This window comes from Micromys minutus (genome assembly GCF_963924665.1).
Source record: "Micromys minutus genome assembly, chromosome: 1".
Taxonomy (NCBI): Eukaryota; Metazoa; Chordata; class Mammalia; order Rodentia; family Muridae; genus Micromys; species Micromys minutus.
In genome coordinates this window covers 99815820-99878159 of record NC_137969.1, presented here as the reverse complement: position 1 = coordinate 99878159, position 62340 = coordinate 99815820, and the positions used below count along the sequence as shown (strand labels likewise).

Genomic DNA, 62340 nt, shown 5'->3' with positions numbered 1-62340 from the left:
ATGCTCAGTGGGGCCAGGTGTAGGATTTGGCACTTAGGAAGGAGGAAATAAATCTTTTCATAGGCCAGATGGTAAACCTAGTTTTAACATCTAAAAATGGACATCAGGAGCTGGAGATAACAGTAGAACCAATAAATAAATAAGGGGTTCAGGTGCTGGTTTACAGATAACAGCTCTCTCTCTCTCTCTCTCACACACACACTCAAACACACACGCTGGGTGTTATAAAGTCAGGAAAGACAGGACTGGTGACCAAATGGAAAGGTATGCATAAACCAAGAGTATTCAAACTTAGAAAAATTATATCGTGTTGATAAATTAACCGTATGTAAGCCAAAATTTAGCCGGAGGGCCATCCGCTTGTCTTCAGAAGACAGCGGGTCGTAGGTAGTGTGGTAATTGAGCCGAAAGCGGCTTCCAGCTCCTATCATTCCCACTCATTCAAGCCCACCAGTTTGTTTCACACCGTCATCTGGTAGCTAGTTCCTGCTTCCAGACGTGGAGGCCCAGGTGACCAGAACACACTGGTCTCCCGTAGGGTTAATGGCTTTCCCAGATTTGCCATTGTCCCTCCAACGACACTCGGGAAAGAGGATGACTGAAAAGAGTAAGCTGATTCAACACGATGTTGAGGGGGTTTCTTTGCAGGAACCAGGCTATGACTCTTGCGCAGCGAACGCAGACCCGACCGGGTTTCTACTGCAATTGGAAACGCCGCACAGACTGGGGCGGAGTCTGTGCCAATAAAAAGCGGTTTCCTATTTGCAGAGGCGGAGCCTCCACGCATTGCGGACCTTATCGAGGTTCCCATCTTACTCTGAGTCGGCGGGGGCCCCCTAGTGCTGATCGTGGTGTGGTCAGGGCTTCCCAGTATTCTGCAGACCCTCTCCTACACCAGCTGAAATCTCGAACTTTCAGTGAGAGAGAGTACCGCCCGCCGGGAGCTCTGCCCTCTCCTGAACCAACACCTCCATCGGTTTTGTTTGCGTTGGGCGGGTGTGCGTAAATGTGTGTGGACAGGGGTCTGCCAAATGGTTAACTACGTCTTTCTGCGGCTCGTCTGCAACTGGGCCAAAGAGCGCTTGTCTGCATGTGCGCTCTGGCCTTGGTGCTGACACTCGGGCTCGCGCGTAGAGACTGGCGCACGTTCACGCGTGAGCATGCGCATTCACCATGCCGGTGCGGTCCTAGCTTCTTTTGGTCCTGTACTCCCCTTGCCTGCCAGGAGGTGGCGCCTGATGCTAACTTCCCGCCTCCCAGTCAACTTCAATCTCACTGTGGGTGGCGGTGGGGGCAATCACCCTCCCGGTCGTGGGCCAGCGTGGAGGTGGATAAGATGAGATCCCAGGTAGCCAGCAATGCACCTGGGTTTAGTGAGTCAGAGCTCAAGGAGCGAAGGGGCAGTCTGGGGCCCAGAAGCCCAGTCCTGCTTAGGCGGCGCCAGCTACAGACAGATTGGCTTTATTCATGGACACACTGGGGAGCGGCTTGGCCGCCCACCCGGGACACGCTCACACGGTGGGTGGGGGGGACTCTCCATGCCACAATCACAACATACGACGCCCGCGCTCGGACCCAGCGGGCTGAGGGAGGGGTCATGGCACGACCTGGCTCCTTGTTTGGGTTAAAAAAAATAAAACAAAACATTTTAGGGGTCGAATTGGGGCTGCCCGGGGGGCCCCTTGGAGAACCTCTGTTAGGATGGGGAAGGAGCCATAGTTTTCCCATCTTGGTTTAAAAATACATAGAACATGCTACATCCTAGCAGACACTGGACCAGATGGAGGGTGAAGGGCAACACTGGTAGGGCGGGGCTCCCAGCCGGACCTCTCCGCCCGACTCCAGTTCACGCCTCAGGGATCAACACGGGCAGGTAGGACAAACGGAAGGGCAGGGCAGACACTAACACAGGCCCTGAGGAAGAGCCTCGGAGCCGAAGGAAGATCTCGTGTTTGGGGGGAAAAAGGTAGAAGGACAGCCCTGGCTCTAGGGAGTGAGGAATGGGGCTGGGACAGGGAAGGAATTGTGCTGCTGGTGCGGGGGTCCTCCTGGACCCTTACGCCTCTGGCTCGTACTCCTGATATTCCTCCTGCATCAGAGGGAGGGGTAGAACAGAAGAGAGCACAAAGGGTTGGAGAATGAGCGGTCAAGTGCAGCCTGCCTTCATCATCAAAGAGGAACAATATTTGTCCCGCCCCCTGGTCAGGGAGAAACGTGGCGTTGGGGCCAGTTGAGACATTCCAAGGCAGTTGTGCCTGGGGGCCTGGTGTTAGACATCATCTGCCATCTTTTCTCTGCTCCCTACTTCTGCCTCCTGGACCATGAGTTATTGAAGCCCCTCCCCCAGCCTGATTTTATTATGCTAGAGACTACCCACCTAGATAGGGGTGGCTTCAGTCTTCAGGGGTGCCCCTCCCCCAGCCCTGCTGCCCCCTCACCTGGGGTGAGTCCTCATAGCTTTCCCCTGCAGACTCCATCATAGGCTCAATCAGGGGCTCCTCCGCGGCTTCTTGGGCCACCTCCTCTGGCTGTGAACAGAGAAGAGCAGGACTTTGTGGGCAGCCGGACAGCCCTTAAAATTCCATGACGGTGTGCAACTGGCTGCTCGGAAGAGTGGGATAGACTAGGGTGGCTTGGCAGTGCCAGGAACGGTTAGGTGAGTTATCTGGAGGTCTTAGAAGTGAGAGGTGAGATTGACCTGGGAATGGTGAATTCCCAGCCAATTATCAGGGGAAGCTGTCGTGGAGAAAGAGCAGAGTGCTTTGTGCTGCTCAGCCCACCACCTGACAGCCTCTACCTCATCACTGAGACTGGATAGATGGAGAGACAGCACACAGCTCCCCCGATTATGTGCAAAGTGCCAGACTGACTATAGGACCCAGGAGAGATCTCTGGAAGCTCTCCTCCAGGGCAGAAAAGAACGGGAGGCTCAGGTATGGGGCTGGAAAGGGGCTCTGTGTGGTTCCCTCCACGGTTTCCACCCATCCCTCCCTCCCCCAGGGCTGAGCTTGGCCTGATTTCTTCACTGTAGCTATTTTAAGATAAGCTGGAAGCAACAGCTCATGGTGTTGCTTGGATGTGTGAGCTAAGACTCTCCCCTCCCCCCTGCATCTGCTGCCCAGATGGGCGCAGACCAATGAGCATGCATGTAGAGGTCTGCTAGACACATGGCTGGCCACCTGCAAATCAGCTCATATGTGAAAACACATGATAACATGGGGTATATGCATGGCTGTAGAAGGCCACATGTGGGCAGGCACATGACTAGGAGCACCCTGGAGCTGTGGTACTGAGAAGCTGGCACTTTCAGTTGCCTTAGCCCCTTGGAGTATTGTCTGAGGCTGCTGCTGCTTCTGTGGGTGCTGAGTTTTAGACCTCCGGTAAATGAGGATGGTGGCTCATTCCTCTCTTTGTGGAGATGACCAAAGCAAGGACAAATGTCACTTTGTCCCAAATTACCCAGCTGTGATTGGAACCCAGGAAAGATACAGTGCTTGAAGTCCCAGCTGAAGACCTTGAAGGTATATTTCATGCTAGAATGAGTGTCTGGCATGCTAAAGGCCCTTGGGCTCAATCTGCAGCACCCCGTCCCTAAATAAACTCCAACTCGAGCCCCTTTTTTTGGAAATAGACACAGGACAATAGGATGCTCTGAGCATGTGGAGCACGGCCCAGCGGAAATGGAGCTCCCACAGTGGAGCACCACCCTACAGGAATGGAGAGTCACCTTTCTCCATTCTCAGACAGTGGCAGTCTTAGATGTCACGCTGTAGAGTAGGAAAGACAGACTGTAGAAGAGCGTGCTCCCCTCGAGATGACATGCACATGAGATTAAAAGGCACACAACCAATTTGTGGGGATGGGAGTCAGGAAGCAGGTACCCCTGGACCATGGGTGGGTGGGTGGGTATGTGGGTGGGGTAGGCAAGACCTCCGCAGAAGGAAGCTAAGTGAGCACATAAGATGCAAACGTCTGGGGAGACACTCCCTTCGTGAACTAGCCATGTTCCACTGCCTCATGCAGGCCTGGCTAGGATAAGGGTCTTCAAAGATGCTTAGTGCAGAAATTGTGTCTTGAAATGGCTGTTGGTTTTACTGGGAGATCCCTTTCTAAAGTGTCCTTCTTTTGGGGGGGGAGGCAGGAGAAGTTAAAGCAGTGTTTTAAAAAGATTTATTTTGTGCTCTTGCTCTCTTCTCTTGCTCCTGCTCACCCTCCCTCTCCAATGTGCTCATGGCCCGCCCCTACTTCTCCCTTCCCCTCCACACTCTTTCTCTCTTCGCCTCTCAATTCCCCTCACCATGCCCTGGATAAACTCTATTCTATACTATTTTTTAAAAAAGATGTATTTTTATTTTATCCGTATAAGTGCTTGTCATCTATGTGTGTCTATGTGGCACACAAGTATATCTGGGCACCATATGCATGCCTGGCACCTAAAGAGGAAAGAGGACACTGTATTCTTTAGAACTTAAGTTACAGATGGACATTGTATCCTTTGGAACTTGAGTTCCAGATGGCTGGCTATGAGATACAATGTGAATGATGGGAACCTTACTCAGGTCCTCTGCAAGAGCAACAAGTGCTTTAAACTGCTGAGCCATCTCTCCACTCCCATAAGATGAGGCTTGTATAGCCCTGGTATGCCCTGTGTTCACTGCTGACCTGATCATGCAGCATCCACTGTTTGCAGGCCAGACTTTCTATCTCTGGAGTTCTCAAGGTGTGGTCTCTGGAACTGCAGCACTAAGGTCCCCTGTGTACTTCATCTTCTTACTTCTGCCCCAGGACCTTTGTGTCTCCTGTTCAAAACTGCTTGGAATACAGTTCTGGGACACCTCAGAGCCGTCTCTCCTTCATCCTTTAAATGTCACCTCAAATGGCACTTCCCAGGAAACCTCTCCGGGCTCAAGTAGACCTGTCACAGTATTTGTCCCCCACAAACCCCACCACAGTGTTCTCTTCTTCACTGCATACACATATATGTCTGTCTGACAGCATCATATCCACTGGCTGGATTTGCCCTGTGCTCTCGCTGTCTCGGTAGCATGCATGGAGCCCACTGTGGAGCCACCGGGAACAAATCTTCACTGACATGGGCAAGTCAACAAACAAGCAGCGGTGTGTGCAGACATGGTCAGGAATGACTGGGGTCATGTTGCTAAGTGGATTATGCACTGACAGCCCCTTCTCAGTCCCTTCACATGGCACCTATAGACGCCTCCCCACGGCTTCACTTTTAGCTGAACGTATATAGACTTGTAGAAAGGGAGGCAAGCAAGCTCATACCCCAGGCTGAGGAGTGGAGGTGGAGTGGACGACGGCAGGCATGCGTGCCCAGTATGTATGACACGCGAGGGGGGGCACTTGCCTTCAGGTCTGTGGGGAACTCCTCCTTCTTCACGAGGCCTGTGGCTGCTGCAATGTTCCCAGCCCCAGAGAACACAGCTCCTCCCAGATGCGATGCCTGCTCCTTGGTTTTCTCAGCCACTGGAGCAGGGAGGGGTTTGGAGAGGGTTCAGTGTCACGAGACCCCCACATCTCCAGGGACAACCCCACACAGAAGCCTCAGGAGTCCCCATGCCCCATACCCCCATAAAGCATGGGGACTGGTCTGGTACCTGAGGCCACACCCTGTACCACTCCCTCTTTGGTCTTGCTTCCTATAGGAAGAAAGAGGAGTATAGTTAAAGAGTCTGAACACAGGGAACAGAGATTACAACCCAACACTGGGGCTATTCAGTAAGCAGAAGACCCAGGTAGCAATGAGTCCCCTGAACCCCCCCTTGAACCCCTACACCACAGCTTTCACCCCCATGCTAACTATACTCAGTCCCTACACATACTTCCCTAGGTCTCTGCTCCCCTGCTCCAGTACCTACACCCTCCCAGTGGAGGCTGGCTGAGTACTAGGGCAAAGCTCTTAGCATCTCCTGGTTTACCATTAGGGCTGTGATGGTGGCGGGGTGTTGTTCTTTCTTCACAGTCAGAAAACAGGAGCACACACAGTAAGGGCCCTGCAGTTAGTGGCTAGGTGAGCATTCTAGGTCCACTTGAGACTCCTGATCCCAGCTACTGTGTAGCCCAAGATGGGAGACAGTGATGCTGGGAGGAATGGCCCCATGACCTGTCCCCTGCTTCATTTCTGCTTGTCTGTCTCCTCCAAACAAGGGCCAGCTTCTCCTCTGGCTAAAGTGGAGAACGTTAGGTGCAGGTGAGGCTAAAGGTGATATTCAGATTGTAGAAGGCACTAGTGCCACTGGCTGGGTCTTTATAGGGGCAGTGTGGTAGCATTGGAAGAGGCAAGAAGTTCTGACTACAGGGTATGTATCCTCCAGGGTCTGGGGAATCTGTCATGGGGAGACTTAGCAACCAAAGGCTGAGGCTAAGGCCACCACAGAGGGAATGAGGCTAAGCTAGCTAGAGGTAAGGGTGAGACTAGGTTGGGATGAAGTGTGCACAAAGCTAAGGCCAACAAGAATTTAGAGGCACAAGAGACAGAGTCTCCCTGCACACCATTCATTCACCAGCAGACCATTTGCACATTTTGTATGCAAGGCCTGGGTCAACGGCTCACTCTCTGTCCTTTTATCAGTAGGGAAAAAATATTTAGACTCTAGGGACTGCAAGAGGTGGGGACACTGCCTGGGGCTTGAGACATGGGGTACACATGGGTATTCTAATAGGAGACTGGGGAGGAGGAACCAAAAGCAGGCAGGTAAGACTCCACCTGAGAACCAGGGCACCAGGTATGTATGGTGAAAACCATGCCGAGAACTTAAGCTGTAGTAGACATGACAGGTAGCTCATGCCAGGCTATAGGAGCTGAGGACACTACACAGAGATCCCTGGGCAAAGGAAGAAGGGAGGAAGCACCTACCAAGGGGAAAGAGACCATGGCTGGGAGAGGCAGAACCTATTAGCAGAGAGATGAGAATGTGGTCCCAGGGGTTTGAGGAGGGAAAGGAAGGGGGAGGGGTAAAGAAGAGAGGCCAGGGCCTTGGCTAGGCTGATGTAGACTCCAGGCACACTACTGCTAGACTTAATTACTACTGCTCTAGTCTCAGGTGGCAATGCCCCCTGGCCTCCCTGCAAGTTGCTCTGTCCCGGAAGGTCGGATGGATTGTTCTGAACTAGTCGGATCATGTCAGGAACCTTTAACAGCAATCACAAGGATGCTTCCACTGGCCTACAAGGTCTTCTAATGGACTGGTTGTTGACTGCCCATCTGAGCTCTTCTTCCAGCAGGACTCCTGCCCTCTGCTTTTCAGTCCATTTTGCGGTCTTTGCATCCTGCCCCTCTGCCTTTCCAGGCTCCTTAGTGTTCAGGGCTGCTCCTGCGCACTGCCTGCCAGCCCCCCCCCCCTTTTTTGCTCTCTTTCTCCAAATGATCCCCACACTTGCTGCCCGATGTCAGATCTACCCCTGAAATGCTGCGCCTTGCCATGAGGAGATCATGGCTTCATGTCCTCTGAGCATCTACATGATGCTCAACGCTCGGTACGTTCTTAATGATCACAACCCAAGCCTGCAAATGACCTTGGGCAAACTGTTCAGCTCTTTTATATCTTTTCCACAAGAGCAAGCCCCGCCTGACCTATGGTCTGAGCTCGGAAACAAGTCATGGAACTCCCGCCTCCAACCCTTTTGTTTATGCAAATAGCCCTACAAACTCCTTTCACACTTTGGGTGAGAGATATTAACCTCCTGACCTTTGTCCCTGCCAGCTGTCAGGAGGATGAACTGGAGAGACTGCCAAGGTAAAACCACAGGCTGTGTGTGTGTGGGGGGGGGTGTTGGTAGCTGGAGAGAGCCCGCCAATATCCAGGGAAGGTGGGGCTGTCCAGCAGGATTCATACCCGGGCTTTGGGCTTTAGCAGCTGTGTGTGACCTTGGGCAGTGTGGTTAATAGAGAGCTCCAGTGTCGCTAATCTGTGGGATAGCTCGGGATTGTTAGATGCTACGGCATCTCACTGCACTTGGCCTCAAGTGAAGGTTCCCCACCAGGTCACTATTAATAGTGATGACGGGATAAGAAAAAGGAAACTCTGGAGAGCTCACCACCGAGGCCCCTGGTCTTTCATTTGAACACCATCTTCACTAGCTCCCATCCTGTCCCCACCTCCCAATTCCATGGACTGGCTGTGTCCCCAGTGACCCCTACTGACCTCGCCCATCTGCTGACTCATATTCTCATGCCCAGACCCCTCAATCATTCTGAGGACCCTTCCTGGTACCCTCAGAAGACACCTAGCCCTGCAGCCCTGCAGCCCCTTGCCCACCGACGTAGAGGACGCCTTCCTTGGTCTTCTCTGCCGCCTCGGTGACCCCCTGCTTGGTTTTCTCAGCTGCAGCCACAACGCCCTCCTTGGCCATGGACAGGCCCTTCATGAACACGTCCATCCTGGCGGCCTAGGGAGGGCGAACACACAAGTGCTGGGGCGCAGGCTCTGCACCCTCACCCGGGCCCTCCCGGGGGACCTGGTGCCCCCTCCCTCCCTTCTTTAGACTTGGCGCGCTTCTGGACCGGAGGCCCCCTTCTACCCTCTTTACTCCCCATCTCTAGGCCTCAGAGCTATGCTGCGGTGAGTCCTAGCGTCCTTGAAACCCCGGGACGCGGGAGGGGCCAGGACCTCAGTTATCCGGAGACCTGCAACCTGCAGGCCCGCAGAACCGGAAGCTAGGCTCGGAAAGAACCCCGGGGCCTGTCTGTACACACAACAGTCACACGGTCTGCATACAAACACACACCACGGACATGCTCACGTGCACACACAGAACACCGGGCGTTCAGAAGCGCGTGGACACTTCGACACACGGGCACGGGCGCACGTCCGCACGTCCACCCAGACTGTAGCCATCAGAGGGAACAGACACACGCATCCTGCAGTACACCTGCCCGCGCCTGCTCAAGCTTTCTATCTCTGTGCCCACGTTTCTCTCTAGGGCAACATCCATCCCGTTTCACACCTTACCCCGGATTCCTCTTGATTCCCAGTTCGGTCCCCTTTCCGGAGCCTCACCTGGGTTTCGGGGCCGGGCTGGGGGATGGAGCTGTGGTGGCAGCGGCGGCGGCTACTGCGAGCAGACGCACGGTGCTGGGCTACGCCGGACAGGGGTGGGCTCGGGGCCAGTGGGGTCCTGGCGTGGTCAGGCTCTTGAGTCACCCTCCTCGAGCTGGAGTGCAGCAGTGCTTCGGCCTTGGAGGCTCTGCTACCAAGAATGCTACTCGCGCACTCCGGCTCCGCTCCCGCTCCCGCTCCGACGCTGCGGCAGCTCTGAGCTCAGCACCCCCCTCTGGTGGCCGCACCGCCCCCTCCGCCTGACTGACAGGGGGCGGGAAGGGTGACATCTCCCCAGAGCAGTCGAGCCTCCAGGGGAGGGGCCTCTGACGTGGAGCCAGGGACCCTAGTGCTGGAGACGTGTAGTGTTTGAGGAGGGTGGGAGGGGGCAATGCGGCGAGTGAGGACTGGGGAAGAAATGATGCGGTTGGCTGGGAGTTCAGATAGATTCGAATGGGCTTGTTAGTAACTGTGGGATCTTGAACTGCCTACCTCGCCTTTTGAAACGCCAGGTTCCTCTTCTGAAGAACCAAGAAGGGAATCAATGCCTGTCTAGGCAGTTCTTGGATGGGTGGTGCAGGTTCGAGGATAGAAACGGTACTAAAGAAAAGCAGGGTTCACATCTAAGGGAGATGCTGCGTGTATGTGCTCCTGGCAGAGATGAGAGGCAGGAAACAAAATAAATATCTACACTGGGACCGCACAGGGTTGCTTCAGCCTGTGAGAGGAGTTAGGAAGACAGAGAAATGCTGGTGTAAGAAATGGACTTGAGGCAGTGAAGATTTTTTCCAAGAAACCACTGGGAGAGATCCGGGAGAAACAACAAGGTAGGCCTAGACAGGTGAGGGCGAGATCCACAGAATTGTACCCTCAAGTGCAAAGACTCAGAGGCACCACCACACGGAGGGGCAGTCAGGAGGCGGTGCAACCTAGGTACAGGTGCTGAAGAGGACCCAGACAAGGACACTATGGCTATGACCCCAGGATTCCAGATGCACAGCAGGACCTCAGTCAGTTCTATGAAAAGATTATGCCCACGCAGGTGTAGAATCCCAGATAAAAGGGGCCCTGGCAGCTCAGGGAATCAGGGAACGAAGTAAAAAGGAGGTGACACTTCATTTGGGGCTTGCAATGGGTAAGGGAACAAGATCAGAAGAGCGCTTTAAGCTAAGGGTATAACAGAGACGAAGGCACTGGGCATTTGAGAGGTGAGGTGTACCAGTGGCAGACAGCAGGACCTGGGCGGGGAAATGCTCATGGCTGTGGCAGAGTTGTAAGTTGGCACAGGCTATAAGAAGGCCAGTTTGGCAGTGTCTCCTTTTGGATCAGCAGCACCCCTTCTAGGAACTCACCCTGTGACTCTATTCTCCTGTGTGCATGCTGATGGTCAGGGATGGTCACTTGTAGAAAACTCTCACCACATTCTAAGCATCCTCTTATACTTCCTGATAGCATTTTTGCCCAGTGGCACAGTGTGATGAGATTAGGAGGCATGAGCCAGACCCCCATGTACCAACACACTAATGAATCGAGATGGCATTAGTGAGAAGCAGGTGCAAAGATTGTAGGTGTTGAGCAAGCTAATTTTGATAGAAAATTATATTACACACTGTCTTAGTCAGGGTTTCTATTCCTGAACAAAACATCTTGACCAAGAAGCAAGTTGGGGAAAAGGGGGTTTATTCAGCTTACACTTCCACATTGCTGTTCATCACCAAAGTAAGTCAGGACTGGAACCCAAGAAGGTCAGGAAGCAGGAGCAGAGGCCACGGTGGGGTGCTGCTTACTGGCTTGCTCCCCCTGGCTTGCTCAGCCTGCTTTCTTATAGAACCCAGGTCTACCAGCCCAGGAACAGTACCACCCACAATGGGCTGGGCCCTTCCCCCATGATCACTAATTGAGAAAATACCTTATAGCTGGATCTCATGGAGGCATTTTCTCAACTGAGGCTCCTTTCTCTGTGATAACTCCAGCTTGTGTCAAGTTGACACAAAACCAGCCAGTATACATGCTTATATATTTAACAAGTTATATGTAAGAATATAGCTTTACATATATCAATATTTTTATTATATATAAGTATTAGTATATATTAAATATGTAAGTGTATATGTACACACTATAGGTATTTATTACAAACTATTTGTATTACATATAGATGTGTTCCATACAAATATACACATAGACTTGACCTTCCCTATCAAAGGGTTCTGCAACTTTAGACTCAACCAACAACTAATCAAGAAGACCAGCTGGAGAGATGGCCCATTCCCTGCTCTTCCAGAGGATAAGAGTTCAATTCCCAGCACCCTCATGAGGCTGCTCACCACCCATTGTAATTTCAGCTCCATGGGAATCTTCTGGTCTCCACATGCCTGTGGAGTGTGCTCATGTGAGCAGACCTATACACGTATACATAATTTTGAAATTTTAAAACAAAATTCAAATAAGAAGGAAAACTGCATAAACACTAGCTATGCTGAACACAATTGTTTGTTGTTATCTTTTAAGTAGCAGTTACCTAGCACTGCGCTGTGTCGGGTCTTAGACGTTCTCTAGGATGATTCGGATCTTCAGAAGGTGGGGTGCAACCTCTATGCATTGTCACACCATTATATGAAGGTCTTGAGCATCCACTGACTTTGGTGTCTGCTGTGGGTCCTGGAATCAATGTCTGAGGATACCCAGGAATCCATCACCAGAGAAAGACAGAACTCTAATGACAGCCACACAACACTAACTGAATTGCCCTGGAAGTAGGCAGAAAAGGGCTGGACCAGGATGGACAGTTCTGTTTCTCTGTCTTTCTTCTTTGTGTTGCTTGGTTATTTTCTCTAGCTTGGGAGACATGTGGCTTCACGACATCTAAACTGCCCCTTCCTGTGTTTGGGGACTTACTACCTTCTGAGGCCGAGCTTACCCCTTCCCCCTATACAAACAGACAATGCCAACATCTGCTACCCTAGCTTTCTTACATGAAGGACACATGACTGGCACATGTAGCCGGAGACTGGTCTCAGCAGGGAATGCAGGGGTCTGTTCTGATGAGGGAGGGGTGGTGGTGTTGACACTGGCCACTCTAGTGACCATGGGCAGTAATGTCACTCTTCCTGGAGTGTCCAGCACTGACAGAGTAAGCAACTGACCACAGCCCTGGTGTCTGGAAAGCCCTTGTGGCCTGCTAGGCAGTGGGCTCAGCATCACTTCAAGCTGCACAGTCTCTGTGAAACTTTCTGTCTTCTCAGAGATGGGGCCACTTGGTGTTTAGCTGTAGATGCCTTAGATGATTAGATGAACTGGTCAGAGTTTCTGTGGCTCCCCAAACAGAATTCTGAATGCAGGTACTGGTAAGATGAAGTACACAGGAAAGCAGGTGTCTTAGGATTTTTACTGCTGGTAACAGACTCCTTGACCAAGGCAACTCTCTATATAAGAATAATATTTAATTTGGGAAGGCTTACAGGTTCAAAGGTTCAGTCCATCATCATCAAGGTGGGAACATGGCAGTGTCCAGGCAGGCATGGTACAGGAGGAGCTGAGAGTTCTATATCTTCATCCGAAGGCTGCTAGCAGACTCCCAGGCAGTGAGGAAGAGGGTCTTAGAGCCCACACCCGTAATGACACACCTACTCCAAGGCCACACCTCCAAACAGTACTACTCCCTGGTCCAAACATATTTAAACCACCACAGTAGGTCAAGAGGGAGAAGGGAAGAGACAGAGACAAACAGCTGTTTGTGCTTCAGAACAGGACACAGGAAGACATGGGATGATTTGCAGGGAGGGGGTTGTGGTTTTGTTTTGAGAAAGGGTCTTACTTTATAGCCCACATTGGATCAAACTCACAGAGATTCACCTGCCTCTGCCTCCTGGGTGCTGGGATTAAAAGGATGTACTAAATGTCAAAATTCCTATTGTTTAAGTTGGTTTAAGGGCACAGCCCCTCGTGGTGTGGGCACAGGCACTGCCATGAGAGCTTGCGGCCACTGGTCAGAGTGTCCACAGCAAAGAGCATGAAGCCAGAGAGGACACCCCAGAAGAGGAGGGCCAGAAACACGGGGAGCAGTGTGTGAACACAGGAGATGGGGGCTCACTCTTCTCTGTTTTTCCCGTTCTTCTCTCCTTCTTCTTTGCGATGGGATCTTGCTTTTCTGAGCCTCGTGATCTTCCTGCTCATCTATACCTGAGTGCTGGGATCCCAAGTCTGGACCACCATGGCTGATCTTCACTTTCATTTTGTAGTTGCTGCTGTTGTGGGGAGAAAACAGCTCTTGGGCATGGGTGGTGGCTGAGGTCTGATTCCGAGTCACCAGGAGACACCTCAGGATTCTTCACACCAGTGTCTGGGTTTGCTTTCCCGAGTTTTAGCGCAGGGATAGAGGGATCACCATTTGTATGACAGAGATGCTCAGGCCTAGGCTGTGTATGAAGAGGTAAAGTGGAGAAGGTAAAAAGAACCTGTGGTGGTTTGAATGCTCCCCCAGGGAGAGGCACTATTGGGTGGTGTGACCTTGTTGGAGGAGGTATGTCACTGTGGGAGTGGGCTTTCAGACCCTCTGTCTAGTTGCCTGGAAGACAGTCTTCTCCTGGCTACCTCCTAATCAAGATGCAGAACTCTCAGGTCCTCCTCCAGCACCATGTCTGCTTGGTTGTACCCAGATGCTGCCATGCTCTCACCTTGATGATAATGGACTGAACCTCTGAAGCTGTAAGCCAGCTCCAATTAAATGTTGTCCTTTATAAGAGTTGCTTTGGTCATGGTCTCTTCATGGAAGTGAAACCCAACTAAGAGTACTCAAGGACTCCCCAGAGCAAAGAGAAAACTGTGTTCTGCAGAGAGCCTACACAGCAGAGCTGACATGTTGTGTTGTGGGGCATAGCTTTCTCAGCAAAACCTGGCTATTGCCACCTCAAAATCAGAACAGTACTCCCAAGACCCTCCCAAGCCTGGGCCTATTAACATTTTCTTGTGTCAGGGAAGATGGGGATGGGCTCACCAGACATAGTGATTTTCTCTCTGCCATGTTCCCAGTTATACATGGTCTTCTTGTAGTCTCTGGAGCCTGACAGTAATAGTAGGTGGAAGGTTAGTTGGGGAGTTTTCACCCATGTTGTGGCGGGTGTGGTGTGCTCTTCCATAATGTGGCTGTTTGGAGGGCTACCCATCCTCCTGTAGATAAGCCCAATAAACCCATTAGTTCATGAGCTGGACACAGTGAAGTTGTCTTTGGTCTGCCATTGGTGATCTATCTGTCCGGCTCAAGTGGGTGTTCTACTTGCTGACGGATAGTTCAGTAAGCAGTTCTCAATGCTAAGAAGGATATAAAAGGAGGGCTGGGTTGAAGAGTGCCAGGGGACAGCACTTGGGGTTGTAAGTATAGCTCAGAAGATAGAGGGATGGCTTAGCATACATGGGGTGTTGGGGTTCATCTCCAGTACCTTATAAATAAGGGGTGGTGGCACACACCTGCAATCCCAGCACACAGGTGGAGGCAGAAAGATCATCCAAATTTGAGATCATCCTCAGATACCTAGCAAGTTTGAACCTGTGGCCAGCATGGACTATGAGACATGGAGGGAGGAAAGGAGGGAAAGAGGTATGGGAGAGGGAGGGAAGGAAGGGGAGAGATGTAACTTCAAAAGCAAAGGATGAGGCAGAATGAATTTGGCCTGCTGGAGGACCACACTCATGGACCTGATGAGGTGGGGTCATACTGGCCTTAAACCTAAACTTTGGCTTACATTCTGGTTGTCCAGGAAGGTCTTAAACAAAAAAGTTAAACTATCAGATCAATATCAGACACACAAGGAACGTTTATAAGGAGGCAAGATCAAAAGCAAGGAGAGTGGTCAGAGCTGGTGGGGCTTATCTGGTGTGGGGACGGCACAAGGAGAGGAATAAGCAGACAGAAACATTTCAGAACAGGACGTGGGGCTCACGGAAGACCTTCTCCTGTGTGAGGTCCGAATGGATAAAATAAGGTAGATAACCCATCTCCAGAAAGACGATTTCCTAGAACTGGGGTACTTTTGTTTAGAACAGTAGTAAAAACAGAAAGAAAGAAGAAATAAAACCCAAAGGAATGGATAGTAGAAATATCCAGGTGCAGAGCCTTTACTGGCCCTTTTCTGATGAGGACAAGGCAAGAGATAAGGAAAATGGAGTTGCTTCTGTTTCAGAGAAAGAAACACAGAGAAAGACCCAAGCAGATTGCTTTTTTTGGTCCCCTGAGAAGAATTATCTGGCTTCAGGACAGAGGAGGCTACTTCCTGAGAGGACTACTCACAACAACACTAAGGATGAAGATGAACATTGTCCTTTTCCTGGAGCAACCAAAGTAGATGCTTAGCCACTGTCTACAAGCTGGACTTGCAGTTGGGGAGTAGGGTTCTTGCAGTAACACTCCCACACAGCCTGTGTGGGAGAAATCAGGACTCTTTGTTACTTCAGCATGATAAAGGTATCAACACCCAAACAGAAGGCCTTTCGACCTCCTTGTGTCCTTTCTATTCCTGCACAAACATCACAACAAAGAAGTAAGTTGGGGAGGAAAGGGTTTATTCAGCTTACACTTCCACATTGCTGTTCATCACCAAAGGAAGTCAGGACTGGAACTCAAGCAGGTCAGGAAGCAGGAGCTGATGCAGAAGCCATGGAGGGATGTTACTGGCTTGCTTCCCCTGGCTTGCTCAGCCTGCTCTCTTATAGAACCCAGGAATATCAGCCCAGGGATGGCACCACCCACAATTGGTTGCCCCCTCCCCTGTCCCCTTGATCACTAGTTGAGAAAATGCCTTAGAGCTGGATCTCATGGAGGCATTTCCTCAAGGGAGGCTTCTTGCTCTGTGATAACTGGAGCTTGGGTCAAGTTGACACAAAACCAGCAGGCACAGACACTCTGTAACCCTCCTGATGAACCTGAAGAGGAATCTGCAGGGAACAGCATGTGATGCTGCCAGGATCATGGACATACCCCACCACCTCTTTGGAACTGTGAAAGGCCTGCGAGCTCTTTCCTTCTGTCTCAGCCGTTGGAGATTTTCTTAACTTTCTAAGCACCAGGCCCTCCTCTAAGTGAGGGGGAAAATAGTCCCACAGTTCGGCATTAGTGCCAGTCCCGGTGCCACTACAGAAATCCTTTTAGTGAGCATCACAAAACTCTTCCCGGTGACTGTCTGACACTTGCTGCTGAGCCTGATGACTGAGTCTGATCCCTAGGACCTACATGGTAGGAAGAGCGAACTGATTGCCACAAGTTGTCCTCCGACCCCTTCCTGTGTGCTGTGGTATGTTCACCCACTTACACTAATCTCCACTATAAATGCATCAATTAATAAGTAAATGTATGGCCAGTGAGATGTTTCAGTGGATATAGGTGCTTTCTTGCCTGACAACTTGAGTTCAATCCCTGAAATCCATATGGCAGAAAAAAAATAGAACTAACTCCACCAAGTTGTTTTCTCTCTCTCTCTCTCTCTCTCTCTCTCTCTCTCTCTCTCTCTCTCTCTCTCTCTTCTCTCTCTCTCTCTCTCTCTCTCTCTCTCTCACACACACACACACACACACACTGGTGGTTTGAATGAAAATGGCCTCCATAGGTTCATGCAGTTGAATGTTTGCCCCCCCCCCCCCAGTTGGTAGAATTGTTTGGGAAGGATTAGGAGGTGTGGCCTGTTGGGAGGGTGTGGCCTTATTGAAAGAAGTGTGACACTGAGGTGGGCTTTGAGGTTTCAGAAGTGTAGCCTATTTCAGTTAGCTCTCTCATACTTCATGCTTGTGGATTAGGGGTAAACTCTCAGCTACTGCTTCGGCACCATGCCTGCTGACCTGCTACCATGCTCTCTGCTCTGGTTATCACGAACTTACCCTCTGAAACAATACATCTCCATTATATGCTTCTTTATATAAATTGCCTTGGTCATGATGTCTCTTTATAATAATGTAAAAGTAACTAAAACACACACACACACACACAAAACCAATGAATAATAAATGATAAAAACTTGAAAACAAATGTAATGTAATTTAAAATAATAATAATAATAAATAATAATAAAGCAACTTGAGTCTGGAGAGATGGTTCAGTAGTTAAGAGCACTTGCTATTTATAACTCTTAGGGACCTGATGCTCCCTTCTGGCCTCCTTGGATACCCACATACATGTGCACAGATACAGACACATAAATAAATTAAAAAATAAAAATCTTAACTAGATTGAAAAATTTAGAACTTTGATTTTTTTTTTCCCTAAAGATGCTGGCTATTTGATGAAAGCAACTAGCCAGGTGTTCAGTTCATTACTGTATGCTAAAAAATGTCCTTGACTTTTTTGGGGGGTGTTTCAAGACAGAGTTTCTTTGTGTAGCCCTGGCTGTCCTGCAACTCATTCTGTAGAGCGGGTTGGTCCTGAACTCAGGGATCTGCCTCTCCTCTGGAGTGCTGGGATTAAACGTCTGCACCACCACCAGCTACTCAGCTACCTGACATGTCTTTCTACAAAGACTTACTTATTTATATCTTAAGTGTATGAGAGTGTTTTGCCTGCGTATATGTATGTGCACTGCATGCATGCAGGGGTACTTGTGGGGACCAGAAAAGGGTCTTGGATCCCCTGGACTAGAGTTAAAGACAGCTGTTAGCTACATGTGTACTGGAAATCAAACCTTGGTTCTCTTGGTTGAAGCAAGTGCGTTTAACCGTTGAGCCAATTCTTTCATCCCCTAGTTCACGAATGTCTCCCTGTTCACAATCGCACAGACTCTCATCAACAAGGCACACGATTCTCCTTTTTAAAAAAAGATTTATTTATTATATTTATATAAGTACATTGCAGCTGTCTTCAGACACACCAGAAGAGGGCATTGGATCCCATTACAAATGGTTGTGAGCCACCATGTGGTTTCTAGGAATTGAACTCAGAACCTCTGGAAGAGCAGCCAGTGCTCTTAACCACTGAGCCATCTCTCTAGCCATGACTCTCCTTGTAATGGTGGGTCATTGTCATCATCAGACAAAGGACTTTAGTTCAGGTTTTCCTGCCTCTTTCTGCTGGCTTGTGTATGCCATACAGGCCCTTGGTTCTAGGACACTCACAGGCAAACTGACAAAGGATAAGAAACTCTGAGAGGGATGCTTTTCATAGAGGAACTAGAATACTAAATGGCTCAGGCTTGCTAAACAAAAGGCTCACAGTCTGATTCTGACCGACCAAAAGCACAGACGGAAACAAAGTAAAAGTTTTTGAAAAGAAGGAAAGAAATTTCAGAGCAGAACTGGGATTCAAGAGCCTCAGCTTATCAGCCCCAGTGAGCTACTCTGGGAAGATAGGCCAGGCTGACCTTGGCTTAGAGCCAGATTCCCAGCAGTCCCAGGGACTGGCTTTTAGTGCCTCTCCTTAGTCACCACAGTCCAGGCTGGACAATGTAGAAGGTCGTGTTATGCCTAGAAGCCATCCTGTGCCAGAAAAGGGCCACAGCTCTGATGCAATTGAGACCATGCCCAGTCCTGGAGAGAGCTGTTGTTCCCTTACTGTACTAAATACAGACCCATAGCATTAGCCTGCCTGGCTTCCTCCATTGAAGGGCTCTGTCCCTGCCTTTAATCTGGGTCCTTCCTGGTAGTTGAGGGGAACATAGCAGGCCTGGGGTTGAGCCAACTTTCAGACCTGAGCCTTAAGAGTCTGGCAGCAACCATTTCCTGTGTCTGGGGATGTCAGCCACCACACTGTGAGAGATGAGCAGTCGCACAGAGCTGAGGCTTCTGCATACAGCTGCTCTAGCTACCCCACGTGAGTGACAGATGCCCTCAGCCCTGAGCTTGCTTTGGAGCAAAGATGAGCTGACCCCACAGGTACTGCCCAAACTGCAGATCTGCAAGCACACTCAATGACACTTACTGTTGCAGGTCACTGAGATGGCAGTGGACTGCTGTCCTCCTCTTCCAATACTTCTAGACGTAACACCTGTCCATCTTCTTTGCTGTTCCTTCCATCTGACACACACTGACATCCTGGCGAGTGTCTTCAATTATTTTCACGGTTACAGCCTCCTGCAGCAGCCTGAGAAACTGACTGCAGTTGTTAATCCCTGCCCCCTTCCCCCTAAAGGTTTCCCTGTGTAGCCCTGGTTGTCTGTAGACACTCTGTAGACTACCCTGGCCTGGAACTTACAGAGATTCTCCTTCTGCCTCCCAAGTGCTGGGGTTAAAGGCACGGACCATCATGTCCAGCTTAATTTTGGTTAATTTTGATTATTTAGTTGGAATAAAAGCATCTGTGCCCAGGGCTGTAGTGACGTACACCTTTGGGTGTGTTTGTGAAGTAATTTCCAGAGAAGACTGGCTGAGGGGGGAAAGGCTGCCTGTACGTGGGAAGCTCCGCTCTGTGGGCTAGGCTCGGGTCACAGGTGAAGAAAAGGGTCGAAGACAGCTGAGTGTGTTTGCCTTTCTCTGCTTTCTGGTCCATGAAAATGCGGGCAGTGCCTTCCCAGACACAGAAGACTGATTCTTGTGAAGTGTGAGCCAGATAAACTATTCAGAAACACAAGTCTTCAGAACACACACACACACACACAAACGTAGGAAGGTCAGAGGGCAACTTAAGGAAGCTGATTTCCTTCTACCATGTAGGTTGCAGGGACTGAACTCTGATCCTCAGGATTGGTGGCAAGTGCCTTTACCTGCTAAGCCATGGTGTCAGCCCCCAGCAGCCCATTTTACAAGCCCTGGAGCCAATTATGATCCATACGTAAAAGACCCACTCCACTCTAAGGCTTAGTCAGATCCTAGACTTGATCTCCTCCCATTATTTCTCCTAGAAACGTGCTGACTTTTCTGTGCAGGTTACAGACGAGTCCCCATCAGACTCCAGCACAGAGGGTATGGCTTAAAAAAATGGTAGAACCCAGGGCTGGAGCCCAGGGTTGCTCAGCTCCACCCACACATCTGGTGCTCCTTATTGCATGCCAGTACCTAGCCATATGCCCCAGGTACCACCGTGTGGTTAGAGATGTGGGTTGATAACTGCGCCCCTCTGTAGAGGAGGTTGAATAACATTTAAGATCATGAGAGGCTGCAACGCTTAGTCTCTTGTCTCTCTGTTCCAAGTTGGTTCTTTCCCCCTGCGCAGGGAGAGCTCTCACCTGATACCCATTGAGCAATGAGCCAGGCCTTAATCTCTGGACCTCACGTTCTGAGTCGTATATCCACCTCCTGATATTCGAGCTGAGGGGAATGAGGCTCCGCGGGTTCAGTAATGTGAGTCAGCATAGGAAAGGATTTAACATGCTGAGTGTCTGTGCCACTGTGCCTGACCAGTGACATCCAGGCGAAGAACACTCAGATGAATGTTTTGGGGGAAGAGGCAAGGAGGGTGTTAGTCAGGGTTTCTATTCCTGCACAAAACATCATGACCAAGAAGCAAGTTGGAGAATAAAAAGGGTTTATTCTGTTTACACTTCCACATTGCTGTTCATCACCAAAGTAAGTCAGGACTGGAACTCAAGCAGGTCAGGAAGCAGGAGCTGATGCAGAGGCCATGGAGGAAGGTTACTTACTGGCTTGCTTCCCCTGGATTGCTCAGCTTGCTTTCTTATAGAACCCAGGTCTACCAGCCCAGCAATGGCACCACCCACAATGGAATGGGCCCTCCTACCCTTGATCACTAATCAAGAAAATACCTTACAGCTGAATTTTTTGGGAGGTATTTCCTCAAGGGAGGCTCCTTTCTCTGTGATAACTCCAGTTTGTGTCAAGTTGACACAAAACCAGCCAGTGCAGAGGGCAACCACACAATGGATGGGGGCTCTACAAGATAGAAAGCCTTGGGGTACCAAACCCTCTAAATTCTCAACAAATCAGGAATGGAGCTTTAAATGCAAATCTCTCCCAGTCCCTAAACATTAGCAAATGGTTAACCTTTTGTTTTGTGAAGATAAGTTCTCTTACATCTCGCTCTGTACTTGGTACTAGCCCTGAATTCCGTACCTCCCAGAGGCAAGGATCACAGGCCTGTATGGTCTTGTTTACTAGTTGCTACTTTACAAACTCAGCTGCTTCTAGAGCCAGATAAATACCACGGGTTAATATTGAGAGCACAAACTTAGAGAGTGTAAACAGAACAGAGCTTGGAGTATGTGTGTGTGTGTGTGTGTGTGTGTGTGTGTGTGTGTGTGTGTGTGTGTGTATTTGTGTGTGTAAATTGCTGCTACCTCTGTTATCCTAGGACAGTCTGCTTCTAGAACAGGCCCCAAATACCCTAAGAGCAGACCCCAAATGTTGACCCCTTACTTCTGAGTCTCACCTTTTGCCTGGGGGCAGGTTTTTCTTGACACAGTTGTGCAGAGTGATGAACAATCACCTTCCAACTGGCAGCTCCCTATCCCACCCCACCCCATTTGCACCAATTCCTCTACTCACCTGTCTGCCCAGGTGGGGCTGGGTTCTCTGGCGGTTAAAAGCAGGGAGCTGTGGGCCTCTACATTGCTGGTGGAGCCTTGAGTCTTGTCATGGCCACTTCCGAGGTTGTGAGTCTACCTACCTGCTTTTCCCAGAGCAGTGGTGCAAACAGTGGGGGGGGGGGGGGACCAGGGGTCAGCCAGAACCAGGGCTTACAAGTTACTTTTGTTGATTTTTCAAGACAGGGTTTCTCTATGTAGCCCTGGCTGGCCTGAGACTTACTCTCTAGACCAAGATGGTCTGGAACTCAGAGATCCGCCTGCCTCTGCCTCCTGAGTGCTGGGATCAAAGGCGTGCGCTGCCACTGTCTGGTTACAGGTCACTCTTCTTTCTTTCTCTGGTTAGACGAACAAAGCTGAGGATGGAGGAGCTGAGGAGCAGCAGGTGGTGAAAGAAAAGCCATCAGAAACAACAGGGGAGATAATCCAAGGAGGAGAAGCCAGAAACCTGCCTGGATCCCCTAAGACTCCGAGAAGGAAGGACCACAAAGAACATCCACCCGAGGTCCTGAATGAGCTACATCCCCTTCAGTATAGGTAGGGAGGCCACAGGAATACTGTCCTGCTGAGAGACCAGCCTCTGTGCCTCCTGGGCTGCCTGTGACCTTGGATTCTGCCTTGCACTAGGTGGACTTATCCCAGTGGAGGCTGAAGGTTTAATACTCGTTCACCCAGCCCATAGGGATAACTGACTTCGCCCACCTTGTGGGGACTGTGTGTTTCTAATCTCACTTCCTATTTTACAAACTTGGCAGCCCGGGCACTGCAGGCTTGGACACTGCAGAGCGTTGACCCTTTATCTCCTGTTCCCTAGGTGGGTTCTGTGGTTTTTCAGGAATGACCGAAGCCGGGCCTGGCAGGAAAATCTGCAGCTAGTCTCCAAGTTTAACACTGTGGAGGACTTCTGGGCGTGAGTGTCTGCCTTCAGGAGCTCTGAGGTTGGCGGCGGGGGGGGGGGGGGGGGTGGGGGGTGGTGTCAAAGGCATCATAGCCTGTCACCTTCTTGGGGCCTTGTCAACATTTGCTGGGAGCTAAGGGTTGGTAGAGTCTTGCCAAGCCATGGCCACCCCTTGAAAGCTTCTTGGGGCTTAAGGAGAACCCCAGGGTCTGGAAGAAATAGATGTGGGCTCTGCTACTCTGTGCCTTTGTGGCTCTAACCAGGTTTCTTCCTCTCTAGAAATTTGGCTCAGCTATAGCAAGGATTAGGCTGCTGCCTTAGTGTGTGTGCCAAGAGCTGAAAGAGGCCACACTCACCCAGGAAGGAGGCCCAGCTGGAGTGCTTTAATGATGTAGATGTCACCAGAGAAGGGATTCTAGGTGGCAGGGCTCTTCTGGGGTGTGTGGGGGGGGGGAGGAAGTGGGTAGTTGGAAGCCAGGTTTAGGGAGAAGCTGGAAAGGCAGGGTCAGGTGACCCATGTGCTGCAAAGCCTTGAAACTCTGTGTGGGGGTGGGGTCTTTCCAGGATGTACAGCCATATCAAGCTGGCCAGTAAGCTCTCCTCTGGCTGTGACTATGCCATGTTCAAGGTAAACTCTGCTCCAGGGACTGATCCCAGGGTTTTTCCTACACGGATGACTGGGGCGTGGGCAGCTACGGATGCCTCAAGGATGAAGTCCAGGGTTTTGGCCTGGCTTTTAAACTAGCATGTGCTGGGTGCGTTGAGGGGGGGAGGGGCATTCCTTATGTTTGGTCTAACCTTGGAAGTACTACCATCAACATCTTGAGATCGCTCCAGGTGTCTTCTTTCTGCCTGACGTTTGCAGACCACACACAGCCAAGCTGGTATCACCTACCCTAGCCCACAGAAATTCTGACCCAGGGCTGGAAAGATGGCTCAGCGGTTAAGAGCACTGACTCCTCTTCCAGAGGACCTGAGTTCAATTCCCAGCAACCACATGGTAGATCACAACCATCTGTAATGGGATCTGATGCCCTCTTCTGGTGTGTCTGAAGACAGCAACAGTGTACTCACATAAAATAAATAAATAAATCTTTAAAAAAAAAAAAAGAAAAGAAATTCAGACGCAGAGGCACCTTAATCCTGTTCAGTAAAGGTGACAAGCACATAAAGATGGTCACAAAAGGTGGCCACAGCGGGGCTCAGTGGGCTGCGGGCAAGGGAGGGGAGGGGTGGTCTCAGAATGGGCCTGTATGGTTGGATGGCTCAGTGGTTGGAGAGGTGGTACCTGCTGTGCACAGAGAGGAGGTAGGTAAGAGAAACAAGACTAATTAAGGCCCATGCAGAAGGAGCTTGGACACTTCCCTTTAGACAAAGGGGAGGCAATTTATCTGCCCCTCCCCACAGGAAGGCATCCAGCCCATGTGGGAAGACAACAAAAACAAGAGGGGTGGCCGCTGGCTCCTCAGTCTTGCCAAACAACAGCGCCACACTGAACTGGACCGGCTGTGGTTGGAGACTGTGAGTAACAGAAGGGGAAGGGGTACAGGCATGGGCCTTAGGAGGGCGGTGGTCTCAAAGCTGGTGGGGTGGACCCTGTATACAAGCCAGGGCACTTAGTCATTCCTCTTTTGGGCCCAGTTGCTGTGTCTGCTTGGGGAGAATTTTGAGGAATACAGTGAGGAGGTGTGCGGGGCTGTTGTCAACATCCGCTCCAAGGGGGACAAGATTGCCCTGTGGACAAGCGAAGCGGAGAACAAAGCTGGTGTGATGCACATTGGGTGAGGGTCCTGTCCTCGTGGGGGGACCCCAAACCCTTCAGACTGGCAATCCTTCCTTCCATCCACTTGGATAATTTTAGACCCAAACTTTTTTTTTTTTAAATGAAAGTCTTCAATTTCGCTTAGGGGATTCTACTAGGGGTACTGGTCTATCTCTAAGTAAGACATAAAAAACGGGCGAGGCTGGAGCTGGAACCGGGGAGATAATCTGAACGAAAGAACGGGGCCTGGGTTATGTCCGCCATCTTGCCCTGTCTCCTACACTAGGCAAATATACAAAGAGCACCTGGGCCTCTCTCCGAAGACCATCATTGGGTACCAGGCCCATGCAGACACCGCTGCCAAGAGCAACTCTTTAGCCAAGAACAAGTTTGTGGTGTGAGGCAGGCTTCAGCCACGACTCACTGGGCACCCTCCTCCTGCTGTTTGGTGGACAGGGAAGACTGCACTGTGGATGCTGGGGCAGGGCTTGGGATGGACGGCCTGGTTCATTACCTCTTCTTGGAACTCATCTAAGCACCACTCCTTAGATAAGCGCTTACCTCTTGCTCAGGTTGGCCTTGTATTTATGGGTTTAAGCCATTCTCCTGCCCCAGCCTCCATAACTGGGATGGCAGGAGCTCACCATTGTACCTGTGTCCATAATAATGTCCTCAGCATGTTTTTTTTTTTTTTGGGGGGGGGGTGCAGCTTAGGCCTTGTGGCACCTGGCTAATACTTTTAAACTCTCCATCGCTAGCCCTGCATGTGGCCATTGGCTAAAGGCAGGGTGAAGCAAAGTCCTGGCTTAACCCTGCCAAACAAGGACCGCAGAATCCTAGGTGGCCTGAGACAGGCTCATCTGTCTTGGAGAAGGGTTCCAGGCCACTGATAGTAAGGGGTGGAGTTCAGTTCTCCGTGGGCACTGCTTAAAGGCGCATTATGGGTTGCCCTCATCAGATCTTGGGTAGCCATCCTAAACCTATCCCTTCCCTGGACCAGTTATGATTGGGTCTTTTCCTCCCTCCCCCTCCCTCCCCTCAAGTACTGGAGTAGGTTAGAGGGAAAACATGGGCATTTGTGTAAAGCTATGTAGGCATTGGGGACTGAGAATGCCCTTCATGGCCTTTTCGTCTGGAAACAGTCCTGTGGGTTCTGTGTCTCTCCTCCTGCTGCAATGATGGGATGGATAAACCTTAACTCCATGAAGAGATTACAGAGAGAGTTGGGCTTCACCATGGTTTTGTTAGAAGGGGTCCACTTGACGCTAATGATGCTTAAGGCCCTTTTTGTATCTGGTCTAAATAAACACTTTGTAACAAACTTGGAATCTAAATGTTTTAAGATCAGGCTTATCTAAACCTGGATCTGCCCTATTCTGTTTTGCCTCAAAAGAACTCCGGTGAGTCCCAGGTACCAAAGGAAACTAGAGAAAGCCCAAGTTGGTATGGGACAGGGGGCTACTGTAGAAATAGGCAAAACGGAACAGGCGTGGCACTCTAGCCTGTTTGTATCAACTCTACTGTATGTGGATGCTCATTGGATCCACTATCCCCAACCGCTTATTCCTGGAGGATGAGCCTTAGACTAGAGATCTACGGTCTTCATCACACTTGGCTCACCAGCTTTGTCAGTTAGCTCATCTGGAGCCTTTGGAGGACTTGGGGAGCTTTTGTGGAGAAGAGGTGGGGACTCCTCAGAGGTGGTGGTTGAAAGACGTTCAGTGGCTGGAGTGTAGCCAAAGCCTAGCCCAGAGCAGGGTCTTGGGGAGGAGTAAGGCTTGCTGAACCTGAAAAAAATGTCTGAGGCGTGGTTTCAAGGAGGCGGACCTTGGCTCACAAGTGAGGCTGAGTAGGGCGGAGCTCCAGGAGGACTGAGGCGGGTTGGAGGCGAGGTCTGGGGCGGATCAGAGGCGGAACCTAGTTTAGGGCGGGGCTCGAGAACAGGTTGGCTAGGACATAGAGGGGGTGTGGGGGAATGGGCGGGGCTGCGGGGAGACATCTGCTTGGGCGGAGCCTGGGGGGATTCAGTCCGGCTGGGGTCGGAGTCATGGTGTGGGCAGGGCTCTGTGAGGCCAGAACCTGTCTGGGACTGGGGGAGTGGGCGGAGCTACAAGAAGACCCAGCCCAGCTTGGGCGGGGTGTGAACTGACACTGTGGGCGGGGCTGGAGCGTTGTTGGAGGGAGGGGTCAGATGAGGGCATCGCACTCCGGGCGTGGCCGTCCGAGAGCCGGAGGCGGTGCCATAGCAGGCGGGGCAGCCGGTGAGCTGTGTGGCTCTGGCCATGAAGCCGCAGCCACCGGGCTAGGCCCGGGGCGGCTTCAGGCCTGGGCCGCCCGCAGAGGGCTGTGCTGGTCCCTGGTTCGGGTTCCTGGGACGGCAGGTGGCCGCTCATCATGCCCGGCAAGCACCAGCAATTCCAGGACCCTGAGGTTGGCTGCTGCGGGAAATACTTCCTGTTCGGCTTCAACATTGTCTTCTGGGTGAGCACCTGTCCCGTCCGCTTCTCACTGAGGATGTGGGTTAGGAAGTCTCAGTTGCTGGTGGGGGAGACCCTTTTCTGGAGCTTGCGACCGGGAACTATCCTCCACTCCCTTCACCCCGATGCTCTGTCTCCAACTACTCTGGGGAGCTACTGGGTTAGCTGGGGGGGGGGGGGGGTGGAGGCGGGACCTAGTCCCAGAAAGGGTGGTGTTGGGAGTCTCTCTTTGCAGCCCCAAGTTTGGGTGAAAAGGGGGGCGGTGTTTGTCGGAAGACTGCAGGGGCGCGGTAGTTGCGGAAGAGCCGTGCCCCGCCTCCTTGCCATTCCATCTCCTAGCGAGGTGCAGTGAGGTTGGGTCCTAGCCCGAGTCTATCCTACAGACGCTCAGAAGCTTATGAGCCAGTAGGGTAGGAGTGACAAAAGCCAAGGCCTCTCTGCCTCTGCGGGAAGAGGAGCTCCAGTTGAGAACAGGGAGCTGTCCCTTGGGAACAGAATTCAGCATTCCATAGCTGACCAAACAAACAGAGGCTTCCCTCTGTGTGGCATCTGTGTCCTGGTCCTGCCAAGTCATCTTTCTCTTCTCCCTCCCCCATCCTATCGCTAAAGCGGGCTATGCATGCTCTCCCTTACGTCAGGCCTTTCCAACTTGTATTCAGCAAGATTCAGTGGCTCTGTTCTCCACCCATGAGCTTTTTGGGTTTGCCCTGTGGTGAGTGTCCTTGGATTTCAGCAGTCTTCTGTTCTGAAGGGTGTGGGCAGCTACAGGGAGCGCTGGCTTAGAAGTCAAAGGGCCTGAGTGTAGCAGGCCTAGTCCAGAGGTTTTTGGGCAAGCCACTTAACTCTCTGGGTCTTAGTTTTCCAGCCTGGGAGGGGCTGGTATTAGAGTTTGTCCTTCTGGGCTGTTAGATTACATGAGAGCTTTTGTTGTTGAGACAGGGTATCGCTCTGTAACCCATCCTGGCTTGGAATTTGCTACAATTTTCCTGTCTGTGCTGGGATTACAGGTGTGTGAACCATCACACCCAGTCTAATAGTAAATGAGTTGCAATGAGGCACGTTCTCCCAACTACCTTATTATTATCTGTAGTTTTATAGATAGGGGACTGGATGAATAGACGGCAAGAGGTTAAGCCATTTGTCTAGAGAAACTGGTGATTATCAGTGGGTGTTGGGAAGGCAGAGCAGCAGGCTAAAGTAACTCTGGTGGGGGGGCATGAAAGTCCCGACTGTTCCAGGGTCTGGACTGGGGAGTGAAGGCAGACAGAATATTAAGGTCCTATGCTTGGGTGGCACTGTTTGGGTGGCACGGGGCAGTCAGGGGTGTAGAGCAGAGTTGGATCAGATCTAGTTGGCCGCAGATATATGGAAAGCTGACAAGACCTGGAGATGGGAAGAGATCTGGAACCTTGAATTCCTGGTGTCCCACCTCCCAAGTGTGAGGATTGTAGGTCTGGGCCTCTCTGCCTGCCTCTACCTGTGCCACCTGGACACCAGCCAGGTGTCGTCTGGGCAGCCTATGCTCCCGACAGCCCCTTAATCTTTCTCATTGTCTAGCCTCAGTTCCTCACTTGGAGAACCCTGATGGTCAAGGCCAGCCACCCTCTCACCTCTGACCCCTGGCAGCTCACCTCTGACCCCTGGCAGCTCCTAGACATGTAGTCTTCAGAAAGACACACCATCAGAATAGAGAGAAAGACTACCAGTACCCACCTCCACCCACCCTTTCCTTCTCTGGTGCTGGGTTCTGCCCACGCCGTATTCTCCCCGAAATGCCTTCTCTGTTTTGGTATGGGGCCGGGCAGCCAAGCATCATGTCTCCTGCCTCATCCCATCTGATTTGTTTTCCCCAATGCCCCCCTAAACTGTCCCAGCCTCCTGCTCGGTCTTCCTCTGCTCCTTCTTCACCCTGGTCTGCAGCCTTAGCCTCTTACCTAGTTCCTCCTCTCAACAGTCATTTAAGCTTGCCAGGACCCTGACAGCTCCCTGGCTCCAGACACACATGTCCACACCCCACCCTTACCTTCTGTTTTCGACATGTCAGTGCCCTGAGTGCCGTTGTTAGCCCTGTGAGCACACCAGCGGACAGGCTAGCCCTGCTCTCTTCCCTCTCTCCCTGCACAGAGGAAATACCGAGCAGATAAAAGGACACCTAAGTGTCTGGAGAGGGCAGTGGGCAGCTGGGGTTTGAGTGGCAAGGAGGGCTGAGAGGGAGAGAATCCAGGTAGAGCATGTAGAAAAGGCTAAGATCCCACAGTCATCATTTTCTACTTAGTGAGTTGGAGCCCAGACTCGACTATTGCTATGATACCCTGTCTCAAAAAGCCCCGAGATGGCTCAGGGGTTAAGGGCACTGGCTGCTCTTCCAAAGGTCCTGAGTTCAATTCTCAACAACCACATGGTGGCTCACGACCATCTGTAATGAGATCTGATGCGCCCTCTTCTGGTGTCTCTGAAGACAGGGACAGTGAACATAAATAAATGAATCTTAAAAAACAAACAAACAAACAAACAAACAAACAAAAACAAAACAAAGGCACAAGTATGCCTGAGGCCAGATGGGGCCTCTCAGGATTCTGCTCTATGTTAAGAGAGTCCAGGAAGGGGCTGGTGTCAAGCCTGAGGCTTGAGGTAGCCTCCGTTCCTCTAGTTAACCTGTGGAAGACTCACACTGCCAAGTCCCACTCAGGGCTTTGGGGATGGGGGTGGGGCTTGTTTCTCAGCTTCCTGATGGTCAAGAGCCCTGGTGTGGGGCCCAGCCCTGAGCTCTCCCTACTGTTGTAGGTGCTGGGAGCCCTGTTCCTGGCCATCGGCCTCTGGGCCTGGGGTGAGAAGGTAAGAGAGCCTTTTGGGGTGCCCAGGGTGAGGGGGAAGGGAGGCACTCCCTCACACTTGTCTACTCCCTGGTGCAGGGCGTTCTTTCCAACATCTCTGCGCTGACAGATCTAGGTGGTCTTGACCCCGTGTGGCTGTTTGTGGTGGTTGGGGGCGTCATGTCAGTGCTGGGCTTTGCTGGATGCATTGGGGCCCTCCGAGAAAACACCTTCCTGCTCAAGTTTGTAAGTCTCTAAGTCTCTCTCTACCCCAGATCTACCAGACTCCTAACCTCTTCCCATTCAGTTTTTGCTTAGTCAGGGTGACCAGACAAGGGGCAGGTAAAACCATGCTGTCTTTTATCACTGTAACATAGTACTAAGGCTCAGTGAGAGCACTTGCCTAGCACACACTGCAGGGCTGAGAGGGGGTAGCATTTAAATAAGAAAGGGTGAGGTCTGGAGACTGTGGTTCCCTTGCATCTTGGCGGAGGTAGTGGGAGCTCTTCCCTGTCCACAGAAGCCATGCCCCTCCAATGCCCACCATCTCTGTGCTGCCCCCAACCCAGTTCTCTGTGTTCCTCGGCCTCATCTTCTTCCTGGAGCTGGCGGCAGGGATCCTGGCCTTCGTCTTCAAGGATTGGATCCGAGACCAACTGAACCTCTTCATCAACAACAATGTCAAAGCCTACAGGGATGATATTGACCTTCAGAACCTTATCGACTTTGCTCAGGAATACGTGAGTGTGGTGTCCACCATGGGCCTTATGCAGGTGATGTCTGATTGGCACATGAGAGAGGGAGCGAGTTCTGTGTGTGCATGGACCATTTCCTAACCCACCCAGGCCAGCAGATGCCAGGGAAGGAACCTTTGAGAGCCCCTGTCCCAGGAGAAGCCAGCTGCTCATTCCCCAGGGTTCCTTGTGCCTAGCCTTGCAGAGACACACAGGCTTGTAAAACTGTGGCCAGAGGAGAAAACGGAGCACATGATGTAGGTCTCTCTTTCTATTCAGTCTGCACCCAGAGTATCTGCTGGGGCTGTGTTTCTGATGTCCCTTGACTGTGCCCCCGATTTTGTACAATCTTAACCTGTTAGCCTTCTCCTTTCACTCTCAGCATTGCCACTTAGGTTTGGTCACAGGCAAGAGATGCATTGCCGGATTTTGTCCCTATGCAGACATCAGAGCAAAAGTAACACAGTTGCTTCATTTCCTTGTTCATCTTAATGTGTATGGGCGTTTTGCCTCTGTGTGTGTGTGTGTGTGTGTGTGTGTGTGTGTGTGTGTGTGCCAAGTGTTTGCCTAGTGTCCACAGAAACCAGAAGAGGGCACTAGATCCCTGGAACTGGAGTTACAGATGGTTGTGAGCTGCTGTGTCGGTGCTGGAAATTGAACCTGGGTCATCAGGAAGAGCACCAGTGCTCTTAACCACTGAGATACCTCTCCAGCCCCAGCCTAGCCTATTTTCATCAAGCAGATTGTGCCCCCCATTTATAAGTGTACTTAGAGCCACGGAAACCACACATTCCAGTCCTTATAATCTCCCAGAGCCATACCCTGTCTCGCCTGGTCACCTTCACCAAAGTTTGGCTCTGGGGCTCAGCAGTGAGTGCCCTGAGGCTGTGCAGGGCAGAGGCGATCCTGCAGCCTGCAGTTCCTGTGTCTTCCTTTCTCCTTTCAGTATGGAACTGGGACAGGCCTGGCATATGCCAGGCCCCAAGCCAGGTGCGGGGAGATTCGGTCTTTTTAAAATGTGCAGCCTGTTCCCTTCGTGATAGCAGTGTGTTGGGGAGAGGATGCTGAACATATAAAATAGGGCTGGGGGAGGGTCGAAATGAATGGTGACCTTGCCATCTCCGTGTCTATGAGGAGGGGAAGGAATCAGTGGGGGAGGGTGGTGTCAAGAACAGGACTGCTCCCCTGCAGGGACAGCAGGCACTTAGCAGGTGATGGGGCAGGTGCTGGCTCAGCTGTGTCTGAGACCTGCATACACAAGCCACATGGCCAGGCATCAAGCCCCTGGCTGTGTTCGAGGGCTCTGTGTCTGCGACGAGACCTGTCTCGTGCTCATCCTGGGGCTTCTGCAGGCTCGTGGCCAGCTTTTCAGCAGCTGGTGCAGCTCACTTAGGGCTCTGCACTGTCACAGGCTGGTCCTCTTGCACCGAAGACTTGGGCTTGCCTCGGCCACATCTGGCAAGACCGCAAGCATATTCTGGGGAGGGGAACTGGGGCTCCAGCATGATGCCAGCAGCCATTTGTGGGGCAGTCTGGGGTGGAAAAGGAGCAGGGAAGGAAATCAGGGAAGTCCATGAGGAAGCCGCAGCCTGCAGCTCATGACTCACCTCTCAGGGTCTCCCTGCCCAGTCTGGTTCCTCTGAGCTCAGGCCTGTTTGTTGGAGGGCATGGAAATTGTCCCTCCCTCCCAGCCAGCCCTCTCCCTTGGTTGCCAGCCGTTTACTCTGGACTCTCCTCTCCCCCTAGTGGTCTTGCTGTGGAGCCCGAGGGCCCAATGACTGGAACCTCAATATTTACTTCAACTGCACTGACTTGAACCCAAGCCGCGAGCGCTGTGGGGTGCCCTTTTCCTGCTGTGTTAGGGACCCTGCGGTGAGTGGGGCCCTGGGAGGACTCAGGATCCCTTAGCAGTAGGAGGTGCATGCCAATGAGCTCTGGCGTTCATGAGAAGCCTGGAGTTTCATTGCAGATGAGCAGGCATGGGCAAACCCAGGCTTCCATTTTCTTTCCTGTGAAGGGGGGTGTTACGGCTGAGGACCCAGGTGAGTCCGTGGATATCCCCTTAGTGTATTGCTAATGGCCCGTCTCCCCTCAGGAAGATGTCCTCAATACCCAGTGTGGCTATGACATCCGACTCAAACTGGTGAGAGGTGTGGGGACAGGGTTAAGGGTAGCCTGGAATACGGGGTGGGGGTGACATGTGAGCCTCTCATAAGTTTCTGTGGAAGGTCTAAGGGCTTCTATGGGGTGGAACGGGCCCTGGGTGGGTTTGAAGTATTGGGTTGTTCATTCCACCTCTGTGGAGCACCTGTTCTGGTTGGCATCGCTCTAGACCTCGGTTGATCCTGAGGTAAATACATTGATCGATTCTCCACTCAGAGAGTAGAAGGAGAAAAACATGGAATTGTGTTTTTTTTTTTTTTTTTTTTTTTTTTGTGAAATGGACAGTCCTGAGACAGCTCAGCTGAGAACTTAGAGGGTTTGTAAGTAGGGTCTGCGTCAGGGAAAGCCTCTTCAGAGCAGTCAGGCTAAGACCCAGAGAAGGAGCTGTCTGTGCAAAGGTCCTGTGGCAGAACTCCAAGGAGTAGACATGGTTGGGGAAAGGACACTGGAGCAGGGATGGGCTTGGCAAGGTGGGAGAGGGCTAGGGGATCTGAGCTGAGGCAGCCAGGCTGAGCCTGGTCCTGTGTCTCCTCAGGAGCTTGAGCAGCAGGGCTCCATCTACACCAAAGGCTGTGTGGGCCAGTTTGAGAAGTGGCTCCAAGACAACCTGATTGTGGTGGCCGGGGTTTTGGTGGCCATTGCCCTCCTCCAGGTACAGCTTTGGCTCGCCCACCCTCCTCCTGCCCGAAGCTCCTGCTCTTCCTCACCTGCTCTCTTTCTTACAGATATTTGGCATCTGCTTGGCCCAGAACCTCGTGAGTGACATCGAGGCAGTGAAGGCCAACTGGTGAGCCTACCAGGGGTGATGGCCACATGCCTGGCTCACGGGGCTCTAGTGGGGACCTCCTAGGACACTCTGCCTCACTCACAACTGCCAGGCCTGTGGGACGTCTGTTATGACCTGAGCCAAAGGCTTGTGAGCAGGGTGCTCATTACCCTATGAGGAACTAACTCACTGGGGCTCAACTGGGCTATTTACCACAGAGCTCAGTGTGTGGGGTGTATGCCTGTGTGTGTATGTGTGTGTGTGTGTGTGTGTGTATGTGTGTGTATGTGTGTGTGTGTATGTGTGTGTGTATGTGTGTGTGTATGTGTGTGTGTGTGTATGTGTGTGTATGTGTGTGTGTGTATGTGTGTGTGTATGTGTGTGTGTGTATGTGTGTGTGTATGTGTGTGTGTGTATGTGTGTGTATGTGTGTGTGTGTGTGTATGTGTGCGCACACTCCTAAGTACGCTTGGAGTCTCCTCCCTGATGCTGTGAGGTGGTGGCCCTTCCAGAGCTCTAAGGGAGATGGAGGCAGGAGGGAAGGGTATTGACCTGTGTCCCCTGGTCCACTGTGGGATGTATCTGTGTGTGGCTTAGGAGCCTGCTGTCTCAGACCTCTCCATACTCACCATGACCTCGAGCCTGCCGGGAGCTCGCCTTGGCCTCAGTGTCACAGCCTCTGAAATGGGTCCAAGAATTCTCTCTCTCTCTCTCGCTTGCCTCTCAGGATCACACATGGCTACAAACGACTCAATAAACAACACTTTGAAAAACCGTGGCTTATGTTCACCATCTTCGAAGGTTCTGTTGGCAGCACAGCCCCTATGGAGCACTCCAGGGAGGACCCTGGCCTCAATCCAACCAGGACCTTGTAGGTCTGGCTAGACTATGCACTTGAGACAGCCTTTCCAGTGGGCGCCTTACTGTTAAAGGTCACATTTCCTGCTCCTCCTAGGGAGTGGCTGTGGCCACATCAGGTTTTGAGTGTCAGGGTCATCCACAGTGGGACACAGAGGCACCTCACCTGGTCTGTTCTATGTGCCTGACCGCTGGTATCTGATAGCTGACCTTTCCAACCTCCGTGGGTTATTCCTGGCATATGTGTCAGCCTCAAGAAAGGCATAAAAGTCTGAAGAATAGGGTTCTGGAGAGCACCCCTAAGAGGGTACATCTTGCTGGGGCCAGAGGTGGGTGTTAGAATGGGTTGAGTGCTGGGAAGAGATTTCTCAGAGGGTCGCACTCAGGAAATACCTGGGATTGGTGAGGGCGAACTGATCAATGGTTGGTTCAAAAGCCTTCTCCATGCCTGCAGTTCTGCCTTATGGCCACCAGAGGGCACATAGGTATCACATTCTCTGCTGCTGGCTTTCCTTACCACCTCACCTCAGTACCTTCCGGGCTTACCAGGATGGCTTGCAAACGTCTAAGGGAGCAAAGCAGCTCAGGCGTGGACAATTTAGCTGCTCAAAGGGGTGTTATGTGCGCTGGGCAAATGGAGGAGTAGGCTGGTTCAAAGGTCGCTGCTCTGGTGCGCTCTGTTCCCACAGTGAGTTACAAGAGAAGTAATGAGACCTAGTTTGCTTTGGCCTCCACTGGTACTGGAGGCCAGGCAGAAGAAGACTCGGGTTCTGTGATGAGATCGGCAATCCGGATGAGGATAATGACCTGTTTGGGGAGCACGGTGGGAACTGGGTTGAGACAGGTCCTGGCTGCTGTTCAGTTGTGGCTGATTGCAGTGGTGCAGGAACACACAGGGCTGACACCAGGAATCTTAGAGAAGCTGGGAGTCTGCGGGCTGTTGGAAGGCAGCCAGATTTGAACTCAAACCTGCAGGCAGCAGGAAGAGCCCAGGGCCCAGCCTCAGCTCACAGTGGCCCTGACTACTCAGCTATGTGGGGGTGCTGCCAGATGGGCTGACCGGACACCTGATAGCCTTGCCCCCTGGCACAGGCTGGGCAGAGCTCTTGATGGCTCAGCCACCGTGGTTTGTACACTGCAGTAGATACAGATCAGAAAGTGTGGCTTCTCTCATTACAAATGGCTTAATTTCTCCCCCAAAGCTCACAACACCCTTGTGAGTTAACAGTTTCTTTTTTCTGATGAGGAAACAGATCCAGAGAATGGTGGGTGGGGAGGCTGCCTAAAGCATACAAGGCTCACAGATCCTACCACCTGCTCTCGCCGGAGTTCGGCGCGCCACGCACGTCTTCTTGATAGGTTCTGGTGAAACCTGTATGCTGAACTAGCAACCAATGGAGGGTCTCATTCTCTAAAGTGAGATACAAATCTCCTTAGGTGCCAGTGGCACAGGAGAGAGAGAGAGAGATGAAGTTCCCACCCTGTGCTGCCTCCTCATGGTGGCGACAGATGGTAAGGAGGCAAGCGGTTCTGTTGGTAATCTGTGCTGTAGAGAGGTTGAGTAACAGCTGGAAAGCCGGGGAGGAGGGTTGGGAAGGGCGCCATCTGAGGGACTGAGATCTAGGATTTGGCATCGGCTTCCGTAGGGTTTCCAAAGCTGCGGTGGGCTTGGTGTGGGGGAGCCGGGATGGATGCACGGGTGAGAGTGGGTGAAGATCGGGGAGTACCGGCAAAGGACGTGAAGGTGCCACGATATTGATTTGCCGTAGGAGTGGGGACCTGGGCCAAAGCTCAGCCTGCTCCGAGATCTCCAGTTTCCCACCCACTCCTTCACGTCATCCGTCCGCTCATCTGCCTTCCGCGCACCCCCCAACCCCCACCCGCCTGCTGCTTATCACAAACACGCCACCGCCCACACGGAGGCCTGAGCCAGAGACTGGGGTTTCTAAGGCAGAGGCAGGCAGGGAGCAGTCGCTAGTATTGTGAGGGTGTGCTGAGAAGCACGTGATTATCGCCCCGTCAACTTCTTGCTCCAGATGAGAGGCCTCAGAAAAATCAAGGGAAGAAAGGTTTCTTTTGGCTCACGGTTTCGCAGGATCTGGTTCACTGCTGCTTGGCTCCATCCTGTGTGAGGTGGGACACTGTGAGGGAGGGTGTGGTCGAACAGAGCTGCTTGGTGGCAGCCAGACAGCATAAGGGGAGGGGCCTGAGACGGGGGCATAGCCCCAGGATTCACCCTTCTAGTTCCTCCCTTCCTTACCTCACGTCAGTGGGTTAATTCATCCATGAGGCCAGAGTCCATATTTTCCAGAAGCCTGTCATTTTCCAGAAGTCTCGCCTCTATACACTGCTCTGCAAGAACAAAGCCTTCGAATGCTGGACCTTTGGGCCGGCTGGTTCAGATCTAAGCCATAAACCGTTTCTCCATTACTCTGGGGTTGATAAGATATCCAGCTTCCCATGACAGTCCACGGAGCAGCTCCCTCTGTAGCGAGCAGTTCTCGTCCACAGAGGGGCCTTCCCAGATACGCAGAAAACACAAGGGAACGGGCACAGTTTGCGCCATGCAATTTTCTAGGTAGGTCCCTGGTCCACAGGGAGCAAGGCCACCTTCTTGCTGTTAGCAGGACATAAATAAATGAAGTGTGCCAAGCTGGCTGTCTTGCAGAGACCTGGGGCAGGTAGCTAGTATCTCCCCATCAGACCATCCAGAGAAGTTGCTGCGACTCCCAATTACCCCCGGGGAGGTTGTGAGTGGGGACTTGAGAGGGGCCGTGCCCAAGCTGATAAACTCCCGCGTTTCTGGTAAGTTTAAATCGAATAGGGTTGAATAAAGGTGTCTTAGGCAACTCGTCCGGGTGGCTGTCTCTTCAAATGGCCGCCAGAGGGCAGCAAAGTACAACAATGCAGTGCAGCTCATCAACCGGGAGCAGGTGACAAGGGATGCCTTTGAAAAAGCCAGGTATAAGTCGATATTTCAGAGATGGAAAGGTTCGCCCTACTAGTGCCAAGTTCAGGCTTTACCACCCTCTTCATTATCTCCTTCAGGGACTTGGAGTAACCGAAACCCCAAGGATGTCTCTGTCAGTGCTCAAGAATGTACAGTGATATCTGACAGACAGAGCTGGAGAATGTGACAGGAGAGAGAGAGAGAGAGAGAGAGAGAGAGAGAGAGAGAGAGAGAGAGAGAGAGAGAGGAGAGAGAGAGAGAGAATTTCAAGTTAATTTGTGTTTATATTAATACACTGTGGGTTGGAGAGATGACTCAGGTGTTAAGAGCACTGACTGCTCTTCCAGAGGTCTTGAGTTCAATTTCCAGCAGCCACATGGTGGCTCACAACCATCTGTAATGGGATCTGACGCCCTCTTCTGGTGCATCTGAGGATAGCTACAGTGTGCTCATATACATAAAAATTAATTTAAAAAATTAAAAAAAAAAAGGAGTACACTGTTGCTGTCTTCAGACACACCAGAAGAGGGCATCAGATCCCATTACAGATGGCTGTGAACCACCATGTGGTTGTTGGGACTTGAACTCAGGACCTCTGGGAGAGCAGTCAGTGCTCTTAACCTCTGAGCCATGTCTCCAGCTTGTATTTCACATTCTTCAGTGGGCTGAAGCAACAGACCCTACACATATCTCCACTCGTTCAGGTAGGTTTGCTAAGCACCTACTGTGTGCTGGTGGTGTTCTCAGCACTTGGAATATAAAAGGGAAGAGATATCCTCCATTCTCATGGAGATGTCCAGACCTGAGGTCAGTTGGCTTTGTCCACAAGGAGCCAAATATCCTGAGCCAGAGTCGCCGAGCCACATAGATGATCAGTCTGCCTTCATGGTAGAGAGCAGCTCGAGATGGGATGTAAACAAGTATCCGTGGCCAGGTTCCAGGGACACGATCTGCCAATGAAGAAACTGGAATCTGATCTAAGTTTCAGCTGTCAGGAATCTTTGGCTTGCTTTTGATTTCTTCACCATTAAAATGGAAAATTATCTTTAGCTCCGGAGCTTGGTTAAAACAGGCTACAGATTGGATTTGCCTCCCAGGCTGGGATTTTTCTGTCCCTTGGTCTGAGGATGTGGACAAAGCATCACCCCCAGGGACCAAACGGTAGGAACTACAGATGCAGCTGGTGGGCGGGAGGGCAGGGGCTAGCCTCGGCACTTGCATGGTATGCACAAAACTTTGGGTTTCCTCCCAAGCACCAATAACGACACGGAGAGGTCAGAGGGGGCCTCAGTGTGGAGGCAAGGTGTAGCAAAGACTTCTTAAATTTTAATACTTAAAAAAAAGATTTATTTATTACATACAATATACTGTATCTGTCTTCAGACACACCAGAAGAGGGCATCAGATCTCATTACAGATGGCTGTGAGGCACCATGTGGTTGCTGGGATTTGAACTCAGGACCTCTGGAAGAACAGCCAGTGCTCTTAACTGCTGAGCCATCTCTTCAGGCCCCATTTTAAGACATTTCTGATAGCACCGGTAAAACGGGCACTCATTTTAGCCAAAACAACAGATGAAACTAAAGTCTCTTTGGGTCCCCGGTTCTCCTCCAGCCCCACATCCTGAGGCTGTGCGTTCATCCCTTGGCGATCATGTGGAATCCACAGCACTCAAACCTCCGTGTAAAATGGCAGAATCTGTGTAGATCCTACAGATGTCCTCTCTGAGTCTTTCTTTTTAAGTGTGTCTGTGTGTTTTGCCTGAGTGTATCTATGTGTGTAATACCTACGGAGGCCAGAAGAGGGTGTCAGATTCCTCTGGGACTGGAGTTATAGCCAGTTAAGAGCCACCGCATGAGTGCTGGGAACTGAACCCAGGTCCCTACAAGAGCAGCCAGTGTGCTTAGTTTGGTTTATTTTAACTGATACATAAAGGCATAAAATCCCACACATTGGTGGCGTACTATGCAATGTTTAGATTTTTAAATTAGATTTCCAAATTTTATTTTATGTGTGAGCGTTTTGCCTCTGTGTGTGTATGTGTGTGTGTGTGTGTGTGTGTGTGTGTGTGTGTGTGTGTGTGCTTGCTGTTTGTCCATGTCAGAGGAGAGCCCTGGAGCTCCTGGAACTGCAGCCATGGACAGTTGTGAACCACCATGTGGGTGCTGGGTCCTCTGCAAGACCAACAAGTGCTCTTGGCCCACTCAACCATCTCTTGGCCCCCACAGTGTTTTGATACATGTCTACATTACACTGAATAATTAAGGATTAGAATGCTTATTTCTTTAACTGTTTGTCATTTCATTCTGCTGAAAATTGCTTAATTGTTATGGTTTGCTCAGTCTTTTGCTATCTTTTCTTCCTTCTCTCTCTCTCCTCCTTCCTACCTCCCTCCTTTCCCCATCCCTTCCCCTTTCCCCTTCTTTTTTTGAGACCAGGTTTCTTTGTGCAACCCTGGTTGGGACTCATCTTATAGATCAGGCTGGCCTCAGACTAAGAGATCCGTCTGCCCCGCCTCCCGAGTGCTGGGATTAAAGACGTGTGTCTCTGCTTCTGGCTTGTTTCCCTTAACATAGCAACAGCCGGCTGCTTCGCTCATGTTGCTGCAAACACAAGGGCTTTGTTCCTTTCTCCCTGCAGCTCAATAATACTCTAAATTTGATTTTGTTTTTTTATTTCACGTGCATTGGTATTTTGCCTGAATGTTTGTCTGTGTGAGGGTGTCAGATCCCCTGGAACTGGAGTTACAGACAGTCGTGAACAGCCATGTGTGTGCTGGAAATTGAACCCGGGTACTCTGGAAGAACAGCCAGTGCTGAGCCATCTCTCCAGCCCCCAAAATTTCATTCTTAGAGAAGATTTGTTTACTTTCTTTTATATGTATTGGTGTTTTGCCCATATGTAGGTAGGTATGTGAGCTGTACCCATGGAGGCCAGAAGAGGGCGTTGGATTTCCTGGAATTTTGCACCACCATGAGGGTGCTGGGTATTAAGCCTGGGTCCTCTGCAAAAGCAGCCAGTGCTCTGAACCACTGAGCTCTCTCTCCAGCCCCTCCCTTATATTGTAAATCACCATCTCTAGATTACATAGATGCAGATGCTGTGCAAATGGCTGCTTTGCTTGAGGCAAAATGAGAAGGGGAAAAGTCTGCACTGGGCGGGCAAACGGCTCACTGGATAAGGTGCTTGCCATCGAGTCTGATGTCCTGAGTTCGATTCCTGGAGCCCTCATGGTGAGAGGGGCAAATTGATTCCTGAAAATTGTACTCTGACCTCTAAATAAATGAACATTTTAAGAGGGAGAAAAGTGCCTTAGGGTAGATGCAGCCACCACAGGCCTGACTTTGGAGCACGTGTTAGTGGCAGAGTGATAACAGTCCTGTGATTGGCTGAATCCTTAAATGTAACCTACAAACACAGTGCACAGGGCCAGCTGTAGATCCTGCGAGGCCTTTTGCATGTTTTAGATCTCTCATTTTCTGCACCCATAGAGTGTGTTTGCTATTACTTCCACATGTTATAAATGTCAAAACACTGTCCCCAACTCACTGCCACCTGCTTTCTGCCCCAACCCCATCTCCACATGGGTGAGGCAGGTAGTTTGTCTGCAGCCTTTGTCAGCCAGTAACAGTGTTGGGCTCTTCCAGCCGGGACCTCTTTCACTAGTCTGGAGAGAGCTGCGGTCGACCCTCCTCATCTAGGGCCCTGGCCTAGAACAGCCACTCCTTCACTGGGTAGGGGGATGAGGGACAGGTAGCCTCAAGTCTTTGCTAATGGCAGAGGTGATTTCAGCAAAGACCAGCTAGGGTCTTATTACTGCTTCTCTGACGCCCGCCCAGCATGGTTAGATCTGAGTCCTGAAGGATGCACCAAAGTCACACAACTAACCCGAAGGCCACAGTAACGTCTCCTGGCTTTCTTTGTAGATACATAGAGGTAGGGACATCACTACCCTGCATGCAGAGGGACCAGTGCTGTAGCCCAAGTGTCCCTGGAGGCTTCCTTAGGTGTCCAGAGTCTTCGGTACATCTATATACCCGGATCATGCTTGTAGGACTTGTACTGTGTGTGGATTAGCTGTTCAGGGTCAATGGTACCTGGAGGAAGGTTGCTCACAGTGAGACCAGCCCTTGGTAGCCTATGCTGGCAAACCTCTCTTCCTCTGAGGGAAATGCACTGGATTCATGATGGATCTGGAACTTGGGTGTGGTTGTCCCCCTCTCCTTGGGGACATAGTCAAATGGGACATAGACTTGTCACTGGTCTTTAGGAACGATTTAAGATTGACATGTTCAAATAAGTGATGGTCAGGTAGCCTAAACCAAAAGCTGCATGGAAGGCATGCCTCTGCCTGCTGTCTTCTAGTCTTCTTGTGGGTGGGGCTACTGTCACCAGCTCCGTGCGGATCCTCACACACCAGAGATAGGGTATTTACTAGAAAGGAAATCTTAGGAAAAGCAAGCCAGACTCAAACCTGGCCTGGTGATTTTGCACTGCTCAGCAGCCCTGGGAAATAATTGGCCATCGGAATGTGGAGATGTTCCTGATCCCTTCAGCAACAGCCAGCTGAAGACAGTATATGCCAACCGGTCCTCACAGCTCCATTTATATTAACTGATGCATTCGGCACAACCCAACAACACTGGGAGGTAGTTCTGTCTGCCTGTGAGGAAGGTGTCCACACAGCCAGGTTGCCTACCTCTTCCTTCGGGTAGCATCCTTAGGGCAAGTACAGGCAGCTATTATCCTTAAGGTTCCTGTGCTTATAGGATGCATGCTTAAAAGCAGACTGCTGCATTACAGCACATGGGTGCTTTTTATTTATGTAAAACATTACCGCCTTACCCTCTGAGGAAGTCATGGTCATCTACAGTCCCACAGATAATGCAAGGTGACACCTTACCCTGTTGCTAGTGGCCTTTATCTGCCCTTTCTGTCTTTGCCAGAGCGATGGGAGGGGGCGGGGGGAAGCTATCTTCCTCATAGCTTTCCCATCCATAAGCGTTGGCTGAGCATCTTTTCCACACAGATCTGTGGAACTCGGTGCAGTCAGAGTGATGTGGTGGGAAGCCCCAGGGCAACAAGGCAGTAGTGTTTCTGTCTGGCAGAGGGTTTAGGAGTGCTGAGGTTCCTTGTATCTGAGAATAGAAGCTAGGGGTTATTGCTAGCAGAGGAGAGCCTGAGCAAAGACACTCGGGGTGGAAGATGGGGATACCTGGATGTCCCCTTTCCAGCGTTTGCTTGACTCCCTGCCAGGCTGTTTCCTCTTTGCTGCCCCATAGCTGGAGTTACAATGCAATGCCTCAGAGAAGGTACGCTGAAGGGATCCTATCCCAAAGCCTTCAATGAGGAAGCCTGGGGCTCCTCTCTGCCTCCCTTGACCTTCCTCGCCCCTCCCACCTTCTCCACCAGCCAGGAGCGTACATCCTCATTAACACGGTTCAGCGGCCAGCCTGGTAATTGATCTCCCTCTGGCCCAGTGTGGACATCGGCTAATGGGGATGAATGGGGCGGGAAGCGCTGTGAGGGATGATCACTCGGAGGCCCACACAGGGTGGGGAGGCAGGCAGAAGACAGAGATGCTGAACTGGTCCAAAAGTGCCCATGGCTGCCTCTGCCCACCCTGCCATCACTCTGGCCCTGCAGCGGGACAAGCTACAGGTGGTCAGAGTGATCATGGAGTTGAGCCCCATGCCAGCCTGGATGTGAGAGTCCAGTTCAGGAAAAGCACTGGGGAGGCAGAGAGCATGGAGCCTCAAGGTTAGACGAGCAATTCAGTCAGGCCAATTGCCAGGCCCAAGGGGGTCACATCGGTCTCCTGATGTGACGCTGGCCAATCACAGAGACAGAAGATGTCATCTGGGTCAGTTGTGCCTGAAAGCTCCAGGGAAGTCAGGCTTAGGAGACTGGGTGCCCTCCCCAGCATCTATTCCCCTACAACAAGGATCTCAGCACCCCTCAACTATTATTGTGTCATTAGTGGTGAGAAAGAGACACTTGGGGGGCATTTGGGCTAGACTCAGCTAACTTTGGAGGGCTAGCCTCAGCCATCTTTAGAGGCAAACAGGAGCCCTCTCTGATGCCTCATAGAAGAAGTCAGCTTGTGAGTATGCACAGCACAGGTTCCTGCCTTGACCAGCCTCTCAATGACTTGTGAGCCCAACTCAAACAACACTTGCAACAGCCAGAATGCCTATAACGTGTGTAAAAGAGGCATAATAAAACCTCTCATTGGAGCCGGGTACAGTCAGCCTGGCAGACAAGCAGGAACATTCTAGAATTCTTTCAGGATCTCAGACATAAAACCCACGTATGTTTTTTTATGGGCAATTTAAGTGATTTTAAGAGTAATGTTGACTGTTCTCTTGATTTTTGCCATATGCACTGATTTTGCTGCTGAACTTCCAAGCTGTATGCTGTTCCTGTGGGGCTAAGGATGCCTTAGACCCATTGTGAGCAAGTGTGGGAAACCCAGGGAGAAGCCCTCATATGGAAGGATCGTAGCAAATCATCTCCTGCTCTCACAGAATGCTGACACTCCATGGTCTGGAGTAACAAGAGGATTTGCCCGTGATGCTACATTTCCACTGATGCCTGGTCTGTCCCTCCCCTTCCCTCCTTCCTTCCCTCCCTCCCCACCCCTCCTTCTCTCTCTCCCTCCCTCCTCCCATTTATCCCTCCCTCTCTCCCTCCCTCCCCCATTCTTCCCTCCCTGCCCTCTCTCCCTCCCCCATCCCACTCTCTCTCTTCCCCCTTCCCTCCCTTCCCTCATCCAGACAGAGTCTTACTATGTAGCCCAGGCTGGCCCGAAACTTTTGATCCTCTTGTTACAATCATAGGTGTGTGCCACTATGCCCAGCTTACTCTGGAAGGTTCTAGGGTTTTTGTTTTTGGTTTTTGCTTGTCTGTTTGTTTGTTGCAGCTCTGTTGTTGTGCTGGAATATCATAAGGTACTGACCTAAAGCTTGTTTGGCTCATGGTTTGAGATTTTTCCATTAAAGTCTCCTGGTTCTATTGTTGCCGGCTTGGGATAAGGTGGAGTATTTGGCCAGTGAGCACAAGTGACAAAGGAAGCTGCTTATTTTATGACATCCAAGGAGTAGAGAGAGAGAGGAGGGGCCCAGAGACAAGACATACACTTTGAAGGCACAGCCCAGTGACCTACTTCCTCCAGTGGATTAATCCATGGATGTGATCACCACCTTCCTGGTCCAAGTCTCCAAGTAGTACCATCAGCTGGTGTTACCCGTGGGGACTTTGTACAACTAGATTGTAACCATCCTACTCAACTGTTCCTTCCTGTCCCTCACTGCATCCGACCCTCCTTTAGATGTCTCCATAGCCTCATCTAGAGAAAGCGACCGTCCAGTTGGCTCTCTGATACCAGTGGCTTCTGCATCTGTTAACTCAACCAGCCACAGCTCAAACATTTTGAAGATTATGTCTGCATTGAGCATGGACAGACTTCCTCCCTTTTGTTATTCTCTGAACAATATGGTGTAATAATAACTATTGTTAAGTATAATAACTAATTTGGAGATGATTTAATATGTCTATGGGTGTTACAGTTTGAATGCGAAATGCCTGTCACGTGCTCATGTTTGGGGACACTTGGCCCCCAGCTGACTGTGCTGAGTGGAAGGACTCTTAGATCCTGAGCATCTGCCTGACAGATAGGTCACTGGGGTGGCCTTGAAAATGGAACTTTCTGGTCCTGGCGAGCATTCTGCCTCCTGATCTGCGAGTTGTACGCATTCTCTGTCCAGTCATCCACTGCTGCAGCCACTCCTCTCTCGTCGTCGTCGTAGACTGACGCTCTCTGAAATGATGTGGAGAATACAGAGACAGAGTTCTACCCAGCAGCCTGAGCACCAGGGAAGGGGAGCAGAGGGTCAGGAGTTTGAGGCCAGAAATGGCTACATCGGGGATGCGAGGCCAGCCTGAGCCACTCAACCCCCCCCCCAAAACAAAACAGCAATAGCAAAAATCCTTCTCCTTCTTAATATGTGTGTGTGTGTGTGTGTGTGTGTGTGTGTGTGTGTGTCACAGTGATGAGAAAAGCCATACAATGGGCCAACTTCTGAAGGATGCTCAGTGATAACTCTACAGCCCTGGACCAATTCCTGAAAGATGCTCTGGGATGACTCTACGGCCCTGGACCAACTCCCAAAGGGTACTCCGGGCTAACTTTATGACTTTTGGATTACAGATCTTAGTGGATTTTGATCTAGGAAAAGCATTTGCTAAAGTTTGAGTTATGATTTTTTTTCTTTTCTTCTTTCTTTTAAAAATATTTAGCATGTATACAGAATCCTGCCTGCATGTATGCCTGCACACCAAAAGAGGGCACCAGATCTCATTACAGATGGTTGTGAGCCACCATGCGGTTGCTGGGAATTAAACTTAGGACCTCTGGAAGGGCAGCCAGTGCTCTTAACCTCTGACTTATCTTTCCAGTTCCCACCTGAGTTATGACTTTTAGAGACAGTTTCTTAGCAACCAAAAATCAAAAACAATACCTTTAACCTGATAAAAAGCCATTTAAGAGACACATGGAAGAGAAACCTGGTAAAAGGCAACTGAAAGACATCTAGAACAAAACTTTATTCTTTTTATTTTGTTCTCACTGTGTCGCTCTGGCTGTCCTGCAGCTCACTCTGTAGACCAGGCTAGTCTCAGACTCACAGAGATCCACCTGCCTCTGCCTCTCACGTGTGCGGATTAAAGGTGTGCACCATTGTACCCGTCTAGCCTTTATTCTCAACACTGAGACAGGGAGATACGGATGCTCTCCCTTGGTACTTGCCAATGCAATAATGCAAGAAAATAAATAAGAAGTATGAAGGTTAGAAGGAATGAGGCGAGGGCAGGAACTGTCTTTCCTCTCACTTCCGACTGAGCAGATACTAATGCCTATTAAAATGAGTAAAAATTCAGTGGGTCCATAAAGAATATTCTAAACAGCATAAGGAGACCCTTTAGGACCAAGAGCCTGAGAGAGTTTATGTATTTGGCAGGTCGGAATGATGGGTGACCAGAAGGGAATGGGATGTCAGGAAAGATTTGGGTTCCAAAGGAATTGGTGTTGGTCTCGAAGGCAGACGAGATGAGATGTTCAGGTCAGTGGAATCTCTGTGGTGAGGGGAAGAAGACATCTGGCTTCCAGATGGAGAACATTGAGCCGGGGACAAACTGGAAAGCCTGTTCTAGCCAGGAGAAGCTGCAATAATTAGAATTCCTGAGACTTTCTACTCTTTTGCCTGAGTCATATGGACTCAGAACATCCTACTGTTTCCTACAGGGCTCAAAAATAGAGTCAATTTCCTGTCTCATCCATTTCCTGCCAGGTTTGGATTCTTGGGGTTTCTGTGATGTGCTCGGGAGAGCACCAGTGGCTCATGGGTCGCTGAGTGTCAGGCATCTGCTGCTTCTGCCTGGTCCTCGTGTCAGGCATCTGCTGCTTCTGCCTGGCCCTCAAATCTTTCTCACTATCTGAGTTTTCCTTTGTGGATCCCACCCATGTTCTATCAGGGGTAGGTGCACAGAACCCATGCTTGCAACGGCAGACTTCAGCTTCCTGGACATGAAGAGTGGACACACGGCTGTTGCTGCACAGTCTTTGCTCAGAAACATATGCTCCTCCTTGAAGCTCCAGATCTGCCCTTAACTGCTCTCCTGCACATGGTCTTCTGCAAGAGAGACACAGAGAAGCACAAGATCAGTAAATCATGGCCTGGTGACCACACTTGAGCCCTTAGATCTAGCCATATCTGATGGCAGAGCTGTCCCTCTTGTCCCCACTCCTGCCCCATTTTGTTTTCTGGCTTCTGCTATCTGCAATCAAGAGTTTTGACTAAGGTCCAAGAAGATGGCTCAAAGCCTAAAGACCTGAGTTTGTTTCCCAGAATCCATACGTTAGAAGGAGATAACTAACTCCTGAATGTTGTCCTCTGACCTCTACACACACTGAGGTGCACCCCCAACCCACCCAATAAATACAGACACATGTGTAAAAGCTACAGCTAAAGAGGGTCTTGGCTGATAAAATAGGAGACTTCGAGGGCTAGGTTGGACAGATCCTCTCATAAGAAGGCAGAGCTTCCGAGTGGAACTGAAGCTGGCAGCCTCTTCTCTGTACCTGAGGAGCAAAGGTATGCCTAAGACTCGGACTAAAATGCACCCATGCTAAGTACATATTTCAGTGCATTTTATAAATGCTTTTGCCACCCCCTTCCTCCACAATCAGGATGGAGAGCGTGCTGTCACCCTAGAGTGCCCTATGGCTCCTGAGCAGAACCTCTGCTCTTCCTCACATGTCATCAGGCTCCATGTCATCTGCCACTATGGGTTGATCCTGCTTTCTTTAGGATTAAATATACCATTGAATCTCTCCATCTGCCGGCCTATCACCAAAAGCATTTAAACCGCTGTACTATTCTCAACGTGTACATATTTTTCTCCTGGCCATTATTCTCTGAAACAATTTACATAGCATGGACATTAACTATTTACATAATGTGTACATTGTATCAGGAATTGTGAGTCACCCAGAGGTGACAGGAGCTCAGGGGGAGGATGTGAGTCAGCTCTGTGCAAATCCAGACCGCTGTGTGCTAGAGCATCCTCCACCTTCCTGTGTACTGCCTGGTGGAGATGGTAACCAGTCTGCCTTTGTTGGGGGGTCAACTAAACTGTTAATCTTCAGAATTTGGGGGATTCCATGTTTTCAAATTTGCCCACCAGCAACAACATATTTGTAATTCTGAGTCAGTGTCTGGGGTGCTTTTGGGGGTTCTCTGTGGGCATTTGTGGATGATGATGTCAGTTGTCAGAGAGAGGGGGGGGAGGGAGAGAGACTCTGTGTGTGTGTGTGTGTGTGTGTGTGTGTGTGTGTGTGTGTGTGTGTATTTCCAGCTATGGCTGAACCAACATGGGCTGGAGAGATGGCTCAGGGGTTAGGAGCACTTAAAGCTCTTGGGAGAACCCAGATTTAGTTTCCTGCATCTGCATCAAATAGCCCATAATACCCTGTAACTCCAGGTCCAAGGGGGGCATCTTCTGGCCTCTGAGGCACCTTGCATGCACACGGAACACAGGAACTCAGGCAAGCAGCCCTAGATACATAAATACAAACAATCTGTAAAACACAGAATGGCAGCTTTATAATGAAACGAATACTTAATAACTCCAAACAAAGCTCACACTTTGTTTTAACAATTTACTTAGCGCTACCTTTTTAGCTTTTTGGTGCTTTTTCTTGGCAATTTCCCTATTTTAAATAGCCTAACACATAAGGCAGAAATGCTGGCTAGTCTTTCTGCTGAGAAGAAGGTTGCTTTATGTCTCACAGAGGAGTATGTGTGTTAAATAAACAGGTGTGGGACTGGAGGGATGGCTCAGCGGTTAGAAACACTGACTGCTCTTTCAGAGGTCCTGAGTTCAGTTCCCAGCAAGCACATGGTGGCTCACAACCATCTGTAATGAGATCTGATGCCCTCTTCTGGTGTGTCTAAGGAAGCTACAGTGTACTCATCTATATAAAATAAATAAATAAATCTTAAAAAAATAAAACATATAAACAGGTGTGATCCATGATGCTTTGGAACAGGAGCTCAATGCCAGGTATCTTTATTTCTCTCTCTCTCTCTCTCTCTCTCTCTCTCTCTCTCTCTCTCTCTCTCTGTGTGTGTGTGTGTGTGTGTTTCTTTGTTTTTTTCTCTTTCTCATTCGCATATGCTCGCTAGTGTACACACACACACACACAAACACACACACACAAGAAAGTGCTGTGCCTTTCAACAGAAAACACACACCTCTAAGTTACATACTGACCAATTGACAAAACATAGCCAGAAGCCTGCAGCCGCCTAACCCCATTTTCTCTAGCGGTAATGGATCCTTTGTACCTGCAATTTGTGTCTCCAGAACTTCAAAGGCAGTTATTAAAAAAAGTGGGACATGACTATTCATGAACTTACCACTTTCAAGCTTCTGTGTTTGCATGATGTTCCCAGGAGTCCCAGAAGTGTGTTCCTTGGATGGTAGCAATGGCTCGGTGGCTTGTTTATTTATCCACCATTGTAGAGCACTTGAGTTTGGGCAATTACAAAAAGCTGCCGTTAACTTTTGTGTACAAACCATTGTGTGGACATATGTTTTACTGCTAGTCTGTGCTTTTTCGTATAAGTAAGTGGAATGTTTGTTTAATCCTTACCACTGGGTGAGGTAGCCTTGTTCGATGTACAAGATGGAGCTTGGGGCTTTAGGGGTGTGTCGGATGTCACAGAGTCCTGAGCTTGCTGTCACAGTCAGTCCTGAAGAGACAAGGGAAGGACCTTGGTTCTCTCTGTGTACCTCCGCTAGTACCATTGACACACAAACTCAATGTGTCAAAGTTTGTGTGTCAGAGTTTGGCTGCCTATGCTGTGGTGATGAGAAATGGGACCTTTAAGAAGTGATTGGGACATGGTGACCACCCTTTAAAACTTTTATTTATTATATATAAGTATACTTTTGGAACATGGTGGCCATCCTTAAAAAAAAGATTTATTTATTTATTATATATAAGTACACTGTAGCTGTCTTCAGACACACCAGAAGAGGGCATCAGATCTTATTACAGATGGTTGTAAGCCAACATGTGGTTGCTGGGAATTGAACTCAGGACCTCTGGAGGAGCAGTCAGTGCTCTTAACACTGAGCCATCTCCCCAGCCCAGTGACTGCCCTTCTGGATGGATTAGCCTGTCAGAGGCTGTTGGGGTATCTGTGGAGTGGCTATTTTAATCAAAGTAAAGTGTGCCCTGCTGGGTGAAGCCTCCAGTACATTATGATGGAACAGGACCTTTTCCAACAGATGCCCTAGCATCACTGACTAAGGGAACTCTCTATATAAATCCTCTAGTCTACAGTATTCACTTATGGACAACTGCCTTTGCCCCAGGAGCAAAGTGTGCCGCCATTTTTAACAGGCTGTATCCACAGCCTCTGGAAACTGGGCTGTCATCATTGGCCCCAATCCATCTCAGAACAGTGCCTTCTGTGCCAATGAATCTGCACAACCACCACTGGAAGATGCTGTACTCGGGCCCACCCCCATTCTCAAGCTGTAAGCACATTCTCAAGCCGTATATCCAAAGGGGCTTTAGAGTGTGGCCCCGAAGGACACAGTTGTTGATATATATGTTTATGTTCATTTTCTGCGGTGTTTGTCACATGGACATCACAACCATGTGTAGAGCCACACATGAAGTGAACAGGCCCTGTGCTAACTGGGATGACACTTGAGGCCGTCAGCCAGGCACCAACACATTTCTATGGTGTGTGCAAGCACATACGAGCACGGTTACATATGGAGGCCACAGGGTTAGGTGGCATTCTCAGGAGCCGTCCACTTTAGTTTTTGAGATGGGGCTTCACCCGGTGCTTGCAGATTTGGCTTAGGAGGCTGGCCAGGGGAACCCAGAGATCCTCCTGGCTGTGGCTCACCAGTACAGGGGTTACAACCCCAAACTGCTACTTTCAGGTTTTCATATGAGTGCTAGGACTTAAACTCAGATCCTCATGATTACAAGTGGTCTACCATCCGAGACAGCATTGCCCTTGGATTATTACATTGAGCTGTAGTGGGCTTTTTGTAGTGGAAATGTCCCTCAAGGCTTCATAAGACCCTCTAAAGGGCCACAGGATAATTCCGCTAACTGACACATCTGTGTGTGTGGGGGGGGGGCGGCGGTTCATGAGCACTAGTGGAAGTCTGATACAAAGAGTCAGAAGTGGCTGGAGCAGTCTGTAAATAGTCTGTGTATACCCTTCTCCTCGAAGCTGTCTCCTCAGGCTTGGAGTCTCTGTGGGCTCTCCAACATACTCTCAACACATCCGGAAGTTTCTATGGCATGCAGTTGGTTAACTCTCCCAATACATCTAGAAGTTTCTGTGGCTTGCAGTCAGCTACCCTGCATACTGTGGTTAACATTTCCCTCCCTCATGGACTGGAGTCTTCAGTGTCAGCTTGTCCAGTGGAGATTTCCTCCAACCTCTGCCTCCTGACTCTTTCTTGGCCTCAGGAAACTCCACAAAGAGAGTGGGAGCCTGAAGCCTGTGCTCAGGAAGAGCCTGAGGTGGGGAAGAAAGAGTAAGTACCTAAGCTCTGACTTGCCATTAGTTCTTAGGGGCAAACCTTATTCATCTGTAAAATGGCAACCACCACTGTTTCACTGGCTGCCACACATGTGGGCCAGGCACTAACACCAGTACTGGAGAGAAGAGGGATTTATTGCAAATGTAAAGGAGAGAGACAATGAATGTCCCAGTTCGGCAGGTGACACAGATGCCCCAGGGCTTTGGGGGGCAGCTTGGGTCTAGTCTATACCTTAGTCAGCCTCTCACCAGAAACTTGGCCACTTTAATTAAGCAGAGTACCTGGAAGAAAAGTGTGAAAGTTAGGCCAGAATTTGTGTGTGTGTGTGTGTGTGTGTGTGTGTGTGTGTGTTGTATCCAGGCCTTTATACAGATTGTCAGTTGAAACTATTGTTAATTGGAAAACACACTAACTTCCCAAGCCCCGCAGAGCATCATGGTTCACTCAGCCTAGTCTGCTGTCCTTAGAACTGTTCATTAGCATCGTTGGGCAAATCATTAACACAGGCCTATTTAAAATAAAGTGTTGAACATCACAGGTAATTTATTGAACATAACGCTGAAAGTGAGAAACAGGGTGGTTGTCTGGATAGGCACTTCCAACATTGTAAAACTGAAAAACTCTAGCCTAAACCGTTGAAATAAAGGACCATCTGCCATGACATGCCTCTCTTCAGAGGGCTGTCATCAGGACGAGAAGTTCTTAAGGACAGATCAGAAAGAGCAAAGACGGGCCAGCCTGGTCCCTGGCCAGGATGGTACCCTCAGGGTGGACAGCAGGACTGACATCAGCCAGGGTGGCCTCGGTGGGAAAGGGGTCCTGAGGTGTTACTTCCTGACCAGGTGAGGGAGTGATTGGATGACAAAAGCCATAAGTGTCCCCTGGTTGGGGTTGACATCAGGCAAGCAAACAGCAGGCGCTTGAGACACAGGGGAAGCTGCACTGTAGTCTCTAAGGCTTAAGCAATAGAAGGCCTGGTTATATCAAGCTCAGGTGGAGTGGACTCACTCACACCGGGACCCAAGGGACAGCTTTGTATCAGCTCTTTCTCTGGTCTCCTGTCTGTGGGTAGGAGGGCTTACACACTTGTTCTCAAAATGTACATGGAATGAATGAGGCACCCAGCGTGGCACCAGTCTGCCGGGAATTTAGAGTTGAATAGCCCACACTTAAGCCCCATCTATCTTTGGATGGGGCTTGTGGCACTGCCCAGGTTGGGGAACAGGCCTAAACAGACAGATAGGCAAGGGGCTTCCTGAGGAAGTCACTGGGAAGGCTGGGACCTTAAGTGACAGGCTGTGGCAGAGAGAAGGGCTTTCTGTAGTGACTCTGGCTTTTGATTTTACCCTGTGGAGCTCGGAGGGTTTGAGGATTAAGCAAATAGGTGTATTATGGTCCAACGACGTCTAGTTAGGGCAGGAAAGGGAGGGGGCAGGGCGGTTGTGTGTGAGGAGGGAAATTCCTTGGTTGGGGGAGAGGGAGGCTAGAGGAACGGATGGAGCTGAATGCTGGCCTCTGCGGAGGACACCCCAAGGTTACCTTGGCCTGTGGTGAGCCACGGAGCTGCTAGCAGTGGTGACAACAGAGAGCAGCAGCCTCTTGGAGTTTTATTATCATTCAAATGAGGATGTGGAGAGGTATTTCATTTGATTGGTAGAATAATAGGAGCCATTTATCTACTTTCCCTCAACCTTTCATATCTGTTTCACTATTTTATGGGATCACATACATCATAGTAAAGGCAAAAATGTATTTTTTTCCCTTGACTTGGGGGCTGAGGAGGGGTGAGGCTGGGATGGGAAGGAGGCGCTTGGCGGCGGTGGCTGGCAGGAGCTGAAGGAAATGAAATCGAAAGAGACTATTACTGCTGACAGACAGCTCCGTCTGAGACGGAACAAGAAACTCCCGGTGCAGCAAAGCTCGAGGAGTTTTTAATGGAGGACCTAACAGCCCTGTGCCACGGAGAGGCAGAGGCCAGAAGGAGGGCCAGAGAGTGGTGACAGGGAATGAGGGGGGCAGGGCAGCCTGGAGGGTCCTTGACTGGGACAGCAGCTGGAATTCTTTTGTTCGGTTGTGATGAATTACACACGCTATTCTCCTTTTGAAAAAGTTCAAGGGGCTGGAGAGATAATGGCTCGGGGGTTAAGAGCTCGGACTGCTCTTCCAGAGGTCCTGAGTTCAATTCCCAGAAACTGCATGGTGGCTCACAACCATCTGTAATGGGACCGGATGCCCTCTTCTGGTGTGTCTGAAGACAGCTATGTATAAAAATAAGATAAATAAAATCTTAAGAAATAAAAAGTTTAAACATTACAGGCAAAACTCTTGGTGTCCATCTGCCCTAGTCCTGGTCCAACCCAGGGGCAACAACTTTTTCCTCTTTTTTTAAAAAAAAAATATTTCATGTATATGAGTACACTGTAGCTGTCTTCAGACACACCAGAAGAGGGCATCAGATCCCATTACAGATGGTTGTAAGTCACCATGTGGCTGCTGGGAATTGAACTCAGGACCTCTGGAAGAGTAGTCAGTGCCCTTCACCACTGAGCCGTCTCTCCAGCCCGACTTTTCCCTCTTGATTTTATAATTCACAGAGACTTTAAAAGTGGCCGTTTGTTTTTTGTTTAGAACACCCATTTCTAAAGAGTTGTCTGGGCCATTCAACCCCCTTTTATTTTACTCAACACATTTTCAAGTCCTGTGTAGTCACGGGCGGTTCTAGGCTGTTCCTGGAACTGTCACACAGGGTTCCTGTCCCCTCAATGAACACTCGGTCGTTACCAGTTTTCCACAACTACAAATGTGATTCAAGGAACATCCCTTTCCTCCTTGCAGGTACAAGAACAGAGTTTTCTCCAGAGCAGATGAGTAGTGGAGTTACTGATGTTGTGCGTGTATGTGTGCATGTGTGTGTGCATGTGAATGCATGCATGTTTATATGTGTGTGCATGTCTGTATGTGTGTGCATATGTGTACGTGTGTATGCATGAGTGCATGCATGCCTGTAGGTGTGCCCATGTGTGTATGTGTGTGCATGTGTATATGTGTGTGCATGCATGTGTATATGTGTGTGTATGTCTGTATGTGTGTGTACATGTGAGTGTATGCATGTGTGTGCATGTCTGTATGTGTGCGCATATGTGTACGTGTGTGCATGTGTGTATTTGCATGTGTGTGCATACATGTACATGCATGTGTGTATGTATGCAGGTGTGTATGTGTATGCATGTGTGTGTATTTGTGTGCATGTGTGTGCACTGACCAGAATATCATCCACTGGTGTGTGGAGACACTTCTAAACTACTGTGCTTGGAGGGGATTGTGAGCAGGAGGTAAGTGGCCAACATAGAGTTCCAAAGCATTGTCAGAACTCGGGGTCTTGCGAACTTACCAGGAGAGGTGAGCCTGTTCCGTTCACCTGGGTCACCTTTATCTTACAGCCACTTCCTGATAAACCTTAGGACTCAGTGCCTCCTGTAAAGCTCTGCATGGCCAAGGTGTGCCCTCTTGACCTTCAGCTGTGAGTCAGTATATCTCTTCTGGGAAGAGACAGTCATGGGGGCTTTGGTCACTTGGAATTGAAAATGGTCGCCGATGTCACTGTTACTCCCAAGGCATCTGAGGCTTGAGGCTGTCAGGGGCCAGGTGATGGCATAAGGAGCTGGGGTGGGGCGGGTCTGGAATCTGCCAGCCCTTGCTCAGAGGTGAGAGCCCTGTGAGGGACTCCTGACTGACAATGTAGATGCTGCTAAATGGGTGCTTCATTCCTTGGCGAGAGGTGGGGAGGGAGGGGTGGGCGGTGTGGGTAGGGGGTATGGGAGGTTCTTTCCTCTGATTCTGTACTCTCACCCCTCAGAGATACCTTCAAGGACCTGCCCAGAGGAGGCCCTCATCTCTACAGACCCTTCCTTCAGCCTGGGGCTGGCTTACACTTTGACTCTACCCTACAACTGTGGCCCGTTCTATCCCCCCTACCCCCAAAAGCAACTAGAGCTGAGGATTGAGGTGCAGGCTGAATGGAGAAGCACAGAAAGCAACAAGGTCATGTCCAAAGCCCACGTCCCTCCTCGATGGCAGGTTTGGATGCTATCTAGTCACTTCTAAACTTGTCACAGAGATTTAAGGAACAGGGTTAAAACTGGCAGGAATGAGAAAGGCAGCTCTCCCAAGTTATGGGGACATGATGGGTGTGGTGGTTTGAATAGGAATGTTCCCTATGGACTTCTGTGTCTGAGTGCTTGGCCCACAGGGAGTGGCTCTATTAGGAGGCGTGGCCTTCTTGGAGGAAGTGTGTCCTTGTGGAGGCAGGACTCTGACTAGGTCTAGTGGGGCTGCCTCCTTCTGCTGATTGAGGACCATGTAAGTAGAACTACTTGGACCATCCAAGCAGAACTCTCGGATCCTTCTCCAGCGCCGTGTCTGCCTCCATGCGTCCTGCCATGATGCTAATGGACTGAACCTCTGAAACTGTAAGCCAGCCACAATGAAATGTTTTCCTTTGCTGTCATGGTCATGGTGTTTTCCCATAGCAATAGCAGCCCTAACTAAGACAGCAGGGGAGGGGTATCAGTGTGCACTGTAGACCCAACCTCCATGGTTGCGATGGGGGAGGGTAAGCCCCTCATGTGCAGCTGTGGATCTGACTGGAATCTCCCTTAGTGGAGGGATGAGGCCCCGTGGGAACTGATCCTATGCATGCTGTGGCGGTAGATAGGGAGGCAGCCTGCTGAGCGTCCCAGCCCCTGCGTCTCTGGAGAGAGCAGCCCAGTTCCCAGGGAGGGCCTCCAGGGGTCTCTAAGTAGTTGCTGAGGTGAGGCTTCAGCCAAACTACCTTGGCCCTTACAGAAACCAGATGGGTTAGCAGATCTCTCATCGCCTGCCAAGGCAGGAAGGAGATGGCATCCAGGAACCAGATGTCCGGGTGTATGTGCTGGGGAAGGCAGTGAGGGGACAACATTGATGACCAATCTGCCACTCCACCTATACTCTCTGGAATCCAGGGGCCAGGAGATAGGATAAAGGGATTCTAATCCGCTGAGTGCTGTGTAGACCGAAACTTACTTTCTGATGCAGGCAGATGGCAGGGGGTTAAAATACAGAAGCACGCAGGCCAGGGGAAGATAAAGTTGCTGTGGGTTAGACCCAGGTGATTGGCTAGACTCCAGCAGGGCCTGGAGCCCTCCTAGGCTAGGTCATCAAAGCTCTTTTGTCCATCCCTCGCACAGTACTGTGGCAGATGCTGATGTGCCCTCCCTGGGCTCCAGCCTCAGGGTCCTTCCCTCTGGTAGTTTACTGGTTGGGGGCTTGGTGAGAGAGCAGGTTTATTGGTAAACACAGGCATCCTCTTCCTGAGCTGTGGGACCCCCCCCTCCATTTGGGACAGGAAGGAGGAGGAAGGGAAGAGAAGATGAGAGGAAGCCAGCCAGGCGTAGTAGTCAGAGACGTAGCCTGAGGAAGGCTGGGACCCCAGCTAGCTCTGAATACTGTCAGGACAAGGGGAAGCCAAGGGGAGGGAGCTCCTCTACCACAGCAGCAGGCCCAGTGGAGAATCTGCTCTCAAGGTCCACGTCAAGTGCCTGGGCCTCTGGTTCTCACATCAGACAAGGTTTCTCATCTAGAGAATGTGAAGAACCAGCTTTATCACCAGTCCTGGTGCTGTGATTTGAATGAATGTCCAGAGAGGTCCCCATGTTAATGTACGGTTCTTAAGGTGACCCCTTCAGGATGAGGTGGGAGCTATGAGAGAAAGTGACTCGTGGGAAGACTGTAGGTCAGTGGGAGTGTTTCTCCCAAAAGAGACTTGAGTCCCTGGATGGTCCTCTATTTGCTTCCTAGTATGATTTGACACCACGGACCCCTGCCCAGATGGGTCCACCATGCAGGAATGGCATGGTTATGCTATTCGGTTTGAGCTGAAACTTCCAGAATTGTGAACCACATCTGCCTCTGGACACGAATTGCCTCAGGTCTTTTGTTACGGTGACACTGAATTGACCAGCATGCATTGCTGTGCACGGGGTAGCCGTGCAGTGAGCTGGACCCTCTGGGTCTCCTCTATGATGCTTAAGCTAAAGCAAGGCCCATCTCAGGCCCTTTGCACCCATGGCTACTTCTTCTGGAATGTTCTCTGAGGTTTCACCTGTATCTCTTCTACATCTTCTGGGAAGATGTGTCCAGTGCTCTCCCAAAGCATTCCCAAAGGGCTTTCCTGGGCAGCAGCAGCACCTTTTCTCTAGGGTTGTTCTCACACTTACTAAGCATGTGCTCTCTTACTGAGCCACAGCCAACGCCCCAGCCCCCTTTTCACTTTTATTTTGAGGCAGGATTTTGCTTAGACTGGTCTTGAGCATTTTCTGGAATTCTAGCAGGGCCTTAATTGGTCAAACCTCCTGCTTTAGCTTCCGGAATGGCTGGGATTACATATCTGTGCCATCAGCCTTGGTGTTCTTGGCTGTTCTCAGTCAGTCAGTCTGTCTGTCTGTTCTCTCTCTCTCTCTCTCTCTCTCTCTCTCTCTTTCTGTGTGTGTGTGTGTGCATGTGTGTATGTTTGTGTTTTATGCAAAGGGCTTCTGGCAGCCCTGAAATTACAACTGGTCCACCACCACCCCTAGTTTTTTTTCAAATTAATTACTTAATTTAAATTTTTATTATATATATTTGTTTTGTGTGTATCGTGTGTGTGCCTGTGTGCCACATGCATGCCAGGTGCCTGTGGAACCAAGATTGTCAGATCGTCTAGAACCACAGCTACAGATGGTTGTGAGCTCCCGTGTGGGTGCTGGGAGCCAAATCCAGGTCCTCTGCAAGAGCAGTCAGGGCTCTTAACCACTGAGTCACCTCTCTAGTCCCCTCCCCTAGTCATTTTTTGGGGGAAGTGCTGGGGGTTGAACTCAGATCCTCAAGCTTAGAAATAGACTGAGGTCTTTTCCCAGCCTCCCCTTCTGAAACAAGCAGCATTTTAAACCTCTCCTCTCTTCCCCTCTCCTCTCCTCTCCTCTTTTTCATCCTGTCCCCTCCTCTCGCTCCTCCCCTCCCCTCCTCTCTCATCCCCTCTCCTCCTCTCCCCTCCCCTCCCTTTCCCCTTTTGCCCCTTCTCTCCCCTCCCTTCTCTTCTCCCCTCTCCTCTCTCCTCCCCTCCTCCCCTCTCTCCTCCCTTCCCCTTCTCTCCCCTCCCTTCTCTTCTCCCCTCCCCTCTTTCCTCCCCTTTCTTCTTCCCTCCCCTCCTCTTCCCTCCCCTCTTCTTTCCTCCCCTCCCCTACCTCCTCCCCTCCCCTCTCTCCTCACCTCCTGTCCTCTCCCCTCCCCTCTTTCTTCCCCTCCCCTCCTCTCCCCTCCCTCCTCTCTCCTCCCCTCTCCCTCCTCTTTCCTCCCCTCCCTCCCCTCCCTCCCCTTCTCTCCTCTTCTCTCCTCTCCCTCCTCCTCAGTCCATGTCCAAGAGCAGTTAAAGGGGCCAGTTTGCTGTCTAGTGCCCTCGGTCTCAGGTCCAGCCAGTGCAGATGGTAGAGAATCTGAGGTAGGTAACAAGGGGCCTCGGGGCTTCATGTAACTGAACGAAGGATCAGAAAGGAGCTGAAGATGGTAGTTCGCGCCTGTAATCCTAGTATCCAACAGATTGAGCCAGGAAACTCACCGTCAGGTAGAGGCCAGTGTGGGTCCAGAGTGAGACAGACCCTCTCACTTCCCTACCCGGAGATAGATGTACAAGACCAGCTAGATTCCTGGCTCAGACCCATGGGGGCAGTGTTGTCTCGATGCTTTAAACCTGGCAGCTTGTGCCCGGGTACCAGGCCTAGCCCTGCCCTGCAGCCTCTCCCTCGGCTGAACCGCTGCTGATTTCCCACAGCAGCGGGCTGCTCTGCAATCCAGCTTCCTCTCTCACCCCACGCGGCTTCCTCCTAGCTCGCCTGCAAGTTATTATTTTAAGACAGTGTCCCGGAGAGACCCATTTGGCTTGGCCAGCCTCTGGCAGCCCCACAGGCTGGTGAGCTCACGGGGTCCTGTAGGACCCTCGGGCATTCTGCTGGCTTTGGAGCCCCAGGCTGGGATGTCTTAGTGAGGATGTCTGCGCCAAGCTGGTTCCAGGGACAGACCATCTGGTCAGGGTACCTCCTGCCAAGGGTGGCTCCAGCTAGGCTTACCAGAAGCAGGGAGCGCCCGGGTTCAGGGTGAGGATGAGAGTGGGCGGGGGAGGGGGTGTGGCCTTCCGGGACTAGTGGATTTTAACCAAACTTGCCAAGCAGAGAAGAGAAGCAGGGTTGGGGTGGGCGAGCCAGTGGGTATGGGGCCGAGGAAGAGGCGCATTTATTGCCCATAGTTTTCAGGATGATGGGACTTTGTCTTCAGGGTAGTTTGAACTCCAGACAGGCCCAGGAAGTAGAGGCCCAGCATTTAGGAGGCAGTGGAAGGGAATTAGGGGTGGGCGGTCACCCCGGGGTTACAGGGAGGCTGGGCTGAGGAGCTGGGGGTGGTGCCTGCTTGCTTTCTTACTGTGATAAACCAGCCTGGGGACCCAGTTCAGTGCCCAGAACCAAATTCCAAAAAGGGGACCGGATACCTGAGGAACCGAGAAATGTTCCTCCGATTTTGGAGTCCACGCCCCCGACTCCCAGGGCTGTGGAGCTCGATGAAAGCACGTGTGACCCTGCCCACGGCGGTCAGGGCTGTGGTCTAGCTCAGCCACTCAGCGTGTGTCAAGCAAGCTCAGAAGGAAGAGTGAGAAATGACTGTTGGTTTTGCCCAAGCAAAATCCATTTATTAAGCGCTGCACTTGTTTAAGAAAAAAAAAAAAAACCCAAAAAACAGCTATTGACAAAATATAAGAAAATAAATTAAAGCAGCGACTCCTTAAAAGGGCCCTGTCCAATAATTTGATTTTTCCCCTTTCCTCCCTTAAAAGTCACAGTGACACAATCCATCTTGCTGTTCCATGGGTTTGTCTCCTTACAGCTTTTTTCCTAAGTGGAAAAAGAGGAAGGAAGAAAAAACAAGGGAAGCCGTGTGCTGCCTGAATATTGTCACGTCCTGAGAACTGCCCTGATCCTGTGTGGCCACCATCCACTCTGGTTAGATGCCCCCCTCCCAGCATCAGTAGCCCCCCCACTGTCCTCTGAACCTCTGGTCCCAGGCATCTTGCCCTCCGCAGCCCAGCCCTGGTCCTGCCTTCCCAGCTGTGCCCTCTGGATAGAACCAGAATGTCTGGTTGGCTCAGGTTTTGTCCTTTATGCCTCATGACCCCAGACCCTGGGACCTATCTTAGCCCCTAGGTATAACTGGATAGGAGTTTCAGCAGAATTCTTCTCTGCTCAGTCTCTTAAGAAACGGCTGACATGGCAGGAGAGATGGCTCAGTGGTTAAGAGCACTGACTGCTTTTCCAGAGGTCCTGAGTTCGAATCTCAGCAGCCACCATGTGGCTCACAACCATTTGTAATAAGATCTGATGACCTCTTCTGCTGTGTCTGAAGACAGCTACGGTGCACTTATAATAATAATAATAATAATAATAATAATAAAACAGCTGACATTTCTCATGAGACAAATCACAGAGCAAGGTGCTAGTGTGCTGAGAGTAGACACACTCTGTACATGTGAAGGGACCCACTCGGTGTAGTGCCTTGCTTCAGTATATGGGAGATCTCAGATGTGTCCTTGGCTAAATCAATGAGTCCCTGTAAATTTCTCTATCTAAAGAGCAAGATCAATAACACCAGGGGGGTGAGTGTGTGACTGAAAGAGCTGCCATGTGTGTTATTATTATTATTAATAATAATAATAATAATAGCAATATATAATTGAGCACTAGTTCAGTGTCCCAATCCAAGTTATATTTCTTTTCATTTTTACATGATTGGCTGGAGTCTTCAGTCTACCACTCACGACCTTAATTTAAAGTTAAGAGACTGAGCTGTTGAGAGATTGGGTTAACTGCTTATGGAGGAAGAAGACCTTTCATCAGGGAGGGAAGGCTTGCAGAATCCTCACCACCAGCACTCCTCCCTGTGCTCCTCTCCTTCTGGAAAAAACCCGCCCCCAAAGTAGGTGTGGTCTCAACAAGGAAAGAGTCCGCCCCCAAAGTAGGTGGGGTCTTAACAAGGTAAGCCTGCTTACCAGGCTGAAGTCCGACAGTAGCTCAGCCCTTACATCAGCAGGAGTAATAGCCTCAACTGAGTAGGTACCTCATGCTGTCCCCCAGTCCCCAGTGTTCTCTTACCTGATCCTACAGTTGCCTGGGAGTCTGAGGGCCCTCAAATAGAATCTTCCCGTTTCACTTACCGGGAGCTGAATTTGATCTCTGTAGCTGTCAGCTCAGAACTCTGCAACTGAATAGCGTAACTGACCACTATAGCATCAAGAGCAGCCATGGCTTCTCAAGCATGAACCACGTGCTTCATTCCAAGATTAAAAAACAAAACAAAACAAAACAAAAAAACTCTACAGATGTAGTTACCCTTCATCCCACCACTTTTTTATGAGGGTCCCTGTTTCACAGCTGGGGTTATGGACACTGAGATGTTTGCCCTTTGCACATAGCTAGAAAGGGTAGGCAGGTTTAATCTCAGCTGCTTGAATATAAAACACTCTCCTTGGAGCTCCTAATGGAGCAGAAGTGAGAAGCCATTTTAAAACCACTGCTGCACAGTGGCTCAGCAGTCAGAGATCCTCTGTGAAGCCCTTTTGAGAAACCCAGAGCAAGTGTCGTGGGACCAGACGCTGAAGCCGGAACGGAGAATACTGTGGACTGCCGGAGAGAAACTTTGAACTAAGTCTGCCCAGTAGTCAGTCATCTGGAAACCCTGTGGGGAAACAAAGCCTGCGGACAACTCTAAGCAGCCCAGGGGCGGGGCTCACATTCGTCAGCAGCTAGCCGAAGGAAACTGGAAGCTGGAAGGGAAATAGGTGAGAGCAGTAGCCCAGACTCCGCATGTAAAGCATGATCTGGACCTGATCATCCATAGGGAGACCTACAGAAGAAAACAGGACCGCCCACCGCCTATCACAGAGGGATGCCCGGGGGTGAGACAGGCTTCTGGGAGCAGGGGAGTTGGGGGAGTGGGGTGGGGGACGCCAAGAGATGTGAGACATAATCCAAGCAGCCAGGCCAGTTTTCATGTGCAGCAACCTTATCTTTACACTCTCTACATCAATTCTTTATTGAATACCCAACGTCAAGTTGGGGCCCCAACCTTCCCTGTCCCGTCTTGTCCTATATCGCTTTATTTTATTTTATTTTTTTATTTCCTACTCTCCCAAAGAATACGGACTGGCCTGGTT

At 50.6% G+C, this 62340-nt stretch overlaps 3 protein-coding genes across 5 annotated transcripts; 2 read left to right on the top strand and 1 right to left on the bottom strand.

Annotated features, from left to right (window-relative positions):
- Positions 1–1958: 1958 nt before the first annotated feature.
- Positions 1959–8400, bottom strand: SNCB (synuclein beta; the record flags this gene model as incomplete). 3 transcript variants are annotated; one of them, XM_080921230.1, is made up of 5 exons in its annotated part: positions 1959–2089; positions 2439–2524; positions 5365–5487; positions 5619–5660; positions 8280–8400. In XM_080921230.1, the coding sequence occupies 5 exons, from the start codon at positions 8398–8400 to the stop codon at positions 2057–2059; spliced, it is 405 nt and encodes a 134-aa protein (XP_080777356.1). The 3 variants fall into 3 exon arrangements, with proteins under 3 accessions (XP_080777356.1, XP_080777357.1, XP_080777358.1); XM_080921231.1 differs by lacking the exon at positions 5619–5660; XM_080921232.1 differs by lacking the exon at positions 2439–2524 and having other exon boundaries at positions 2057–2089; positions 5369–5487.
- Positions 8401–9450: 1050 nt separating this feature from the next.
- On the top strand, positions 9451–24572 carry EIF4E1B (eukaryotic translation initiation factor 4E family member 1B; the record flags this gene model as incomplete). Its single annotated transcript, XM_080937207.1, has 7 exons — positions 9451–9459; positions 21858–22048; positions 22326–22421; positions 22974–23037; positions 23817–23930; positions 24051–24190; positions 24458–24572. 7 exons carry the CDS (start codon positions 9451–9453, stop codon positions 24570–24572), a joined length of 729 nt encoding a protein of 242 aa, XP_080793333.1.
- Positions 24573–26440: 1868 nt separating this feature from the next.
- Positions 26441–33858, top strand: TSPAN17 (tetraspanin 17). Its single transcript, XM_080924893.1, has 9 exons — positions 26441–26652; positions 29433–29483; positions 29561–29707; positions 30031–30201; positions 31942–32067; positions 32291–32338; positions 32894–33010; positions 33084–33145; positions 33722–33858. The coding sequence occupies exons 1-9, from the start codon at positions 26566–26568 to the stop codon at positions 33756–33758; spliced, it is 846 nt and encodes a 281-aa protein (XP_080781019.1). The 5' UTR covers positions 26441–26565; the 3' UTR covers positions 33759–33858.
- The last annotated feature ends 28482 nt before the right edge of the window (positions 33859–62340 follow it).

Coding starts and splice junctions, on each gene's coding strand:
- TSPAN17 (XM_080924893.1), top strand. CDS start 26,566: ATGCCCGGCAAGCACCAGCAATTCCAGGACCCTGAGGTTGGCTGCTGC. Junction 32,339..32,893: donor ATGACATCCGACTCAAACTG/GTGAGAGGTGTG, acceptor GTGTCTCCTCAG/GAGCTTGAGCAGCAGGGCTC. Junction 33,146..33,721: donor GAGGCAGTGAAGGCCAACTG/GTGAGCCTACCA, acceptor TGTGTGGCTTAG/GAGCCTGCTGTCTCAGACCT.